At 36.9% G+C, this 72,089-nt stretch overlaps 1 protein-coding gene and 1 non-coding gene across 2 annotated transcripts; both read left to right on the top strand.

The window, feature by feature from the left end:
- Positions 1–41,493: 41,493 nt before the first annotated feature.
- Positions 41,494–44,306, top strand: Cox7c (cytochrome c oxidase subunit 7C). The gene is made up of 3 exons (XM_004841652.3): positions 41,494–41,697; positions 42,715–42,856; positions 44,206–44,306. Exons 1-2 carry the CDS (start codon positions 41,623–41,625, stop codon positions 42,829–42,831), a joined length of 192 nt encoding a protein of 63 aa, XP_004841709.1. The 5' UTR covers positions 41,494–41,622; the 3' UTR covers positions 42,832–42,856; positions 44,206–44,306.
- Positions 44,052–44,112, top strand: LOC147826618 (small nucleolar RNA Z39). Its single transcript, XR_015439030.1, has one exon. It is a non-coding gene; the product is annotated as a small nucleolar RNA Z39 (small nucleolar RNA).
- Positions 44,307–72,089: the final 27,783 nt, after the last annotated feature.

Genomic DNA, 72,089 nt, shown 5'->3' with positions numbered 1-72,089 from the left:
ATTCTAATTGAGATCCCAGCAGCATACTTCATGGACCTTGAGAAAACAATCCAAAAATTCATTTGGAACAAGAAGAGACCCAGAATAGCAAAAGCAATTCTAGGTAACAGAGACATGGCAAGGGGTATCACAATCCCCAACCTGCAACTCTACTAAAAAGCTACTGTGATAAAAACAGCATGGTACTGGCAAAGAAACAGACCTGAGGACCAGTGGAACAGATTAGAAGATGCAAAAACAACTACAGACACACTTAGCCATCTCATCTTTGATAAAGGAGCGAAACACCCTCACTGGAGGAAAGACAGCCTCTTTAATAAATGATGCTGGAAAAATTGGGCTTCAACTTGCCAAAGATTAAAACTAGATCTATATCTCTCATCATGCACTAAATATCTAAATATTAAAATAGAAAATCTGAACCAGTTGGAACAGAGGTTAGGTAGAACCCTTGAAGACATCGGTGTAGGAAAAGATTTTACGAACAAAACCTCAGTTGCCCGTGAACTAGCACAAACAATCAACAAGTAGGATCTCTTCTTATTAAAAGACTTCTGCACAACAAGAGAAACCACCAGCAGTGTGAAGAGACAACCCACAATGTGGGAAAAAAATCTTCACCTGCTGTTCCTCAGACAAAGGTCTACTATCTCGAATCTATAAAGAACTTAAAAAGATCAGACCTCCCAAATTTAAAGACCCAATCTGAAAATGGGCATCTGAAATGAACAGACATTTCTCACACAAAGAAGTAGAAATAGCAAATAAATACATGAAAAAATGTTCAACATCACTGGTCATTGGAGAGATGCAAATGAAAACAATGCTGAGATTCCACCTCACTCCAGAAAGAATGGCTGCTATCATGAAATCAATCAATAACAAATGCTGATGGGGCTGTGAGGAAAGAGGAACCCTGCTCCACTGCTGGTGGGAGTGTAGACTGGTGCAAGCACTGTGGAAATCAGTATGGAGATACCTCAAAGAACTAGGACTGGAAGTCCCATTTGACCCCGCTATTCCACTGCTGGGGATCTTCCCCAAAGAATTAAAAGAATCATACCACAGTGATATATGTGCACCCATGTTCATAGCAGCACAGTTTGTGATAGCTAAAACTTGGAAACAAAGTGACATTTTTATGGTAAGCTTTTGATAAACATGCGCTAAGTTGACTAATCAATACTATAGGCAAGAGCACCAGCCTGGATTCTGGTTCTGCTTCAAGCATTAAGTCAGGGTTCAGTCAAATATCCCTACTACCACTTTTGAGTTCTACTATAAACAGATTTTTTTTCCTTCCTGAAGATTCATTCCAAGCTTCCCCAAAGCTCAATTCCCTTGCATTTTCTTCCATTCCAAACAAATGAACTTTCTTATGTATGAATTGAAATACTTCAGCATCCTTGTTGTGCCACAGAGAATACCTGACTGGATCATCAAAGGATATCTTGGAGTCATATCTGAAGCAGAGTCAGAAACCAATGGTCTAAGAGTCAGGGTGTCAGACAGCTGGTGGCCTGCTTGATCTCGCCACTGCCGCCCCCCCAAGATCTCTTTTTGACTCAGAGCAAAGCCAGTGTTCATATTTCACAGAACTGAATCCCTATTTGAGTATGGAGCAGAGTTTTCCAATGTGCATCCCTGGCATAAGAGAGCAGAAGAGATCCACAGGCAATTTTAATGAGCTTCAAGTCTTCAGATTCACATCCCCTCCCCACATGTTTGTGCAATCTGCCCTTTCACTAATGAAGACTGGGAGAATCCTTAGGAATTTCCTAGATATTTCAGAGTAGTAAATACCTTCTGGGAAATTTTTAAGATCTACCCACTTTGATATTTCAGGCTGAAATCTTTGGTAAAAATCCTCCTGATATTTCTTTTTCATGGCTTTTCTAACAATTGTACAAACCTCGGTTTTCTATAGAAAAGTTTCGTCCCCAAATAGTGTGATGAGTAAGTAAGTGAATAATCCGAGATAATGTTTTTGTCTAGCTGTTAAGTGTAGACGAAAAGCTCAGGAGTGGAAGACTTCACAATTGCCCTTGTGTCTAGAACAATAGCCAAAGACAGAGTTAGGTCTACAGAAAGGAAAGCATCTACTCTGTTTTCTAATAGTGAAACCTAATATGTTGTAGGACTGATCCAAATTCCTGAGCTTACAGGAAATGAGTTCACACTGTGGTGCTCCTCCTCCATCTGGAGGTAAAGACAGTCTGTAAACATGCTCCTCCTCCGTGTCATCACTCTTTTAGATGTATGTAACCCTGATACATTAACGTAGCGTATTCTTCCCAGTTAGAGGATTCCTCTTCTCCACAGCCATACACCGCATATCGCTAGTATTTTCTGCACTCAAAGGCCCATGGCTTCACCAAAGGTGTTTCTAGACTACTTCATTGTTGACATATTTGGCATTTTCTCTTGGCTGCTAATATCTTCTGAGGTTTATAAACGTAGAATTGGGTTCTAAATACTTGTGTTTTGACCAATACAAAGAGTACCTACCTTAAACTTCTCACAAACTGTATTTTAAACAGTGTTTCCAGCAGCTCTGAATGAGAGACACAATCATTTGAAAATGCTGTGGGTAATGAGTTAACAATTTTTGCTCTCTCTGAACCAGCTCCCTAAATTCTACTCTGGGCTATTGAATTAATTCACTGTAATTGGCTTCTCCACCTCCGGCTGCTCTCCTTCCCCATTTCCAATTTCCACCAGATCCCTTGTCCCTCATTCTCTGAGGTCAGGGTGGACTGTGTGAGTCAGTTCTGATGTAAACATGAGAGAACCGTTCTTTCAGGACTAAGCCCCAAACTCGTCCCATGCATGACATTAACATGCACAGGACCTCGTGGAAGATATGAAGCCCGAGGTGTTGGTAAGGATGGTGGTTACTTTATGAACTGGAGCTTCCACTGACAACCACTGGACTGTGATACCAGAAGTATAAAAATGTGCTTGGTAAGCCAATGAGATTTCAGGGTTACTGGGTAAGAGTGTGATACATTAATCTGATGAACTGTTAGTCCATTGTATTTAATCTCCAATCATTCTGAAAAATAGAACCTACATATTGGACAATGCTTTTCTAAGATGTCAATCCAATAAACCATTTAAATTAATCTTGTCTTCTCTTTCATAGACCTCATGCATAAGAGTAACTGAACTAAACCATTAACATGATCTTAATAATCAGAATATATATTGGAATATATATATATAAACCATCCAAGTCCACATATGTGCAATACCATTATATATACTATACTATTGCATATATATATATATATATATATATATATAATATAGAGAGACCACCAAAAAATGTGCACATCAGGAAAGAAAAATTTGTATAAATATTTTAATATTGAATTTATTGAGACATCATGAAATTAATACAAGTTACTTCTGGCCTCTACAATTACAAGAGGTGCTCAAAGCAGTGGCCATGAGCTCCCAGATGTTTATTAGTATGGGGAACAGCTGGAGTATGTATACTTTTTTTGGCAGAATCCTTCTACATACATGTATGTACATGTATATATGTATGTATATATAAAGTGACTAAATTGTCAAAGTCACTATTATTGGAAATGTGTTTGTATGCATACAAGTATGTACATTTTAAAAGTCATCATGACAACAAAATAAGGTCTTTCTGGTAAAGATAAAGGTATTATGTTTTACAAAATAGAAACTCTCACCTGTACACTGGGTTTGGCAGCATTCTGGTTTTAATATGGCCTATAGATGTGTTTCTTTCGGAAGAAAAAGATTTTCTGGTTTCAAATGAAATGCCAGTCTTCACATTCTATTCATACTCAATATTATGGGGCATTGGACAAAATATTAAGCAGAGAACTGAATATCTATCCCAAGTTCTGAAAAGCCTCTGGTTTTCCTTACTGGTATGCATAATCTTTCCTAGCCATGGCATTACTTTGCAGATTTGCTTGAAGTAAGAGAAGTAGAATCCCAAGCAAAATGAAGCACACCCACTCTGCTGAGTGATGGTTTATTGCTACTACATACTCACCTGGTAGAACTATACAAATGCTCTTGCACTGCTTGATTTGGAGTTATCTATAGCTATTCTTAAAGAGACAGATATTCTAAATGTACTTACTGATCAGCCAGCACGCAGAACATGAAAGTTGCCTTCCTCGTGTTGTATAAGAGTTGGTTTCATGCATGGGAAAACGTAGGGTCTCCAGGCTCCACTGACACATTTGGCAAAAACAGTGTGTCTGCACAGATCCTCATCTGTTTACAGTTACTGTCTGTCAGAAGAACACAAGAGCCATCATCTGTGGACAATCACACAAGAAGTCATTACATCTTCTTACTGAGCAGTGAGTAGCAGAAAAATGTCACTCTGCTCAAAAGTAGGCTGACTTCCACTTGGAAAAAAATGATGGAATCATGATTTCCCCTATTCAGAATCAGGATAATTTCTCGTTAATATTTAAATTTTATGCAACAACCAAGAGGTCAGATTTCCTTCTTGTTTTTCAGAGCATCTGAAATTAATAGAGGTGGCCACGAATAGCTTGAAGGTAGCATTGCATCTTTAAACCCAGATGGTGTCTTTCGAAGTTTTTTATACACAAAAAATAAGCAAATATTTACTGAATTTAATTAAAGAAACTGATGAGCATCTAAACACACAAATTGGGAGCTTTAAGAAAAGAAAAATATATTTACTAAATGAATTGCTTACTTCCTATCTTGTTTTGGCATTAACACAGCATAATAAAAAACAAGAAAAGATGAAGTTCTAGTACCTATTATTTTGGAGAGGGATAAAAGCAATATAAGCCCTGCTGTGTGTGAACATAAAAAGAAAATTGCCTATCTGACTCAGAAAAGAGGTGGATTAACTCTGAAAACACCATTCCTTTTATGCGTATTTCTTTTTTCTTTATAAGTGACACTGGTTTTTTTTGTTTGTTTTTTAAGCTGAGATCATCTATGTGCAGGCTTGACATATATGGTTAAGTAGGAATGATGCTAAATAAATCGAATGAATTTTTACTTACAATTTGAATGCCAGTGGGGTACTGTTTTCCAGAGGTAATAATTCTAATATGTGTATTTTCCAACATTTTTATCTGAAGCAATTGTTTACCAAATTTTTAATTATACAAAACAGTACATTTCCCGTGTCATACATTTTGAAAACATAAAACATATTTAAGAAATAGTTGCATGTATATAAAGAGGTAAAAGCTCTTATCTAATCCTATTTACGAGCACCTTTTACTTGGAAAAAAATTAAATAGGTATTCATGGGTTATTTCGGGTATGGCTGTATTTTGCTTATATTCACAAATTGCTACTTCCTTATATCTATGAGATGGTGAACATTCAGATGACACTAACAGTTAACCATGCCCTCCCCCAGGAAGAAAATAAAATCCAGATAGGGGTTTATAATAAAATAAACAAAGGAAAACATGGAAAAATGATTAGACTATGTTGGTAAATGTAATTAACTCTATTCTTTAACTTTAGATCTCAAATATTAATAAAACTAAATATTTTATTAAAACTATCAAATGAAATATTCAATTAGTCAAAAAATAAAGTACTAGAAGATGATTGCTTTGTTCAGGGGTGAAATTAAAGACTGAATAAAATACATTTACTTTCAGTTTATAATTAAACATTCCAATAAAGAGTAACTACAGCATCAAAATAGTCAGTGGGGAAAAATACAAGGAAGCAGAAAAACACGAAAAGAAAAAAGTAAAATCTTTGATAATTAGTAAAGGAAAGTAATATGGTAGGATTATACCCAAATGTAATAGAAGTGATTATAATGTACAATATATATATAAAACTTGAATATTTTTTTTCACAATCATACTGTTATGGAAAAGGTCAGAAATGAGTACACACTGTTTGCTTGCATTTATATAAAGAGAAAAAATTATGTAAAACTAAGAAACTATAATAGAGTAATAGGTTGAATTTTCAATATAATAAACATGTCAGTTTTATTTTTAATATAACAAGCTTATTTTTATTTTAAATTTTATTACATTTAAGAGGATGCTGAGAACTACTTAGCCCTAGATCCTCCAATTTAAATGAACTCTCTACTTTTAAATTTTATTTTGTTAATACATGTTCACAGTACATGAAGTATATCTTCATCTTAGGCAGTAGGTACAACACATCTTGATTCTTTTTATTTCCTTCCCCCTCCCACCCACCTCTCTTCCTCCATCACTAAATCCCCTTTTCCTATTGTCATTATTATTGCTATTATTACTTTCAGTTCATGTCTGTAACATACAATGCTTAAATTCATTGTAGGTTATTTGGTACATGTATAGGAGTCATCTCAAATCTTTTTATCACTTCTCTTCCTCCCTTCCCTCCCCTTCAATCCCTTATTCCCCTTCCCAATTGCAAGGCATCTATCTCCCTGTTTCTTTTTATCAATCTTTTATTTTGCTCTTTATTTATACTTGGGGTTCTTATACAAGACAGACCATGCAATATTTAAGCTTGCGTGTCTGACTTATTTCATTTAATATTATGGTGTCCAGGTGCATCCATTTTCCTCAAAAGACTCAAGTATATCTTTATTTATGGCAGAGTATACTCCATTGTGTCTAAATAGCACATTTTTTTATCCACTCATCTGTTGATGGACATTTAGGCTGCTGACAAGATTTAGCTGTTACAAGATCACTTTAATATGATGTCTTTAGCTACTTGGGGAAGATACCTAAAAGGGCGACAGCTGGGTCTCCACACTGATGGCCACAGTTGTTGTACTAGTTTACATTCTCCCCAACAATGTAGACGTTTCCTTTATCACCGAAACCTCACCAGTATTTGTTATTATTTGATTTCTTGAAGGTGGCTGCTTTCTGATTGTAAAACAAAGAACCCAGAATAGCTAAGAAAATTGAGACAAAGACCAAGCTGGCAGAAATTTCCCTAACATATATAAACAAAAGTCATTTGAGAACTAGAGTCCTTCGAGAAGCATACATTGGCAAAAAAAAAACCATACAAATGGATCAATAATGTACAGCAAAGAATCTCAAAACTATCATATAAATGGAAAATATAAAAATAGAGGAAGCATCATATATTGGTGAAAAAGGATGGATTATTCAACAAATGAAGCTGGGACATCTTTATAAAAAATAAAATGAACTCTATTTTTCTGCTCAGAAAATAAATGAATTTTGAGTAAAGGTATGAGTATAAAAATTTAAAGTTCAAAACACTGATGAGACTATGTTTATGATCTAGGGTTAGGGAAGAATTTTTTAAGATACGAAAAACAAAATATAAATGACACAGCTGATAAATATCATTACATCAAAATGGAAGCTACAATTAAGAAAATGCATTTTAAACAACATTTTAAATCCAACTACACAGACTTGGCTTCTGAGAAGACAAAGCAGACACATAGTTGCCTGTGTCTCCTACAACAGCAGCTAAAATCCCTGGGCATTACAGACATGCACACACACAGAGGAGTGTGTATGGAAGAATCAGAACAGTGGGGGGAAGGAGACAAACTGGTTAGGGATCTCAGCACCAAAGAATGTCAGAGATGATGCCCTTGTTCACTTTCCACCTCAAATATCCTGGTCCAGGGAAACATGCTAATGGGCACAGACTAAAATTACTTAGTGTTTTGCTCCCTCAGGGCAAGAGAACCCAAAAAGGGGCAACCTAGAAACATAGAGAACTTTTAGACAATGACTGCGCTGTGACAGAGCAATTCCAAACCCCACATAAATAGCCTGTGCCACCCCAATCCATCCTACACCACTAAATGGAGAGCCAGGATTTCCACCCGCACCAGGGCATGCATCAGCCCTGGGCTTGGACAGTTCCAGAGAGAGCGCAGTGAGGAACCAGGACTCTTATGCCTTCAAGACAGTAACAGAGCACCTCTCCTCCGCCCTGAAGAGATGGCATTGGAGGAGACTAGGAGAAGTTAGGATTTCATCACTATGTAGCCTTCAAAGGCATCCCTTCCACAGAAATTCAGAGGAGGCCACCTGGAGGACCAAAGCGCACTTCTGTCCCTGCCAGCCAGTGTGAGAAAGCCCCAAACAGGGTTAAACTTAGACTTCATGCAAAGACTTATCATAACTAACCTCCTGAAAGGTAAATACAGAGGAAAATCTTGGAAGCATCCAGTGAAAAAACAGACTAATGACACCAGGTTCCCATCTGAGACCATGTAGACAGGAGGGAGTGGCACTCTACTGTCAATGCTGAAAGAGTAGCCAATGCAGAATGTTAAGTACAATGGAAATATTGTTGAAAAAGAAGAGAAAGTGAAGACAGTCTCAGATGAAGGAACAATCATTTATTTTTAGCAGACCATAAATATGAAAAGTCTAAGTATAAAAGACATATTGGGAGATGGATAAAGCTCACAACAAAACTCCATGCTGTCTGTAAGACAGTTGGCTGAAACATAGTGATATATGTGGGTTTAAAATAGATGATGAACAAAGATATGCTATGTAAACATTAATTAAAAGCAAGCAGGATTGACTAAATCAGTATCTGATAAAATGGACATAAGAGCAAAGAAATTACCCAAGAAAGAGACACAGTACACAATGATTAAAGGTTAATTCACCAAGAAGGTAGAGCAATGCTAAATGTATATACACAAATGACAAAATGTCAAATGTAAGAAGCCAAAATGGATAAAATGAAAGGAGAAATGAGCAAATTAACAACTATAGTTTGAAATTTCAACACTCCTCTCTAAATAAGTTTGTAGAATAACTTGATAAAAATCACTAAGGACATAGGAAAACTCAAAATATCATCAGCCAATGAAGTTTAATTGACATTTATAGAACAGATAACAACATCAGAATACATGTTCTTTTCAAATGCTTAGAGAACATATATCAACATCAGCTATATCATCCTTTATAAAACAAACTTTAGCACACTGAAAAGAATTGAAATTATATAGTGTGTTATATGGGGTGACACAATCAATTTAAACTAAAAACTAAGCAAACAGTTACAAGAAAACCCACAAACACATAGAAACCAATTCACACATTTATGCAGAATCCAACTTCAAAGTATAAATCTCAAAGAAAATTTAAAATGCATTTAAGAGGAATGGGGATTTAGCTCAGTTGCCCTGCGTCTACCTCACAAGCACAAGGTTCTGAGTTCAATCCCCGGTACCAAAAAAGAAAAAATGCATTGAGGAGAATGAAGACGAAAATGCAAACTATCAGAACTGTGCTAAATCAGTGCCGAGAGAATTTTATAGCACTAAATATTAGTAAAGATAGAAATTTCCAAATCATTCATCTATATTCTTATTTTTTGTGAATTTTTATTTGAAAGAAAAAACCTACAGTCTATTATTTCTCAGAATATAGATATAAAAATCCTGAATAAACACATAAACAAATAAAATTTAGCAATATATCAAAAATATGTATGTGGTGTGACCAAATAGAGTTTATTCCAAAATACAGAATTGTTTTAGTACTTTTAAATCAGTGTGCTTTATCATTAACAGGATGAGGAAAATAATGAGATCATATTAATTGATGCAGAAAATCACATTTGATAAAATTCAACCTAATTCCAAAAGAAAAAAAGAAAACTGAAAACTGGGATTAGAAAATTTCTTCAACCTGGAAAAGAACATCTACCACAACCCTACAGTCATAATCATGCATGATGATGAAAGACTGTATGCTTGCCCTCTAACATCAGAAAAAGACATTCCTGTCCACACTGGCCTCTGTCTAAACACAGTACTGGAAGTTTTGTTCAGTGCCATGAAGAATGCAAGAAAGGTAATGCAAGGCATTTACAGGGTAAAGGAAGAAAGGAAACTGTCACTATTTCCAGAATGACACGATAATCTTCCTAGTAAACATACTGAGTGATAAAAGCTAATTTCAGAAAAGGCAAGTACAGTATATTTCACAAAATAATAAAATTATAGACATGAGTCTAGGTTTGTGGTGACCATGGGTTAGGAATGACTGAGAAAAAGAGAGGCAGCAATGACTCCCCTGGGATAGCATGAAAGAGTTGTTGGTATTGATGGGCTACTTTGGTTTCTTGACTGTGTCAGTGATTATATGAATGAATCCACTTAAAAATGGCATAAAACTACACACAAACTCCTTTGTACAAATGTTGAATTCCTTAGTTTAATATTGTATTTTAGTTATTTCCTGGATGAAGGACACATAGCACTTCTCTGTAGTATTTTTGCAATTTCCTGGGCATCTATAATTATTTCAAAATTTGCAATTTAAAGTGGCACAGAACAGAAAATATTTCCCATTAATGAGTTTCAGTTGTTACAAGAATCTTACGGGAACGTAAATATCTGTAAGGGAAAGAACACAACCCATTAGAAAATGTGCAACAGAGGAAAGAAAACTCCTAGAGGAGGAGAAGACAATAAAACACACAAATCCATCACTATTCATGCAGGGAACACTCCATGTGCATTTGGAATATTCCACTGATAAAAATAAACTTCCCCCAACCTGTAATTGGTAAGTAGAACCCATAGATTTGTCCGTGCAGTTACTGAGTGAGCTCTTCTTTTTATTCATTTTTCTACAATAGACATAAGAATAAAAATTACTTCAACCAAAAATGTGAGGCAGCGCTGCCCAAAGAAGTGACTGAAACCAAGTGCAGTAAGGAATGGACCTTGGGGAGCAACAGCCCCCACGCTGCTGGCCTCCGTGGTGAGGGTTTCTAGCAGCATCGGCAGGACAGCAATCAGCAGAGTTAAGAGCAAGTACCTGTCAGAGATGCTTGTCTTGGCCAAAGTGTTCCCCATCCCGGATAAGACTGTATAAACTAGGTGGACATGTGTCATGCACAAACCATCCCATTCCAGCCCTGTCCCCAAACAAAACTTCCCATACCATATGTTACAAAATGCTTTTCTTCTATGTCTTTGTTGTCAAGTCCTTGAGTTACAAATAAATAACCACGGAGGTCTCTGCTGGCCGTTAGCTCTCTGAGGCTCCCTTATGCCCAAGAAGCAGCCCTCTGAGTTCTCAGTGATTGAACTAAGTCTCATCTCCAAGTAATCCCAAGTACTCATTCTCATCCTCTGAAAAGCCATGGTCCCAGACTGTGACATGAAAGTCTTTAAAATACTAAACCTTAGTGTGTATCAAAACACCATTTCTAAACTGCCAGTAGAGAGCTCAAGATCTCCTGCTTTCTGACTACTTAAAAATAACAAGAAATGAAATAAGAATACCATATTTGATTCATTGCATAAATCATGTGTGTAGATAAGGGAGTTGATGTTAAGAGAAATGCAGTACAAGAGTGCGGTTTGGGTAAGAAGTGGACTCAAGAGACATAAAACTGCAAACTAGGAGGATATGGAGTTTGGTAATTCAGACTGACCAGGGATTTTTAAAATTGATTTCAGATATGCTTTTTAGCAACAATGCCATGATTTCTGCCTTAACCCAATGAAATTACCATGTGTGGCTGGTTCTGACCTGAAAAGAAGCAAACCCCCTAGTAAGGTGTCAGAGCCACTTTCTCTCATAACCGGGTATCTTTCTGAGCTCAAGATTAATGAGAAAATAAATCTTTGCACAAGACGAAAGAAAGAAACATTCCATTGAACAAACTTAATCAATTTGGATTTTAGTCTAGCTTCATAAGACATGTGAGGTGAATACATAATTTTTGTAGCAGTGTACATTTCCAGGAAGGGAACAAGCTGAGAAAATAAAAATACAGCATTTTCAGTGGAAAAATTATCCTCAGGAATCTGTATGAGTAGAATCATTTCTAAACCAATTGAGGACTAAAACAATTCATTCAATTCAGGGTGGTAGTGGGCTCGCAGAGTTAAATTTCTTTCCTTACAGTGTTGGATTTTTCACTATGGTATTTTAGGTATGAATATTATACAGTCAAGAAATAATCTTAGATGATTAATTCATTAAAATAAAATGGTAGGATCATTTGTAAAAAAAAATAGTGTTTGTCTTTTATGCTTTCATAAAAATTTAACTTGGTTTGTACAAGTTTGCTTTATTAATAATAATAATGAAGCTGGGATGCTTCAGATGTTATTAACTTTAAACATGTTGAATAACCTGGTTTCAACTTAATATGGATTTATATACAGTATACAATAAGTGAATCTCTAGCAACATTTGGGAAAAATATATTTCCCAGCATGTTTTTCAATTTCCAGGGAAATTCTCCATTCCAATCTACATATACCATAAATAAAGTGTGTGTGTGTGTGATTTAACTGCAATGAATTCCAAAGTAAAGGTTTTTAATCATTGTTTGGTAAATTATTTACCATTTTTCTCAAAAAGCTAAGTTGAAAACTCTGAATATTGACTACAGTTTTGAAATAAAAATTAGATTTAAAATATCAAGTGAAATAAGTCAGTCACAAAAGGTTAAATATGACACAGTTTCTAAAATATGAAATACCCAAAATATAAATAATTTAAACAGCAAATTAAAACAGTCGTGCTAAGAAACAGGGAAGTAAACTCCTAAGAGATGGGAAGAAAATCTGGGAAAAGAGAGAGGAGGTGCAGGGACAGGAGAAACAAAATGAAAAATTTTTAAACCCTAAAATAAATAACCAATTGCAAACTCTTCCTTCCTCCTACATAAATATCAAGAACTACTTACCTTCATCTTAATTCAAATTTTGATTAATATATGTTATTAAAAATAATGCTTAAGCAAAAGAATGATGTCAAGGTTGTTATTAATCATGTCCTACATTTTGAAATTATTGAATGGTTTTCTATGTACTTGCTTTTTTACACCCCTCTCTTCTCCATCTAAGAAAAGAAGATTTCAAAAAAGTTTATCTGGCTTAATAATAAACTAATACAATTGCACTAGTAAAAAGATATTTGTGTAGATTGCAATGTCTATGATAAAATGGAAATTTCTTATTTTCTGCTTCTCTTATAAATATATTAAAACCAGCATACTTTCTAAAAGTGTAATTTCCTTATGGACATATTCACTTTTCCCAGGGCAAATATGATAATTTTTTATTTAGTTTTCTACCTTGGATTCATGTTGTCTCTAACTTGTTTGAAATGCATCTGTTTATAGTACAAAATATTTCATTATTTACTATAATATCAACCATTCATATCAAAACATTTCAAAAGTATCCAAGAAAATGGAATGGGTGTGATATTCCCAAAAACAACATAGTAGTAAATGAATATCGTGGTAGTAGCAAAACTTTCCTTTTAAAATGGCCAAAAAGATATTTACATATAATTGTTTCATAATCATATATAGCAATCTATAGTAAAATAATCACATAGAAACCAAATATTGTCTTTATACCTCAAGCAGGACCTTGCTATCTCTGAAATACATTATTAAAATGGAATGGTAAGTGTATTATCTTGTCACTTTCTATGTATCCAAACTTACTCTGTAGCCATTCTTTTCAGTAATGAAGACTAGAATACACTATAGGCTACAGCATATTTCTTGCTAAAACCTGTCTTTCAATTTACTCTTCTATCTTCAAATGATTACATTTAAGCCCATAGTCTCAAATCAATTCATGTATTGATGACATTGTAAATTAGCTCTGTCTCAGGATTCTTTGTGATTCATATCTACTATAAACAATATCTATTCAATATCTCTATTGGGCTATTTTAAGAGCTCCTCGATTTTAATATATCCAAAGCTCATCTATCCCCAGTTTATTTCCCCAGTTATCATTCTCTCTATTCATTTAGCTCCATCTCCATTGTAAACACCTCGGTTCAATCCATCATCTGTCACCAACTCCACTGGGACCAGCAGCCTTCCAACTGCTCTCTTGGTCTTCCTGTTGCCATCAGTAGCCAGAAAAACCATTTTTATAACAAACAAACCCACTAAAATAGGTTTGGGGGGAAAGGGAGTGACTAAATTTATGATAAAAGGATTGCAGATTTGAGCCCTCACCAGGGGCACTTACAAAATATAGAACCTTGAGCTTGTTGATGATGACCTTGACGAGATTAAATTCTATGGAATGGTAGAGTTGGAAGGCAGACCAGAGTGAGAACTGAGGAAGTGGAGGTAACACTGGAAGACAACCATCTTAAGGAGGAAGAAAACTAAAGGAGAGAAACTAAGCAACAGCAGCTTTGTAGTTTAATAGGATGCAAAGTTATAAATGTGGATGCTAATGGTGCCATCATCCCCAACTGGACAGAACCAGAAAAGACAAAAGTCAGATATCTTTTATTGCTGGTGTAATTTTTCTAAGATCTAATCTATGGAACATTTCTTCAGTCCAACCTTTATCTCTCTGGTCGACTGTGGTTAAGAAGGAGCAATTCAGTAACTACAGTAAAGGTTTCCTGCCCTCCTCCCCGTCACTTGCAGATGGATGAGTGCGAGGTGCCCTGCTGTTTGAACTAGAGCTTCACTAAGTCCTCTTACTGAAAAGCAGTGGGGAACTCCCCAGATCATAGACTTCTGCTCTTGCACCTTAATAACAAATGAAACAAATTCAAGAAAGACAATTGGCGTCAGAATAAAGTACTGAGTGAGCAAAATTTTCAGTTTTCTGCGTGAAGAAGCTGTACGCCTAGAATCTTCAAGTTTTCTGACAGGAAATTGCGGGAGAAAATGAAAGTAGAGCAGTGGCACACTTGACTCGGGAAGAGAGAGTTGATGAAGGGATGAAACAAAGACAGCAGAACTAGTTTTGCCACTCGTAAAAATGCAGCTTCTCTGGATTTGTATTTTAGGAAGCCCAGGTTTAGGGTTTTCTTAGTTCAAAACCCATATAGACCGCTTCCTAGCAGGGTGAATTTGACCAGCCTGTGTGCCGGAAAAGTCAGGTGTTTCGTGTTTTTGTTGTTACTGCTTTTTGTCCAAAGAATAAAACCAAAATTATAAGACTTTCTAAGATTTAAATGAAATACTACATGAAAAATACTTAGCACAACCTACAGTGCAGAGCAAGTATTCAATAAATGGTCATCATTATTGTCCTTCTTATTATTCCAACTAATAAGAATAAAACACAGCAACAGCAAGCCAAATCTGCCAGATAACAATAGATACTGTATTTACAGGTTGGTATGGTGGTATAAAAGTAAATTTATGAAAATATGCACTCAAATTCTCATCATTTCTATTGACAACATATTGATAACCAAACTACAAAGCATAAATATTTGAAAATAAATCAAAACGGACTTTATCTGAAGATAAATTTTCTTATCTATAAAATCTAAAGAAATCTACTGGACAAGTAATACAACTAAAATATAAATTTAGGAAGGTCATAAGATATAGAATCAATCAGAAATAATCAATTCCTATGTGTGAAAGAAAACAATGAGAAAATAAAATTTAAAGCCAGGCATAGTGGCACATGCTTATAGTCTAACTACTGGGGAGCTGAGGCAGAAAAGGTCATGAATTTGAAGCCAACATTGGCAGCACAGTGAGAACACATCTGAACCTATACACCCATCCATCCATACATACATACATACATCCATACATGCAAATAAAAATTCAAAGTTTCTTTCCATGTAAAGTTAAAATTTATGTAAAACATTAAGGAGTTTAACAAAATACATGCAAGAGTTCTAAACCAAAAAATTACAAATCTTTGCTGAAAGAAATTAAAGTTGACTTATATAAGGAGAGATACAGCATGTTAATAAAATGAGAAACAATATTTTTCAAATGTCAATTCTCCAAAAGTTGATTTATAGATTTAATGTAGTTCCAATGAAACGTTTCATTTGTTTTGACACTAGTATAAAACTTGACATAAAAAAAAGTCAAATAAAAGAGCCTAGAAATCCACCCTTACTAAAATGACAATCTACTTTTAAAAAAGAAAAAATATTTTCAACAAATGCTTCTGGACCAACTGTATAGATACATGAAAACTGAATTTGGACCTACCTACTATCTCATACCATGCAAAAGTAAACAATTTAAGGTGAGTCAGACTTAAACATAAAAGCCAAATATTTAAATGGCCCTGCAATAAAATATAGAAAAATATCTTCACGTCTTATGAATAGGCAAAGATTTCCCTGATCAATGGAAAAAGCAATCCAGTAGATATTATCAAAATGTAAAACTTTCAAAAGACTCTTTTAAGAAACTAAAAAGGCAGACCACAAAGTGGAAGAAAATATTAATACTAATAAAAACAAAAATGAAGGATCGTCTATGGCTGCCTTTGTGCTACCTACAGTGGAAGAGATTAGTAGTTTGGGTAGAGACTATAAGCCCAACAAAGAGACCATATCTCCCCCCCATGTTCCTACTATCTGGCCCTGCTCAACAAATATTTGCCAAACACTGTTCTCCATTAATCTACAAAGGAAAAGCTAATATCCCTTCTGTTACTCAATTTCCCTGATGTTCCTGCTTTCTCCTTATTGCATTCTGCCGATATAGTGTGGCTACAGTTAAAAGAAGCCAACCGAAGTTAGTTTTTTCTTATGTCATTATTTTTGCACAGAAATAGGATGTGTTGGTAGAATAATATGCATTCATATTAGCAACATGAATGGATATAAGAAAGCTTTGTCTAACAAGTGTGAAACATATTCCTCCCTTAAAAGAGTTCTTTTAAGGTTAATGATATTAAAACCAACCCATTAAACTTTGCTGTAGATCTGTAAGGTTGACACCTTTGATGTCATGCTTTCGGGTCGGCGTCTCCCTCCCACTTCGGTGCACTCAGTGGGAGGACAGTATTTTATCAGCTTCTGGAGAAAAAGGCAGCATTCTAAGCAGGAATAATGGGTGACACTTTCTTTCAAAAAAATAATGAGCGGCTTATTGCCATTAAGACAAGAAAATTACTATCACAGGCAATCATCTTTTGCCACCCTAATTGCAGGCATTCTAAATTATCTGCTTAGGAAAATTACCGTTCCGATGTTTAAGGACTGCTTTGAGATATACAAATTACAGATTGACAAAAATTTTCCTAGGAAACTAATCAATTATAGATAAATACAGCTTGATCAACAGTTCAAAATAAAAAAGTTGCTGCATTAATTTTAAAGACAGTAAGCATATTTTATTCCACTGCCTATATTAATGTTTGTTTTAAAACAGCTAAGGCATACATCTGAAGAAACTTAACTCAGTGCCTCATGCCAGAAATCACTGTCAACCTTAACAAAATAGTAAAGTGACAAGTGGAGAAATGTAGGGTCAAAAACTAAGTGCTTTACTAAAGGATTAATTTGAAACTATTGTTGCATTTTGATTTTTCATCATTCTGATGTCAAAATTTTCCTGACTACTGCCTTCCTTGTCCTGTGTGCCATTGCTTAAGGTTTGCCACCTTCCAGTTGTGAGGACTTTGTCATGTAATGAACTTTGTTAAAACTGTGTTTCATCTCTCCTGCCAAACACCAACTTATTTTAAGGCCGCAGGTTGTATTTCTAACAACCTAGCATCATATCTAATATCTATCATTGTACCACATAATATGGGTTAAAAATTACTGAATGAATTACAAATTCATCTAGAATGGGGTGGCTTAGTATGAGGAAGTCAGGGGCCAGGGAAAGCCAAATAAGATAGCACATCTTGAAGGTGAGGAGATATTCAACAAGCGGAGGAAAGGGGACACAGTTAAGGCAAGAGAAATACGCAGATCCATAAAGCTGGGACTTGGAAATGTTTGTATCAGCACAATTCACAATAGTGAAATTACGGTAGTGGCCTACATGGCCAACAACAGATGATTGAAAAAGAATGGGGCATATACACACAATGGAATGCCATGGAAAAAGATAAATTTGAGTGATTTGGAGGAAAGTGATAGATCTTGAAACCATAATGCTAGCTAAAATAAATCAGGCTCAGAGGGCGAAATATTACATGGTTTATCTTGTATGGGAAACCCAAAATATAAATTATTTAGAGAGAAAAATAAGAACGAGATGGTAGGGAATGGGGTGGTGACTTCATGGAGATGGGAACAGGACTCAGGATAGGAAAAGAGGGAGAAAAGGAGGGGGAGTAATTAAGATGCAGTTCCCCAATTGCACCGATTCCTCAAAATGAATGTAATTACATGTATCACAAACATAGATAGTAAAAGAATCCTCCAGCATGTCAATAGTTTAACAGATCCAAACCCATGAGAAGACCAGGAATGTGGAAAGATGATTATAGTTAATGCTGTTGGTGCCTCAGGCTGGATCCACTTTATATTTTGTTTGTTTGTTTCTTTTTTGAGGCCATGTAGTTCAGATTGGCCTTGAACTCACTATGTGGCCCAGGCTGGCCTTGAACTTGAAGCAGTTCTCCTGCCCAGCCTCTCAAATGCTGTGATTACAGGTGTGTGCCACCACACCTGGCTAATTTCCTTTACTTTACCAGTTCTCTGTCATTATGGGTTGAATTGTGCCTTCCTAGAAAGATATCTTGAAATCCTAACACTTGGTACCTGTAGATATGTCTTTATGTGCAATTGTGGACTTTGCAATTCCATCCAAATTAAGAGGAGTCATTTAGAGTGAATGCTAATTCAATCTGATCAATGTCCTTCTCAAAAGAAGAGAATGTGGACACCAGGAAGACCAAGAGAATGCCAGGTGACAATGGGGACACAATAGGAAGTGAGCTACTTGACAGTAAAGGCAGCTGCAGACCAAGGAGCATTATGAATTGCCAGCATCAGAAGCCAGAGCTGGCAAGGAGAGATTCTTCTCTGAGGTTTTCAGAGGAAGCACAGCCTCTTGACACCTTGACCAGCAGAACTGTTGGAGAAGAACTTTCTAGAGCTTTAAGCCACTCCGTTTCCAGTGCTTTGTTACAGCAGATCTAGGACTCAAATGCACATGCCTTCCACTGGCTGCAAATGCTCACAGTTGCACCTCAGAGGAACATCCTTCACCTGATGAGCTTCTTGAGACTGCAGAGCTCTGTGGTTCCATTTATAGCTGTTTGCCTCACTTCCTCAGATTTTTCCTGACAGTAAAAACTCACAAAAGAATTCTCACTTCCCACTCTCTTCTCAGGGAATCTACATGAAGACAACGTCTATGATGTTGAATAATCTGTATATTTAAGAAACTGAGACATTACTCTATAAGGAGTTTGCCCACAGGGTCCGGGTGTGCCTGAAATAGTCAGCTTTAACCTGCTGTGCTGCGCTGCCAAGTTGTTAATTATCACTATTATTTTAGGCTTTCCTTTCATTCTCAAGGAAGAAAAGTCTGCCTTGGATCATAAATCATGGGAAAACACTGCGTAATGCTGTATAAAACCAGTGAAGATGTTTAAATAGCTAAGTCATGTGATTTGGTCTTTGTACCAGGATAATGGATGTATTCAGGGGAAGTAAGCAGAGGTACTAAGATCTATTTATGAGACTACTATCAGTTATGAGAAGAGAGGCCAATAAAGGCAATGCAGCAGTGATAAAGAAGGACAGAAAATGGCAAGTTAACAAAACTTGGTTCATGGTGGAAGTGAGGAAGTCCATACAGATGCCAACTTCTTATTAGACCAAGGTTTCAATAAAATGATTTTGGAGATCAGGAAGAACTAAGATGCACATGATGAGGAGTTGTAGATCCCTGGTGGACCTGCTGGAAATCTGGGCAGCGATACTAACTAACGTACACAAGAGGTCTTAGAAGAAAATAGCCACTTTTGAGTTATGGAATTATGTGGAGCTGTCCATTGTGGAAAGGAGATCCTACATGAAGTATTAAATTCATGTGTGTTATTGCTTTACACACAGACCCTCAAAGAGGAAAAAGATGAATGATGGCAACATTTTCCAATTGACGTAAGTTTTCCAAAGTCATATTGTTCCTCTATTGTCATATTACAGCTCATTCCAAATTTAGTGGCTGTTTTCTACCTGAAAAAAATACTCCTCCTCTTCCAAGTTTCTAAAAAGCTGTATCATAGTGTACCATTAGACTCAGGTTTAAGGTCAGTAATGTTGGTGAGGTTTCTCAGGATCAGTAACCCTTGACTAAAACTGTAAACAAAAGGGAAAGTTCTCTGCTCTCTTCATAGCCAATATGCAGTAATGCAATAGATAATCCCACTCAAAAGGAGAAAATACAGACACAAATTCTCAGTTCACAATGATTCTGAAATTCAGCAGGACTCATGTTGCTGTTTTCTTGGTTAAGAGCCATTTCTACTCTCCGCTTCTCTTGGTTTTGATCTTTGAACCATCATTATTTTTCAATGAGAACCATCTTGTTTTGTAGCTGGGTATTTTTCTCAATTTGCTGCTTACTCATAAAAATGTGAGTATTCAAAGGCCTATTTTCATTTCTTATTATGTTTATCCCAATGTGGCCAAGCTAGTAAATTGCTTCTAAAAACTGTATGTCAGCTTATCTTCTAATGCATTAATCAAGCCACTCACTTGTAAGTCTCTTGGAGAGAGGGATTATTTATTTTATGCTTCCTATAGGACTGAGAATAATGCCATCGCATTTTCCTAGAAACTTAAAAGAAAAGAGCTATAATATAAGCACTTGAGATTTTTAGAAATCCTTCTGCCTAACACAAAGAGTATCTCAAAAATAACCTTAAATCATTTGGGGATCTCAGCAAGATTAAAATCATACTTCTGGCTTCACTTTTACCTTAAGGCTTCCTACTCCTCACAACTCTCAGGACTTGATACTTGTCCTAAGGGCTTTTGTTATTTTGAAAATAGTTACTAACTGGAAAGATTGTTTGAAGAAGTCAAATTTTCATTATTTGCAGATGACATGACACTCTATATAGAAGACCACAAAAACTCCACCAAAAGTCATCTAGACTTAATAACCAAATTCAGTAAAGTAGCTGAATACAAGGTCAGCACAAAAAAATCCATAGCTTTTCTATACACAGACAACAGACTCACTGAGACAGAAATATGGCAAACTATTCCTTTCACAATAGTATCCAAAAAACTAAAATACCTAGGAATCAACCTAACAAAAGAAATCAAAGACCTCTTCTCTGAAAACTATAGCACTCTGAAAAGAGAGATTGAAGAAGATATCAGAAAATGGAAAGACATCCCCTGCTCCTGGGTAGGAAGGAACAATATAGTGAAAATGTCCAAACTTCCAAAACTGCTATATAGACTCAATGCAATCCCAATTGAAATCCCAGGAGTATACTTCATGGAACTTGAGAAAACAATCCAAAAGTTCATTTGGAACAAGAAGATACCCAGAATAACAAAAGAAATACTAGGTAACAGAGATATGGCAGGGGGTATTACAACCCCCAAATTGAAACTATACTACAAAGCTACTGTGATAAAAACAGCATGGTACTGTCAAAGAAACAGACCTGAAGATCACTGGAACAGATTAGAAGATGCAGAAACAACTCCAGACACACTCAGCCACCTAATCTTTGACAAGGGAGCCAAACACCCTCACTGGAGGAAAGATAGCCTCTTCAATAAATGGTGCTGGAAAATTTGGGTTTCAACTTGTCAAAGATTAAAACTAGACCTATATCTCTCACCATGCACTAAACTCAAATCGAAATGGATTAAAGATCTAAATATTAAAACACAAACACTAAACTGACTGGAAAAGAGTTTAGAAGGAACTCTTGAAGACACTGGTGTAGGAAAAGATTTTATGAACAAAACCTCAGTTGCCTGTGAACTACCACAAACAACCAACAAGTGGGATCTCTTCTTATTAAAAGGCTTCTGCACAGCAAGAGAAACCACCAACAGTTTGAAGAAACAACCCACAATGTGGGAAAAAAATTTCACCAGATGTCCCTCAGACAAATGTCTACTATCTCAAATTTATAAAGAACTTAGACAAATCAAACCCCCCAAATTTAAAGACCCAATACAAAAATAGGCATCTGAAATCAACAGGCATTTCTCAGACAAAGAAGTAGAAATAGCAAATAAACATATGAAAAAATGTTCAACATCACTAGTCATTTGAGAGATGCAAATGAAAACAATGCTGAGATTCCACCTCACTCCAGAAAGAATGGCTGCTATCATGAAATCAACCAATAATAAATGTGATGGGGCTGTGGGGAAAGAGGAACCCTCCTCCACTGCTGATGGGAGTGTAGATTGGTGCAACCCCTGTGGAAATCAGTATGGAGATACCTCAAAGAACTAGGACTGGAAGTCCCATTTGACCCAGCTATTCCCCTGCTGGGTATCTTCCCCAAAGAATTAAAAGAATCATACCACAGCGATATATGTGCACCCATGTTTATAGCGGCACAGTTTGTAATAGCTAAAACTTGGAAACAGCCCAAATGCCCATCAACTGGAGACTGGATAAAGAAAATGTGGGGCTTTTAAATAAATGGAGTACTACTCAGCCATAAAAAATGATAAGTTAGAGACATTTATAGCTAAATGGATGCACATTGAGGCGATACTCTAAGTGAAATAAATGGGACACACATGTAAATACCGAATAGTTTCTCTAGTGTGAGAAACTGAAAGTGTAAATAAGGACTAAAGGGTTTAATAGATAATGTGAAATAAGAAGAAAAGGGGCAAAGGGGAAGGGGAAGTGGGAGGGGTAGGGAAAAGGAAAGAAGGGAATGGAATTAATGTGAGAAAATGAAAACCTGGAAACAAAGTCTTTGTAAATAGGGAGGGATGGAGGGGTTGAAGGGAGGGCAGAGGAAGGGGGAAAAATAAGAACCAAGAGAGATTTTGTAAAGGTGCAGATTTCCAATGATGAATGTCATTACATTGTATACCTGAAATGTGCCAATAAAGTATGAAAATGTTTAAAGCAAGAGAAAAAAAAAAGTTTGAGCCCTTTGCATTTTACTAAATTTTTCTTGAAATCTCAACATTTGTTCATTTTTCCTTTATCATATTTTGTTGTCAGCATTTAAAAAATAAAACTTTTGGGCTGGGGATTTAGCTCAGTGGTTTCGCCGCCTGCTGCACAAGTGCAAGGACCCGAGTTCAATCCCCGGTACCAAAAAAAATAAAATTAATAAATAAAACTTTTCAAATAGTCTGTCCAGAAATCTTTATAGCTCATTGAGATCATTAAGTATATTTATGATTTCAAATTATTAGGAGGAGCAGTATTGCAAACTTTCTCCCACCACTTATCTTTCCCTCGGTGTTCAGTAGTAATCCTTCCTTCGTAGCCTCAATGATAGCATCCTCAAGGCCCTCCTGATCCCAAAAGGAAGGACAGCATTTCTCCTCCTGGTACCAAATTCTGCTGCAGGTACCCACTGATTCATGAAAGCCCACCCCAAATTTAGTGGTGTAAACAATGGATTCATTATGCTCATGGAAACTGGTCAAGAATAAGTTTTAATTTAGGAACTCCATGGAGCCCTTGATCTTTATTCACTGTATTTATGTAGCCCTCCAAATGCCTGGGTATCATTATCAGAGAGAGATTATGTTGCTAGGGGAACTGTGGATTCACAGGTCTGAATCATTTTTGTCTGGAGCTTGTATCTTTGCATCTACATCTTTTTTATCCTTTGAAAACAGAACTTACTGCTCAGCGAGAAAAACTGAAATCTGAACCACTAGCAGGTGGAATATGCCCCTGCTACAAACATCTTGTCTCCTTACTATGGTTAATTTTCTGTTTAATTTCTCTAAACTGTTTTATAGTTCAAAGTTGCACACAGTTGTAATTAAAATCCAATAAAACACGTCCATCGTGCTTTATGATTTCTGCTACCATTTATGAGTACATAGGCAAAATATTCACAGGCATAGCAGATGAGGCGTTTTTTAATGTGCTAGTAAAAAAGAAAGAAAATGCTAGGAAAATATTAGTCATTTTCCTTCTCTCATTTACATTTTTTATTAGCTCTGACATGTTCCATGTACACAAAATAGAAAATGAGCACTTGAATTCAACTGGATAAAAGTATTGGCATTCATTAGAAAAAATCAAAATGAAGGTGATTAAATGTTGAACATCTTCCAAAACATTCTTTCTACCCTCTGGCTGCAAAAGAATAAGCTCAAAGGAAACATTGTGAGTATCTCCTGGTTCTCACTGCACTGCCTAAGACCAGGACACATTTGTAATAAAAGGAATTTGATTTTTTAAACTTGTATAGTTTTGCAGATTTTTCTTCAGAAACTTCATACCAAAAAAGTGACTTAAGAATTTTAAAATAAATGTTTATTTAAAGTCAACAAATATTAGTATGGAAAAATAATAATATTTCATACTCCATTCTTTTTTCTCAGTATTGAAGTCCAACTTATTTGCAATAACTCGAAATATATTAGTTTTTAGTAATAAAATTTGAAAAAGAGTGAGCATCATCTTTTTGTGTTGTTTCTAGGACTGAAAATCAATGAATTTAGAACCTGTAACTTTGGCCTTTAGACCAGTTGTTACTCAAATAAAATATATGTATTATTTAAAACTTTTAAGTAATGCTAGAAACCTGCATATATCCATTGTAAAATTAGCTAGTTACTAATTAATACTTAGAATATATCTTATCAAGACAGCTTAATGTTTTTGAGTGATCTGTTCCTCCTTCAAAATGTATCAGATTTAGTTTTAATTGTTTAAGTAATAAGTTTTTGAATACAGAATATGCTTACTTTTACAGGCAAAAGAGAAGTAAGCTAGAGTATTAAGATGTATGCCAAAATTTCTTTGTTTCAGTTATCTATATATTTTACAGGGACAAGTTTGGAACTAAATTTTGTTTTTCACTTTGCCATTTTTATGATTTTTGAAGATTATTTTATTTGTTTAAAAGAATCTCATTCAATATAACCAAAGCTTACAATAGTATAAATGCCTTTCATTTCTCTTTAAAATTATATTTGTATAGTAATATATTTGAAAGGGATGAAAATGATTTAATATAATCGGAAAACATGAAATTATGTTAAAATTTAAAATCTTATTTGCTTGAATTTTCTACTTTAACATACCTTTCTATCCAACATGAAGATATAGAAACTCTTGAGTTATTTCAACACTATTATTGAAGATACTAATTTCAAAAACCTAAAAACTATAAATTTAAAATATGATATGCCAGTTATATTGTTCAATCCATGATACATGCCATGGCTAAAACATTAACTCAAATTTTCCATAATATTGCAATATTTACAAGGTACAGAAACATCAGAATGTTTTAAACTGCGTCAAGAGCAGTCTTTCCTGCTTATTAAACAAGTACAGATACAAAAAACCCTCCCCTCCCTGATGTTTTTGGAAATTCTCTGTAGATGCTTCATTTCTTTTGCTTACGGTTTAATTTCACTAAATTGGAAATTCTTCAGAGAACATTAGCCCCCTAATTTAATGTCAACTAGTTGCATATTTAAAAGTGGATTAATTATAGATATCATTGCAGGCTTTTTTCCCCCTTCCAAAGGCAATGAGAGTGTATTCCTGGAATCCTGGGGTGAGGTTGCATAAGGGAGAAGTCACACAGCCGCAGGGGGCCAGAACTGAGCTCAGCCCCACGGGGAGACCCAATGGCAACTCTCTTCTAAGAGTTTTGTCAAATGTAGGTTTTGTTTTCGTACTTGCACGTGTGACCTTGAAGACAGAAAGTAGTGAAACAAGTTTGTAAAGTTTCTAACTTTTTAGAGCAATGCAGGGAATATACTTTCATTTTATCCTCCCATTTGGACTAAGATAAAAATAACCAGCCATTGTGTTCTTCTGAGACGTCCACTTCGAACAGGCACCGTTCCTGCTGTGAGAGGCTCTGGGTACGCACAAGAGGAAAGAGAATTCAGCATTGTGTCTAGACCACTGGTACTTCTCATTATTAAAGGTGTTCTATGCTGTGTTTTTTTAAATCTCCCAGAATTGTTCTGTCTACACTCCTCCCATAAAGTTCTCAGTGCCTTGAAAAAGGAGGGAGAAATGCACCAAAGATAGCTCTCAGATTCTGAGCTGGGGTCTCCCAGGAAGGGGAATGTGAGAAGATTATTGAGAGAAAGAGTGGGCTCCTAGGGGTGGAGATGTACCCAAAAGGCATTTCTTTGACATGGGCTGCATTTGTGATGCATGGGAGAACACTGTCAAAACACCTCAGAGCTGGTGACACTGAGAGAGTTGACATTAAGGACAGAGGGAGCACAGCATTGTCTTTGAAAAGAAGATGGCCAAGTTGGCACCTACCTAAGAGGGAAAGAAATGAGAATTTTTCTCCTTATTGCATAATTACAGTCAGTACAGTAACTATCAACATACTCTACCAGACCTGGTCTTTATGTTTTCAGGCACTGGGGTTGGTCATATTACTTTCCTAATGTGTTTAGATTTGGCTTCCTTGGGCTTCAGAACCTGTTTCTGACATCTTTGGTTCTATAATTCCAAGTCTTTTAAATGTTTAAAGTGTTTTTCACTTTATATCTCTACATGTTCCAGCAAATTCCTGCTACTCACGCTTTCATGGAAAGAAAGAAGGAAGGAAGGAAGGGAAGGGAGGGAGAAAGGGAAGAGGGAACTATTGTCATAAAAAATCCTGTCTAGCTGGTGTCAAACTCATTGAATGTTATACTCAAAACAAGTATGTTTTATAACATATAAATTATTTCTCAATGTAATTGATTGTAAAAATCTAAATCTCACATTCAAAATATGTATTAGATTTAAAGTCATACCGTTACATAGTCACTCATTGTTTTCAGAAACATCCACTGAGTGTCATTATGTGGGATACTTAGGATAGATACTTCAGTGATAAGAAAAAATAAGACTCCTTCACCTCAGAGTGCTTATATCCTGGTCCCAGATCAGTCTTTTTAAAATTTTGACTTACATATTTTAATAGCCACTCTACTGAACAAAGAGAGAAAGTTAATTAGAAATTGAATCGTCACAAGGACATTTGTTACCAGAACACTTTACAGTACAAAACATCTTAATTGACCTTTCTAACAACTGTGCAAGTTAGGTAACTGTGACTGTTAATCCTGATGTCAGCTTCACTGGAATGGGAAATGGCACTGTCCTGGATGTATCTGGGTTGGTGGCACAGGCCTGGCCTTGGGTATCGTGCCTGGTCCTCGGCTCCTTCCTCTCTGGCACCCTTGCTTTACTCTGCTTCACAGCCACCATGAACTGAACCCACACCCTTCCCATGTTTCTTCCATGGAGCCACCCGATCATAGACTGAAAATGTGAGCCAATCAACCCTTTTCTCCTTAACTTGTAGGTGTCAAGTATTGCATCCAGCAACAAGAAAGTAATTAATACAATAAGTTACTGCCACCATTTTAAAATGAAGGAAATCGGACAAAGTTCGCCAGCTAAGCAGGTAGGGCAGATACTGGATTTGAACTCAGGCCAGTCTGATTCCCATCTATGTTTTGTGTTGTGTGCAATGTGCAACTCTGGGACAATGTGTAAAAGCAAGAGAAACACCCAGAAGAAGGATCATGAAGGTTTGCAGCCATTGCAGCAAAGTTTCAATATTATATTTGGCTGCCACACACTGAAGTCTTGCAGAGCTTGTAGGTAAGACTCCAGCAAAAATTGGAAAGTCTTCACAGAGGAGATGACATGTGTTCAATCAAGCCATTTCCAATTTCCTCTCACACACACAGAAATCTGCTTCAGACTTCTGGCATGTGGGTGGTAGGATGTAATAGGTTTTGGCTCATGAAATGTAGGCACAAGTAATATATCACCCACCGACCTGCCCCCTGAACCAAAGTGTGGGGCCTCTCCTTTCTCTTTCTTGGCATGTTGGCAAAATTAATCCAGAGGACTGAGTCGAGGACTCCAAGGAAGCCCAAGACAATCATGGCGCTTGAATTTCCACATGGAGGTTTTCATGCTGAACATCTGATCACACAGGGACATGAGTGGGAATGTAAGCTTTCTGAGTTTAATGTTAAGCCACTCAAATTGGGAGTCATTAGTTATATTAGAGAGCTTTAATCATCTTTCTTGGCCCAGGCTCTATAACAAAGGAGAGAAAAATTGATGAAGTAACACTGTAACCATCTTTTATGTGGGAAAAGTTTATGATTTATGGTTTTATTTACATGCTAATATTGCTCCGGAAGACATGCGAAGTACAGAAGAAAGACATGTACTTTACAACAAGGTAAAATGCATTTAAAATTCAGGAGAAAATCAAAACAAGGGTAAATAAATTGAGAAAAGAAGATGGAGCCAGAAAGTGAAGTACAAAAAATATATCCATCATCTCTGCTGGCAGTGGGTCACATGTTTGGCTCTAAGCTTTCTAGGAACCAGTATAAAGAGGAAATCACAGCGAAGTTTGTTATTCACAGTACCCACAGGGCAAAAACAAATCAGCTGCCCCAAGAAGCATGTTTATTCTCATTCGAAGACCGGAGAGAAATTTCTCCTATGGGTCCTCATAAAAATGACAGTGTGAAATGTATTAAACCACATCCTCAGGAAAAATCCTCACAGTAAGCCCAGCAATGAGTTTTGTAAGTCTGTTATTTATAAAATCCCTGAGACAGGGTGGGAAGAAGATGGCTGAGCAGAATTTGAGGACAAAGACACAGTTTGAAACTGCTATTCGGCGAGGGTTGTGGGAAGAACTGGTAATTGCACGTCACCTACTTTGTGTAATAATCTTATAATTAGTTGGCAGGTTTAAACAACTCTTTGATGAATGCAGTAATAATTAAATGGCATAAATTTTTGAAGTAATTCCCATTTTTTAAACTAAAAGTCTAAACTAAAATGCCAAATACAGAAACTGTTACAGCATAAGTAAACACACTTGGACAGACTCTACTCGCCATGTAGTCATCAACCCTTCTCAGAGAGGAGCAGAGTGGCTCCCATTGGATTCCTGCTGTCCTATCTGAGTAATAGAAATGTAGTAGAAACAAATATACATTAAACTGTAAAGTCAGGTGTGGCTGTAAATCAAGATCGTTATTTGCACTATTACTTATACTATATATTTATATAGAGTGTAAGAAAGTTGGTTTTACTCCCAAATAGAGTAGATCCCCCCCCCCAACTGCAGGGGATACATTCCAAGCCCACAGTGGAAGCCTAAAAACACAGACAGTACCAATCCCTATAAATACCATACTTTTTGCTACACTTTTTGCTACACATATTGGAATGGTTTAGATCTAAAATCTAAGCCATAGATCAGATGTCTGCATGTGTTCAGAGGTGCGGAGGTGGGGCTTTGGGAGGTGGTTGGCCCACAGGAGTGCTATATTCAGTGGTGAATTAATCCTGGGATGAGTTCCTAGCTGAGTGTGCTGTTAGGAAGTGCAGCCAAGTCAGAAAAGGTGGAACAGCACATGCCTCTGGATTCTGAGTCTCTCTCTCTCTCTCTCTCTCTCTCTCTCTCTCTCTCTCTCTCTCTCTCTCTCTCTCTCCCTCCCTCTCTCTCCCTCTCTCTCTCTGTTTCTCTACCCCCCCCTTCATCTCTGACTCTGGCTGTCCTGGGCAAATCAGCTGCCTTCCTCTACCATGTCCTTCCTCCACACCATGTCTGCCTTGCACCCAGACCAAATCAACTGCAACCATAAGCCAAATAAGTCTCTCTTCCTTTAGGTTGTGTTGGATATTTTGTCCTAGGGACAGGAAAGCTGACCAATAAACATATGTACCTATGAAAAAGTTTAATTTTGGGGGGGGGGGTGATACTGGGGATTAAACTCAGGGCCTTACACTTGCCAGGCAGGTGTGACTGAGCTACATCCCCAGCCTCAACAAAGTTTAATTTATAAATGAGGAACAGCAAGAGATTAACAACAATACTAAAATTAAAACACTATACTGTAATAAAAATTACCTTAATGTGATTTCTCTCTTCCTCTCCTTCTCCCTTTTCCTGTCTTTCCCTCTCAATATCTTACTGCTCTGTGTTCATACTTCTTGGGATGATGCAGGATGATGCGGTGCCTGTGTAAAACTGAGTGAGGTGGATGAACAAGGCGTTGTAGCACTGCATGTGTGACAATGTAGGGATAACCTGAACCAGCAGTGCAAAACTATGGCTGTGGATCTGACAACTGAGGTGGCTACTAACAAACTAGCAGGCAAGCAGCCTGAATACACTTCCCTGTCACACAGAATTCCAGGTGGGAGGGAGCATCTGGGATTTTATCACATTACTCAGAATGATGTACAATGATGTACACTCAGAATGATGTAAACTAGGAATGGTTTTTTCTGAATTTTTTCCATTTAATATTTTTGGACAGTGATTTACATAACTGAGACCATAGAAAGCAAAACCACTGATGAGTGAGGGACTTGTGTATCATCAACATTTGTTATCCTTTAATTCCAGACGAAAGGATTTCTCTTTAGAACAAGGCATCAAGTTCATTTTCAAAGTCTCCTTTGTAATTTAAATTATGCTTCCATAAAATAAAATAAATTTACTTAATTATTTATTATTCGGTTACAGAAACAAGCAGGAGATATACTGAATTAGAGACCTGGTGGGCCGGGGATTTAGCTCAGTGGTTTCACCCCCTGCTGCGCAAGTGCAAGGGCCTGAGTTCAATCCCCAGTACCAAAAAAAAAAAAAAAAATAGAGAACTGGTGAAAACAGTAACAATGATCATTGCAAGCTAAGTCACATTTAAGATGGAATTAAAGTAAAACTAAAATTAGTGATTTTTAAGTTGGAATATGTTGTTTCCGATGCTTATAAAAATTAGCTACCGTGCTTTGTAATTTTTCAATGGCAAATAATTACATTATGTGGTAACCTTTTAAAAGAGTTTGTTACCCTTATACTTACATTAAAATTGGGCAAATCAGTTGAAATAAGAAACATGAAACAATTTTTAAAGACAAAGTGGTATTCTAAAGGGATGAGACTTTGTCTTCACTTTGGTGTTTGCCTATTACTCGTTTTAGCATCTCATGTTCAAAACCAAGTTAGCTTTTTATACAGTTCAAAATATCCTCACTGTTGTCAAATCTACTTGAAGTTGATTTAATAATTGAAAATATCCCAAAGTCATCTTGGAGCCAAGTGTGTTGAACATAATCATCCTGTAGCATATATATTTTGAAGTACTTAATAAAAGCCCACATTTTAAAAAATTTATTCTGATAATTTTCATGATCTGAAAATGCCTATTCTCTGAAATATTCATGTACTCAACTGAGCTAAGTGACAGGAAAAAGGAAGCCATAAAGAGAAAGTCCTTTTATGAAAAATATCCCCATAAAGCATGAAAACTAATGTATTAGATATGAAAGTACTTATTTATAATGAAAAATTATAAAATTTACAAATTTAAAGAGAACACCAAAGACCAGATATATCAAAAATGCTAGAAAAGTAAAATAAAAGTAAAACTCTAATCATTAATTGCCTGATACATTTCTATAACACAGTTTTTATGGAGATAGATAGATGATAGATTGATAGATAGATAAGGGATTAGCCCTTCTTTGACAATAGCTTGTTATATTGTTTTCTACAGAGAGTCCAAAGAAGTTTATTCATTATTTCCACTAGCAAGATATATCAGACTTGTCTGGTTTTTAAAAAATGTATTATAGCCTAAAATACTTTATCCTCCTGGGTCCTTATTACATACATATTTAAAATTGTTTTCAAGTGTGAGAAATACTCTTATCAACCCTCTTTCATATATGAGCTCCTAGACTTCAGGCATTTTAAGGTTCTTGTGCAATGTCTAATTTTAGATATTCTATGAATATCCATGCATGGTGGCCCATGTCTGTAATCCCAGCCCTCGGGAGGCTGAGGCAAGAGAATCTCTGTGAGTTCAAGGCCAGCCTCAGCTACATAATTGAGTTCAAGGGCAGTCTGAACTACATAGTGAGACCCTGTCTCAATAAAACAAAATAAATAAATACTCTATGAATTGATGACTTCATTAGTCAATCTGCCATCAATGTCTTCATTGTTGTAACATATTAAAAGTTTAACAGTAACTTCATTACTGTTATTGTCCACATTCCATTTTAGCTTCCCATTACCCATGGCTAATTATTTGTGGCAAAGTAAAAATAATAAGTCTCTACAGAGATGCTTTAAACAAGTAAAAATAGACAGACAAAAAGTCCCATTAGAAAAGATAAATGTCTTAATTCATCATTGTTAAAACATGTCACTTTGCAATTTTTACAAAAATTATAAGATACCATGAACATCACCTGGGCTTTTCCTAGAGGCTTATAAAGGCCCATGCAGATGAAGAACTCTGAAACTAAATCTCCTTAGTTTCCCAATAAATCCACTGCTGGAATAAAATGTACTAAACAATCATTCTCAATGTTACTACCATGCTCTATGTGCAAATAATATAACCCACGTGAATAATTTAGGAAGAACTTCTACATCAGACTGTAACTTTCATGAGTAATACATTCAGAAGACACCCAAATTTAAAATATTCTCTAGACTGGTCATATCAAGAAACAAAAATCCTTTTTTAATTACAGTAGACTCTCACGTTATGACCAGCCTCACCCATGAACAAATTGGGTTAGCACTAGAATTTTAGTTTTAACTAAACAAAGTCTTGGATTATGACCTGAATTCTGGTCTTTCCAGCATTGGGTTAATTGAGAAATCCTGGGCCAATATCTCTCTAAGGACACCAAGATCTGCCTGGAAGAAAGTGTGACCTAAAATTATACCGGAGAGAGACTAAAGGCTGTGTAGAGAAGGCTGAGCCTTCAACTGACCCTGTGGTTGATGACACTGTCACTGTAGCAGAGTCCACAGGCTTGCAGGTAGACAGTGGTGATGTTGAGGAACTGATGGAGGAACACTCAGAGGAAGTGTCTACAGAGGAGCTTCAGCAACTTCTGCCTGAGAAACAGAGGATACCAGGTGAAGAGCTTTCTGAAGAGGAGGGAGAGTATCAACAATCAGTGCGGCAAAGTTCTTCTTCTGAAATAAAGGAAATCCTGAAAAAATGGACAGAGCTACAAACATTTGTAAAGAAGACCCACCCAGATAAAAAAAAAAAAAGCCAGTCACTGCATTACTACATTCACCTGCTTAATGGCATTGTCATGTCATACTACAGAATGGTGTTAAAGAAAAGACAGAAGCAAGGCTGCGGATTTAGCTCAGCAGTTCCACTGCCTGCCTTGCAAGCGCAAGGTCCTGAGTTCAATCCCTGGTACCAAAAAAAAAGAAAGAAAAAGACAGAAGCAGACAACCTTAGACCAGTTTTTAGTTCTGAAAAGGTTGAGACCTAGTGACCCAGAAGCAGGTCCTAGTGGGCTGCAGACTCTCCCCAGGAGAGAAAGGAGACCAGAGAACCAGATTCCTGATATTCTTGTGGAAGGGGTCTCTCCTTCCAAACAATAACCAACTTCCATTTCATCCTCCCTCCCTGCAAGCCAAAGATGTCAACTTGAGTGGTGAGTAGAGTATAAAATTGTTGTTTCTGGCAAATGAGGTGCATTTTATAACTTTTTAGTGGCTACACTAGGAAAGTTATTGGTGTTTCTGGTAGATTGTGCACATTATGCAACCCTTTTTTATTATGAAATGGCTAGTTAAGGGGGGCTTTGGGAGGTTTGATACACATTACGGGTATTTCTATGATGTTTTATGGGAAAAACAGTCTTGACTTACAACCAATTTGAGTTATAACCAGCCGTCATGAACAAATTAAGTTTGTAAGACAAGGGCCCACTGTACTCTGCTTCCATATACAGAAAATGTCAGGAGCTGACTTTCTACTCATAGGCTACAGTGCTTTTTTACCATTTGACTCTATTATCTTAACTGCAACTTATTGATGTAAGAGACCTGAGAATATCAATGAGTGTCACCTATGGGGTGAGCAAAGCAAGGAAGGAGGCAAGAAAAGAAACAATAAAGGAACACCAGAAGGGAAAGAGGAATGGGTGAGAGATAGCACAGAGCTTGAATATAAAGTGTACAGGGTGGGGGAAAGCCAGGAAAGAAATAAAAATCATGAACTTTTAAAGTGTATTATATGATGAGAAATGCAATTGTGAGTCTATTCTACATAAGAATGAGTAAATGTGCTGATGATGTTGGGAGTATGTGTTGTCACTATGGAAGAAGAAATATAAAAATTGGGGGTGAGGAAAGGGAAGAAAGAACCCCATGTGGCAGATTCAAAGTGGAGGTATGGGTAAAAGGTATGCTTCCTAAAATATGGACAGGCATCTGTGTATTCATGTTTGCATACTGTTATGGTTGGGTCTAGACCTCCCCCAGAAGCCTCATGCTTTTTCATGGCTTTTTCAGAGATGGCTTAATCTAGAGAGTATGACACTGAAATTAAGGGCGCATGATTTATAAACCAGGACACTGACTGGCTTGGCACTGCCCTGATTCTAGTAGTCTGGATAAGATAAAAGGAGCAGGAAAACTCTGTTAAGGTCCCTTGTTGCTTTTGCTGCCACGTGGGCACCATGAACTTTTTCTCCTCTGGGATGCCCTTCTACCATGTGCCACTTTGCCTTGGAGCCAGCCAATTATGGACTCAAACCTCTACACACTGTGAACTAAATAAACCCTTTCCCTTTTTAACTTTTGGTGTCAGGTATTTTGTCTTAGCAATAAGAGAAAAGTAACTAAGACACATATACACATATGTGTAAATGCATATCCACAAGGAAGCAAACACATCCTACCAGGAATGAGCTCCTAGTGTCCAGTCCCTGGTGTCTACTAGCATTTCCCACTCTAAGAAAACAAAGTTCTTCACAGAAGAGCTGTTTCGTTGCCACAGCTGGTACAGGGTAGGTATGGATGGGCTGGGAACCTCATGTTATAAAAAAATTACTAAAAAATACAAAATGATGGTGGCATATATTGTGAATGCAGGCAGCAGTAATTGTACTCAGCTGTATGTGTCTCTTGCCTTGAGCTTTGAATTAGACCTCCCAAAAAGACAGAATGATTGGCCAAATTTGGGACAATGTTCCTATTAAAATAGTTGCATCATAATTATAAAACAATAAATATGGAAATTCCTCACACTGAACCAATAATAAATACATAAGTAAATATTAGGGAGAAAGGAAGTCTTTTCTCATAATTAAGTGCCAAAGCACCCTGGGTAAATATGGAGGGAGCCAGAAAACCATTGTACAGCCTCAGCAGTACTGACTAAGCAAGAATCATCAATGCATATGACACACAGGGAAACTTTCTGAGAAGCAGTGTATTTATATGGCCTATAACATGTCTTCCCATGGAGTAGTTATTAGTTACAAGGGAGAAAGAAATGGTAATTATACACTGGGAAATCAGACAGCACCTTGACTGTGTGGTCGACATTAACACCAAGAGTGAGGACAGGTGGGTACACTGTGCCTCCTGCATGGGGCCCCTGGTGGGACATTTGATCAAGAACATGCAATCTCAGTCTAAGGAAACAGCACACAACCCAAAATGAAGCATATTTTATTTGTTTTTAAAATCAGGGATGGCAATATTATTCGGATATTTTAGTGTTATAAAAGAGAAGATAAGCTACGAAAATGCTCCCACTTAAAGGGAACTAAAGTGATCAAAATATATAACAACTAAATGCAATATTTTCCCCAAGACTGGATCCTGTACTAGAGAGCAAAGAATAACAATAAGAAGAAAGAGGAAGAGAAAAAAAGCTATAAAAGACACTAGTAGGTCCACTAAAAAAACTGGAATATGCATGGTACATAAGTAAAAATATTGCATTGACAGAAATTAATGAAACTGTGTTGTGATTATATAAATCTCTCTAGTCATAGGAAATACACCCTAAAGTATTTATGGATCAAGCAACACGATGTAAGTTATGTCTAATCCACTGAGAAAATAAAATATGTTGAAAGAAAAAAAATAAGTAAAAATGTTAAAGAAAATAGAATAAAATTTTAAAAGTAGGAAATCTGGTTAAAAAGCATATGAGTAAAAAAAAGCATATGAGTGTTTCTTATTAATTTTATCTGTGCAACATTTTGAAGTTTAAATTTATTTCTAAATTTAAAAAAAAACGATAAACAAAGGACAATTCTCCTTTTAAGAGTGAGACACCATCAATGTGGCAGAGCCTATTAACCCCCTGCAGAAAGGATCCAACCTCAAGCCAGCTAAGTACTTGAGAGAGGACAACTATAAGACAGTGCTGAATTTAGCCCCAGCACCAAGCTCTGGCAGATTTGACTTCGTTAAGGAAATATCATGTCCAAAATTCAATGTGTGTAATGGCTCCCAAGTCAGTGCCTTTCGGTCACCCAGATGGCATTGGCAGAAGCACAAGTTCAGCACTCTCATGACTGCCACCGATCACTAGTTCTGCCTGGCTGGCTGCCCTTCCATCACCCGACTTGGGGCCGACTCCAGGATCCCAGAAGGATCCAGTGGACCAGCTTCACCTACAATCCAAAAGATCACACACAAGTCTGTGCTCAGTCGGTATGAGCTGGACACCTCACTCCCCTCAAGATGCGAGCAATATATTCTCCCAGCAACTCGATCCGTCCATGGGGCAGCCGCTTTGAAATCACACAGACTTGGATTTGCATGTCAGTAGCTGTTGGGGCTCAAAGCAAGTTATTTGAACTCATTGAGTATCAGTCGCCGCATCTAAAAAAATAAAGGCTATAGTAGGGAAAGTTCCTTCATAGGACTATGATGAGGATTAAATAAGAGCTTAAATAGAAGGTGCATGGTAATAACTAGGTAAGTCTAGCTTTTCTTTATATGTTTAACAAGTGTAAATAGAATTAAAGTCACCGGGAGTCACTGCTCAAATATCTATTTTGCACCAGGGTATACTTTGTTAAAGAAACACTGTGACAATTGGCAGTGAATACAACATTCTTTATCCACTTATTTGTTACATAAATATATTTGGTACCTACTATGATATGTGATACAAAAGTAATTAAAACAGTTATTTTTCTTAAGAAGCATATGGTTTACTAAGGAGTTAGAAACATACATAACTAATTACAGTGCATGAGGTTATTTCCATAAGAGTATTACAAATTAAATTCTAGGTAGTCTTAAAGGAAAGAAAATTGATTCCTTTTAAGAATTTTTGGAAGGCTTCTTGGAGAAAATGACATGGGTAGAGTTTTGAACAATAAAACAGGAAAAAACAAAAGGAAGTAGAGGTATTTGAAAAAAAAAGATGAAGAGTGAAATGTATAGTTTGGTCAGTAAGCATTTTTCTCCAGGTCTTTCTCTTAGAGTGAGTCATCCAGTCATTCAAAAGAATGGCAGAACATTTACCGTCCCCAATTTCCTTGGAGAAATAACATTTTGCCTTTTTTCTGAAAGCAGGCTTGCTCTTTTGATAAATGGGGAACCCTGATGTTAGCACTACAATAGCAAGAAGTTTTAGAAACTCAAGGTCAAAGAAATTGTTTAACTTGAGTTTTGCAATGCAGTTTGGAAACATAATTTTTGCACTAAGCAATTTTTAAAATAAACTTGAACCAAGACCTTAAAAACCTAATACAGTAGCTGTTGAGAGAAATGACAAATATTGTATTTTAATTCTTAGTTACACTGTTCTATATAATGTAATTTCCATCTCCCAAGACTCGTGTGATTCTAGAAAGTCCTTTTCTTACTCTGTGATATACACCCTACTCACTACTTAAAATAATTGGATTTCACTTTTAAAATATAACTTGGGAGTAAATCTCATATCCCTTAACGTATTTTACATTTTCTAATGAATCAAATTCATGAAATGTCTCATTTTTTTAAATGCACCTTACAGTGAAAGCCTATCCTATTGAGCCCAAAGTTTCACTGTAATGAGTCACATCTTTCTTGCAAGTCACCTGATAGGAATACAGGTTGTTATGCTCCTTGTACAAGAAACAGTGTATGAAATTTGTTGAATGTTCCTGCTCCTACATAAAAAAATACCCCCAAATGTGGTGACTTGAGTCAAAAATGTGTTACACTCTCTTCCAGTTCCCAGAGCTTATGAAATTGTCTAGGTAATTCTTGTTTAACAGGTTTCATAAAGCTGTAGGCAAACATGACCATGGCTAGAGTTGAGTGAGTGCTCTTCGGTCACTTTTAACCCTACTCCAGTTTATTTTAGAATCGCTGAGACCACTAAAATCTCCAAAGTGTGCCAGAGCTGAAATGAAAGCATCAAATAAAACCACTCTACATCACTTTATTTTGATGTTCTGATAGAGGCTCAACACAGCTCAACTTTATTACAGCTGGAGGATTATCAAAGAAGCATTCATTGAAAGAAAGGTATGAATTAAGCTGAGATAAATATTTTAAACAACAGAGCCAAATTCCTTTCCCAAGATTGATGCTGAGGAAGTGCTTCCTCCTTGTGGGAGCTAGTAAAAAGGCTGGTTTCCTTAAATAAAGCAGTTATGTCACTTCTAATTATCTATCTATCCCTGCCTAACAAACTACCCTGAGCTACATTGCTTGAAAGAACAGCCATTTTATTGTATTTCATAAACCTGTAGAACATTTTGAGCAAGGCTCAGTTGGACAGCTCTGCTCTATGCCGCGTTTACTGAGGGCACTCAGGGGTATCCTGATGGTGTCTGGGCTCAGCCAAAGGGTCCAAGGGGACTGCATGGATGTGTCTGGCCCCTGGGTGACCTCCTAAGGAGTCCCAGGGTCTATCCAGGAGCCCTTCCTAGGAGAGCAGTCAAGTGGCTTGCTTACCTGAGAGCTCAGGTTCCAAGGTACAGTGTTCCAAAAGACAGGAAAGGAAGCTGTGATACTGTTGTATGGAGGGGGCAGGACGACATGGGCCCACTGTCGTTCCTGCAACACTCCAAGCCATTGTAGTCACAGGAGTCCATGTAGATCCAAGGCTGGGGGGATTGACTCAGTCTCAAAAAGAATTGCAGCATGTTTAATTTGCCACAGGGTCATAAAGAGAAAGAAAATTCTGAAGCCATTACCCACTTTGGAATCTTAGGACTTTGAACACCATGTGAGTTGATTCAAAGCCAGATATGCAGAGGAGGCTTCCATATGAAGTAGAAGAAAAGCTGAACCAAGTCTACAAGTGACATTACTTACATTAGATTGAAAAGTAGAATCTGAAAATATTAAATGTGAAAGTTTCCCAGTGTTAGTCACATTGGAATCTTTTAATATGAAAATATCAATAAAAATATATGATCACGTATCTTCTACGTATTCTATTATTGTATCCCTACTCAATGAGAAGCTACTTGTAGAAATAAAACATTGACTTTTAAAAAAAATTTTTGGTGGGGCACAGCCTGGATTTTTTCTTTCAAATATTGAAAAAGATATTAAAGCATAAACACTTTTCAAAGCAAAACTTACATCTCACTCAAATTGTTTACTACAGCTGCATAAATTACCCATGTGAAGCAGTATACACACCCCGACCAATGAGTAAGAGACACTTAAGTTCCAAAACCCTTCACAATCTCACAGGACTTCCCTAATCTTATTTGTTTTGGGTTTCTTTCCAAAATCAGACTACTAGGAACACACTTACAAAGAAACAGTCTGGGTTTATGATTATTCTTTACAGTATGAGAGTCCATGCACCACAAGGTGCTCCTAGGTCTCAGTAGAATGTTCGAAAGAACTTGAGAGGACTGCAGCTTATTTTCCATGACATTTGCTATCTTCCCAAGTCTTAGCATGAAAAACAAACTACACCAAGGCTAAGACTGCAATTGACTAAGATGCAGGAATTTTATATTAAACCACATAGGGTAATATTGAGCCATTTTTGTGGTGTTAGAAGAAACACTAAGGGGCTGGGGATTTAGCACAGTGGTTCCGCCACCTGCCCCAAAAGCTCAAGGTCCTCAGTTCAATCCCCAGTACCAAAAAAAAAAGAAGAAGAAGAAAAAAAACTAAGACCAGTTCAATTTAAGAAAATTTACTTGAGAGAAAGAAAAAGAAAGAAAGAAAGAAAGAAAGAAAGAAAGAAAGAAAGAAAGAAAGAAAGAAAGAAAGAACCAGCAGCATTCCAGATTAAAGACAACTCTGAATGCCCTACTCCATCTCATGTATAGGTTATATTTATAGCCAGAGGGGGAAAATTACATACGGAAGCAACCAATTGGCTTTCATCAGCATTCCTTCATATATTCATGGTCTGATCAGTTTGCAGCCTGTGATTGATTTATTGAAGCTTGAGTGCTGTTAGTGGCTAAGACTTAGTTGCTTGGTTACAGTTTGTTTACCTATTAAACTAGGGTATAGTTCCTATATACTGTACAGACTGCTTTCAGTCACACTTTATCACCAAATGCAGAGACAGGCTTAGAGTAAACTTATTTCAATATAACAGTAACTTGGATAATACTTCTGCTTTTACCTATATAAAATATGATATCACAGTGACCTTTTTGTTGATACACCTAGCTCTAAGTGGCCTTGTCTGAGGTTGATCCTCCATGAAATTGTGTATGTTCAGCAGAAACACATCAATTCCTAGTCCAGGTTAGATTCAGATGTCAGAGATTCCTTTCCGTTTCCACACTCCAGACAAGCCATACTCCACATGGACTTGAATTTTCTCTTCTTGTGTTATGTTTAATTCCCTGTTTCTTCAGAAATCTATCCTTGCAGGACGTCAACTCAGTTTTCTCTCTGACAACCATCATGCTCCATGTCATTTGGTTACTTGTTTTTATGCTTTGTTTCCTTGAATAAGATCACAGTGTGTCTTGAGATGCACAAGGGGGAGGGAGGAGTGGGGAAGGGGACATAAAAACAATCAGATGTATTATGTACATCGACCAATTCCCCGCAATGAATGCAATCATTATGTACTGCAAGTGTGGACTAATTAAAATAAAGATTAAAACAAAATAATTTTTTTTAAAAACTAAAACAACTTCCTATGAAACCACAAAAGGCCTCAGCAAACAAAGCAAATTTAAGCAAAAAGAACAAAGCTGGACCACAATAATTTTAGAGACTTAAGAGAATGAACTAGTGTATTAGGTATCACCACTTCTGTTTCTATTTATACCTGATTATCCACATTTCTGTCTCATACTATTTAGCATATCTGCTGTTGACTAATTCATTCCATGAAAATGTATTTCATTTCATGATGGAATATTTTCACTGGATATAGAATTCAGGATTGACAGATATTTACTTTTACCACTTTATATGTATTTTCTCATCACCATTGATTCTGATGAGAAATTCAGCCAGTTAAGTCATTGTTACCTTGTGTTCAATGCACCATTAGTCTCTGAAAAAAAAATCATATCATGTATCTCTCAATATTGCCAAAGAACTGGTGAGTTTATTTTCCTGTTCCATAAACTATAACACAAAGAGTGAAGTTGCTTCGCTTAATTAAACAAAATCGTTTTTGGAAACAGACTCAAGAAAAGAACCCAGCTCTGAATGAATGATTTTTGTTAAGAAATCACCAGTTTCTGATTCTGCTACAGCCCAGCGCTGGACTACATTTCCCACAAATCTCCGGGGCTGGTGAGGCGCCGCCATGTTCTGCACTACAATTCCCATAATCCTCGCGGCCCGCCACTTCGCCGCTTACGGGAAGTTGCGTCCCATTTCCCGTCTCCCTTTCCGGTATCTTCGTCTGGGGATCAAGGTCGAGAGAGTGCGCGAGGTTCTAAGGTGTTGCGGCCGTGTCCTCCGCCTTCTGTCTGCGTTTTCCGCAGAGCTCCGGCAGCACCATGTTGGGACAGAGTATCCGGAGGTTCACAGCCTCTGCGGTGCGTCGAAGCCACTACGAGGAGGGCCCCGGGAAGGTGCGTATGCGGCCCGGCTTCGAGGGCTGCAGGCGGGGACCTCGGCGGCGACCCGCGCACCCAGGCCGCCGGGGCGGGCAGAGCTGCGCACCCGCCCGGAGCTGCCGAGGCCCGCGGGTAGAGCCCGCCGCTCCGCTGCCCCTCGGCCCGCGCCGAGCCTCGCGATCGCGAGACCCAGGCGGGCTCGGCGGCTGCAGGTGCTGAGGCCTGAAGCCGAGCTGGGGGTCACCGGGGACAGTGCGGACGCGAGGCCGAGGCTGGGCATCAGACCTGCTACTTCGGGATTGTGCCTCTCACGAGTCCGTGTTCACATTGCGTAAGGGTTGCGTCGGTCGTGGGGAGTTTCTGCGTGCACATAACACATCCGAATTGTTTTTTTTATCCTCCCTCCTCCTCCTATCTCTTGGTCCCTGTCTCTTTTGCAAAAGATCTATCTCCCTGTTTCCTGCAACTAGTTGAATAAACTAGCCGTGCTAATTAACCCTCTCAATTACAGCGGTTTAAGCTCAAATGAAAATAAGTCAAATCGAGGAGTCAAGAGCGAGCTCAGAGGGTTAGGCGAGGCTTAGCAGAAAAAGGAGGTAGCAGGAAAAGGCAGACTTCATAGTCATCAGCATTGCCACATCACCATTTATTACGTGGCCGATGTTTAATGAGCAGTATCGTGCCATGCTGCATTTTGTTTCTGAAATGACAGATTTGAAGAGTAAAGAATGAAGATGTGCCATGGCTATGGACGAGCTCCACATGATAAATGTAATCATTGTTTTCTGTGAACATGTGCAATAAAACCTTTTTAAAAATAGGAAACCACTCCCCTATTTACACCTGAGTCCCAAAGACCATTGCATGGTGTTCAAAAAAACCAGATACTTGTAGTGTTGCAGGCACCTGATTTTGTAAGAGTATATCTACTTATCCTTCCTGGTGCTCCCTGTGTACTTGTCTTTTTTGATTGATAAAAATCTGATTTGAAGTTATATTTTTTGTTGTTTGTTCTCTTTTCTGTCCCAACAGAATTTGCCATTTTCCGTGGAAAACAAGTGGCGGTTACTGGTTATGATGACCTTGTACTTTGGATCTGGATTTGCAGCACCTTTCTTTATAGTGAGACACCAACTACTTAAGAAATAAGGATGTTTTAACATCCCTTTCACAGGTAATTCAAATCTTTTTAAAGCAGTGATGTTTTATATTGAATCCACCCCATCTTCCAAAATTAACCATAGTACACACACACACACACACGCACACACGCACTTCCTGACATTAAGTCTGGCTGTAGCAGTGGTAGACACAAGTTGATAAACCTGTAAACAAATTATTTCTTATTGCCAGCGGCTCAGTACCATTTTACATTGATAATCTCATGGTTTCTCCACAAGCAAGGTTGTGATTTTAACTCTAAGACACAAAGATAAGTTACATAAGATGCCATAGCTGCTGTAGTGATGGTGAACCAGGATTCTTGTCCAGGCAGTCTTGGTCCAGAGTGCACACTTTAAACTAGGTAAAATTCTACTAAACTGACTGATGAGTAGTTTTCTACTAAAATAATAATGGCTTAGAATAGATCTCTTTAAACACTATGAACTTTTTGATTTCTTTTCTAAATGATCACTGTGCTCTCAGTTCTGAAAATCTTACAATACTGATTTAGTATGTGAAAATTTTCAGGAAATAAGGAAAATCTAGTACTCCTTCAGTTTGTGTCCCAGATGTGCTACCATAAATCCTGATCAGCTTACCCATCTTGGGGAAATGAAGGCAGTAGTTCTCAAATGGGAAGAGTTTTGCACCAGAGAGGCACTGGACGATGTCTGGGAATATTTTAAATTTTTTGATTGTCCCAACTAGGAGGCAAAATACTGGAGTTCCAAGGTTCAGAAACCCTGCATTAAGGGAATATGTGTTAGTATATACTCAAAGAAACTTGTGTATCGGTAGGTTAGCAAGTCCTCTGTGTGACTAAAATATTTAATATAATTGTGGTCAGAATTTTTCAAAATGATGTTATAGGAAGCTCTGTAGGATGATTAAAATAAATTTCAAAATGTGAACAAAGTGTGTAAATAGGGAAGGGTCGAGGGGATGAGGAACACACAGATAATGGGGAAAAAATAAGAACCAAGATACATCCTATACAGGTACACGCGCCCAGTGATAAATGTAAATGTATCGTATACCTAAAATGTACCAATAAAAGGATTTAAGCAAAAACAAAAAAGAAAAGGTACCTTAACATGAAAAGCCTATTTTCCTAGTTGAGAAAATAGTTTAGAAGGAGAATGATTTACTCGAGCCATTAACATAAAGGTTTTTTTCTTCTGTGTTTGTTTTTTTTTTTTTTCATGGCACATGTGATGAAGCAAATCAGTATGAATAGTCATGATACTGTAAACGCTTTCTGATGTGCTAAGCTGACTAACAATGTATTAATGGCGTTACATGATATCTAAAATGAGTGGGAGTTTTTAAATGCCATTAAATTTTGTTTTTGTTTTGCAGATGTGAAGAATTTCTCAAGAGGTGTAATCTCTTTGGAAACAGATCAAACTTGAATTCACATGACATACTAGAGATGTTTGTAAATAAACGGATGACATGAATGCCTGATGCCTCTTCTCTGAAATACAGAATGTGATTACTGAACATGGGCTTATTTTATTATTTGGGAAATTCTCCAGCATTAGATTTTTAATCAACTATATTATTTAGTTTGATAGTTTTAAATTTTGAGATTTTTAATTTTTTGATTATCAGGTCAGACTCTTGCTGGTAATTTGTTATATAGTGACACTGGTGGTTGTAAGGGAGAGAACATACACTTTTAGTTTTCCTCTGTGCTTTAAAGAAATGATTGTTTTTTTCTCCATAAGTAATAATCAAGAATTTTTTCCCCTGATTAGTTGTACTGTTAACCAGTAAATATAAGCCATAGTTAAGAGAATGTTCTCAATTTATTCTGGAGTTTTAGCTGTAATATGCCGAGAAGAAAGTAAAAGATATGATGGTTTTGATTGAGATCTTATCAATGAATTATTTATACATAGTGAAGTACTGCACATCACTTAACACACAAGTGATGCAGTTTCTAGGACTTTGTAGTAGGCAGGGAAAAGTCAGCTCTCAAATATTAATCCTGGCTTGTTCACTTTTGAAACATTAGATGAACGCTATGCAAAGGCACTGCAGACTGGCAGTCTGTCCTCTAGATGTTTTGGTAAGAGGGTGCTGCTATACTGTTTTTAAACCAACATTGAAAAACTTGGACATTCATATAAAAGCACATATCTAGATCCCTGAAAAATCATTCTAAACAATCCTGCATCCCTTTGTGGAACAAAACAGCTGCTGGGCCCATCCTCATTATAACACTAGATTTTCTTGGGGCCTTAGTATAAAACTGATTTGCTAGGACCTTTAAGTTTTGATATTTTTCTCAATTTATATGCTTTGGGCTGTCTTCAGCTTCTTTTTAACAACTGTCTAGCAGTCTTCACTCCGGGAACTGCCCAGATGATCCTGTACTTTTCTGTCGTCATTTCTTACTATCCAGTGATAAGTCAATGTCATGCTCTGGTACTTTTCTATGGAACTAAGATTTTTTTAGTCTTTGGAAATAGCACATGCCAAGAGTAAAAGCTTAGGGTTTACGAGGTCACCGAACTCGATTGCAGTCTTTTTGTTACTAAACTATAAAAACAGTTGTCTTGATTTTCTTGAAATAATGCTGCTTCATTAGATTAGTTTGAGCTTCAGTGAGCTGTATAAAGACATTTTGACTTCTGACAGCCCTATGTGGTTTTTTTTCTGGTGTAAAAGGTCAGGAATCACATTTGGTAGCAGGATATAAATGGAAAGGTAGTTGAGGGGCATAGGTGAATGAGGGACCTCCCATCCCGTGAGATTGTCTCATCCCGATACAGGCTGCCCTGAGTGATGGGAGCATATTGCTGAGTGGTAAAGGCCAGACAATTGCTTAGTTTCTGTGTTCAGGTTCTCCAGAGAAAAGATTCACATCAAGACCTTGAAGGAATTGGCTCCTTTAAGGAGCCTGGATGCACTCAAAGTTTATTGAGTGGCAGCACAAGAGACAGTGTGATGGCACAATTTATAGGTCAGTTTTTGTTCTGTTCAAGGCTTTGAAGTGAAGGGGTAAGATTTGTCCATACTACAGTCAGAGTTTTCAAGTGTTCCAGTTTTAAAAACCACCGAAAATAATTTTGACACAATCTAGGCACAGTATACTTGCTAAAAGTGTTAATTTGAAATCTGCAAGTGATTTAAAGTTGGCTTTAGTTTTTAGGAAATGCCACACATGATTGATGTTTGGAATTTTTTTCCCTGCACCGATTAGAACACTTAAAACAAGAAAGGTCTCATAAAAATACAGATTTTTGAAGTAATTATACCAGGGAACCTGGTGTAATGTTCATGCCTTTACTTGTCTTTCGCTCACTCCAGAATCCTGATGAGATTTGATCAGAACCCAAGACAGCTTTCAGTAGAAGCCACTACATTGCTTCCATAAGCTATAGCCAGGGAAAAATGGGAAATACCCTGCATTTTGTTAAAGTCGATACAATAGAGGTTAATAATGTGGGCCAAGGACCAAATTTGCTTGAGTACAACCAGGCTGGACCAGTCATCAGCATAGTTGATGACTATGTAACTTCAGAATAGTTGAAAAGACCAAAATGAAAATGTTTAAATTTAGACAATGTCTAGGTTCTAGACGTGGTACTTACCTCAGAACCAGTGAGATGGAGGAACTAAAGTGGACAGTTAGGTAAACCATTCCGGCTGGTCCGGAAGCCGTTATGCAGTAGTTACAGATTGGTAATCCTCACTACTTGCCTGTGCCCAGCAGACATCTAGACCTCAGATCTCGTGATGCAGGGGTGGTGCTGAGCTGCACATCTGTTCACATGAACTTCACCTGCACAGTGAGGTGCCTCGTGTTCAGTTATGCCCCGCAGTCCGCAGCCTTGGAAGTTTTACTTAATCATGTTTTTCTTAAAACTTGGGGTTTTACTTAATCATGTTTTTCATCCATACTGTGCAGAGCAGTCAGTGAGCATTTGTGGAAAGGGTTCTTGAAACCCGGAAAGGTCACAATCTACAAAAGCACATCTTCCTCCTATCTGCGTTTCAGTGTTCTGTGAGTAAACATTTCCTAGGTGATTAGCTTAGTGTGTGAAATCAAATGTGGTTCTGTTTTTCACAAACTTCTTGATGAAACAAAGAATGCCGTGATTTACATTCCGGTAGTAGCTCTGACTTTAGACCAGTATTTTGAGAAGCACTGGTTTGAAAGGAAAAGTTTACCTTGTGAAGAACTACAGTTCAGGAATTTCAGGGCCTTTTACATTGCTCAGCCTCTTCTAACATTCCTTTCATTATCTTAAGATGGCTCCTACCATTCCATGTGTCCCATACAGATTTGATGATGGTCAGCAATGATAGTTACTGTCTCAAATTGGTTTTAAATTGGCCAGGAGCATCATGGCCACCTCCATATAGAAAGGGGGTGAATGTGTCACATGGGAAGCATGACTGATAAGATTTGGCCAATTAGGACGATTCCCCCAAGTCCTCTGGGAAGAGGTGACACAAATGAATCGGGATTCTGCTGGAAAGGGAGAAGAAAATGACTATTAGGTGTACAAAATGATGTCTCTGCTGCAACTGTGCTGTACCTGCTAGGGGCAGAATGTGGATTCAGATGTCGAAAATGGCAGAAGGCTTCAACTCATTGTGGGTAATTACAGAAGAAAATACCACTTATGATTTCTCCCTGTATCTCATTTTTAAAATATTCAAAAAAAAAATCCTTCAGAATTCCTCTATAGTAAGTAATGAAAATTTTCTATATGGTTTATAGTTTGCCTAGCATTTTAAAAATCCTCATATAGACTGCTCCTAAGGAAGAGGAGGTGAGCCAATCCCAGTGCCCAGGAGGAGGCTCCCCTGCTGCCATTCCACCACTCCTAGGGCAGAGGAGGTGAGCCACTTGGGTGCCAGCAGCACACACACACCCCCACCCCCATGGAAATGAGAACACACATAAACAAGCCTCAAAAACAGACTTCCAGATCACCTATATCAACCCCAAAGGGAAACCAGATGGAACAGTCTAATACTCAACCACTTGGACTCCCTGAACTTGCAACAAAAGAGGATCTGGAAAAAATGAAATCAAGTAATTTCTCAAATAACAGCAAAGATTGTGCCCATAGTGCAAGACATGATTTAATAAATCTAGGGAGGACACAGATAAAAAAATAGAGGAGCTGAGGAACATGATGGAATCCCAACATAGGAAACAAATGCAATCCATAAAACAGATGCAAACAGATTTCCAGGAGATTAAAAACTCCATCAAAAGTCTAGGCAGCAGAATGAACCAATGTGAGGATAGAATTTCAGATACAGAAGATAAGATCGCAATTAGTGACCAGGAAAACAAAAAATGCTCTAAAATTGTAAGGGACCATGAGAAGTCAATCCAGCAGCTGCTAGGCGATCGAAAGACGAATAACATAAGACTGATAGAGTCAATGAAGAAAGAGGAGAGTGCAGATGACATAAACTGTTCACAGAAGTGATGGTAGAAAACTTCCCAAGCAGGGGAAAAGAACAAGACATACAGGTAAGTGAGGCATATAGGACTCCAACTAGCCTTGATCAAAAAAAATCTACACATTGGCATATAATAGGATTCCAGAAACCCAACAGAAGAACAAAATTCTACAAGCAGTGAGAAAAAAGAAGCAAATCACATACAGAGGAAAATCCATCAGAATCACAGCAGACTTCTCAACGCAAACCCTCACGGCAAGAAGAGCTTAGAGCAATGTATTTCAAGCCCTAAAGGAAAACAGCCTCCAACCCAGATTGATGTACCCTGCAAAACTATCCTTCAAAATTGATGGAGAAATAAGATACTTTCATGATAAAGAGAACCTTAGGAACTTCATGAATATCAAGCCAGCACTCCAAAAACTTTTAGACAATATCCTAGGAAAAGACAACCCCAGGAAGCTCAGCAGAATGAGTCTTTTGGGCATAAAAAATTAAATGCAAAGGGGGAGAATCCAACAAAAACAAAAAGTCATGACAAGGTTTTTAAAACTTTTAACTTCATCTCCTTAATGACTGTATAACTTAATCTGGTTATTGTACTGATTAGTATTTTTCTGATTCTAGTGTTGCACACCTTTCCTGGTGCTGTACTGGCTATTTATCATCTTCTTGTGTCTACTTTTCAATGAGCTGTAAGAGTTCTTTATATATTCTAGTCATAGGTTATATGCATTGTAAATATGGTCTGTTTAAGGACTACTTTTCATTTTAATGATGTCATTTAAAGTTCTAAATTTTGATGGAATCTCATTTATCAATTTTTTTCTTTTATACATCATGTTTTTTGTATCCTAGGAAGTTCTTGCCTACCTAAATTAATAAACATTTTCCCTTATAATTTCTTCTTAAAGTTTTATACTTTTAGGCTTTCACATTAGGTTCCTAGATCCTTTCAGATTATTTTTATGTATGGAAATAAAGGGTTGAGGTTAATTTTTTATATGCGGATACCAGGTGTTCTAGTGCCATTTGCTGAAAACAGTGTCTTTTCCTCTGCTCTTGAATTGAGTTTATATTCTGTAAAATGTTAATGTTAAATAATCTTTCAAAACTCAGTGGACTGTATATATGTGGTTCTGTTTCTCAATTCTCTATTTTATTCCAATGATCTAAATGTCTTTCCTTACACCAACACTGCCCTGATTACTGTAGCATTAGAAGTCTTAAAATTAGGTACTAAATGTCTTCCAACACTGTTCTTTTTGTTTTTTTTAACTTTTCTAGGTCCTTTGTACTCCTACATAACTTTTAAATTTCAATATCCAATTCTTCATGTATAGCAAGTATACACAGACCTGAATTTTTATATATACCTTGTATTTTCTAATCCTGCTAAATTCAAATATAAGTTCTAGGGGCTCCTAGAGATTTCTTAATATTTTCTCTGTAGATGATCATTTCATCTACATATAAAGATTTTACTTCTACCTTGCCAATCCTATCCTAATTGTGTCATTTTATTGCCAGACTATTTTTGTTTGGGCATAGGTTTCAAAGTTTAATGGACAGATGAAGAGTAAGCATATCTGTCCTTGTTCCCCACCTTATGGAGTAAGCATTGTATCTTCTCCATTCATATAAGGCATTCTTGCTGGAAGTATGGAGTACATGTCTTTAATCTGTTGAGAAGTTTCTGTTCTACTTCTAGTCTCCTGATAGCTTTTACCATGAACAGCTGTGGAATTTAGTCCAATACTTTTTCTCCAACTAGTGACAGGATCATATGGCTTTTTCCTTTCCTCTGTTAAAATGATGCCTTCTGGGGTTAGATCTTCCAATGCTGAACCAACACTGCCATTCTTATAATAAAACTACTTTCTACATACTGCCAGATCTGACTTCTAATAGTTTGTTTTGTTAAGCAAATTTCTATCTATGTTCATACTTTTTTCTTTTATTATCTTTATCCAGTTTTAGGATTAGCACAATGTTGATTTCCTAAAATGAGGGGAGAAATGTTCCTTTTTTTTCTGCTTTAAATGTTTGATATAATTTATCAGTTAAAATGCATATGAGCCTGTTGTTGTCATATAGGTAGGTTTTCAAGCTAGGAATATACTTTCTTTAATAGATGCTATTCAAATTTTATATTTCCTCCAGAGTCAGCTTCATTAATTTGTCTTCCAAGGTACTTCTTAGAAGTTGTCAAATTTATTTCAAAACAGATTTTTGTAATATGCTTTCTATATCCTTTTAAATTCTGTAAATTCTGTGGTAATGTTGCCTAGATCTTGATATTGTAATTTTAAAAATGTATAATTGATATTGTGTAATAGGAAGTAAAAGTCTAAAGGAGCAGGGGAAGTGGGAGGGGTAGGGGAAAGGAAAGAAGGGAAAAGAAAAATATGAGAAAAGGAAAAAAATGGAAACAAAGTCTTTGCAAATAGCAAAGGGTGGAGGGGGTGAAGGGAGGGCAGGGGAAGGGGGAAAAAAATAAGAACCAATATACTCATGTAATGGTACAAGATCCCAATGATGTATATAGCATCATTTTAGGTATTTTATACCTAAAATGTACCAATAAAGTTAATGGGAAAAATCCTCATATATTACTAAATGATATTTCCTTCTCATAGTTATTGTAATTTTACATACCAGAAAGAAGAGAGAAATTTTACATGAATACATTAAAGATATTTTAGCTACTATATCATACAATAATTTATAGTTGATTTTGGAGAGAGTTCTTTGACTTATTTGAATATGGTTACAAGCAGTCTGAGTTCTTGCCTAACCTGGTTTAGTAGCGATTAGGATTTTCATGAATAATTGCAAGTATGCTTTCGTACAGATGGCAGGATCTAATTCTATCTCCTTTCCTTTGACCAAAAAAAAAAAAAAATAGAAGTGATGTGTGTTACTTGTACACAAAATTTTGAAAGGCAGTGTGCCATCCACCGACCACCTTTCCCTCCTCCTGCTGCAGGAATTGAGCCTCCATCAGCCTGGGTTCCTGAGGACAGACCTCCTGCAAATGTATGGCTTGAGAGAGAAACTTCCATTGTTTTAGCCTTTGATGTTTCCTTGAAAAAGATTAACTTCTCTGACTCTCTGATTCCTCAAAGAAGTCTGTGTCAACTCGATGATCCCTGTGTTGCAGTTTAGTAGAGGAACAGACTAAATTATGCATGTGCTTATATGAAATATTTCCCAGCTGGATGGCAGTGGCTGTGGATTTGGGGTGTGAGAATGCAGAGCAGCTGTCTGCACACTGGACATCCTGAGGCTTCAGTCAAAGGTTAAAGGCCTGGAGCTCACTGCGGTTTGGTGCCAGTCCATGTCCGAAAGCTGAAGGATCTGTTGGAAGGCTGACAGAAGTGGAGACCAGCGTCCAAAGGCAGTGGTGAGGAATGGAACGCCTCTGAAGGAGGAAAGGGGAACACTTCCTTCCATCCTTTCCTGGTCCAACTGGGCTACAAGCCTGTTGGTCGGTGCCACTTACATCCCTGCAGGTCTTCCCTCCTCATTTATCAGCCTTCGCATCAGTCATCCACCGACACCCCCAGAGCTATGCTAATCCAATAGGAAATTCTTACTCAAGTCCTTATGTCTCGCTGGTCACAGTCCCTCCCACTCTTGCAAGGTGAAATAATTTTATTTTTAGTTACAAATACGGATACCATGCAAAAGCCTGACTCAAAGGCAGTGAGAAATGATCTCTTCAACACTTCATGTGTGGACAGGAGCCAGAATGATGGAGCTTGTAAATAGCACTGGGCTTTCCAAGATCTGGTTTTTGTTTGTTTTTCCAGATGTACTTTGTGTGACTACTTACTAAGAATTTCTACTTTATCTCCTATTTTGATTGATTACACTTGTTTAGTGGACCCCTTTGCAAACATTAGAAAAATGAGTATCAAAGTGGACCCAGCATCATGACAGTACATGTGTTTCCTTGCCAATTGACCTTTGTACACTGGAAAACAGTACAACTACATTGCTTTCCTGCAGTCATTTCACATCTGAATTTTTCAATTTTTCCTATAAAATCCACACCACCATCTTCATTTCTTAGATCTGACAAACAGTGGATAGTTCAATGGTTAATTTTAATAGAGGCCTGTAGCTATTAGAATACTTTCTCTGTGTTTTCTTTGCCAGATTCCATATCTTAGTACTCTTCTTGGTAAATATGAGGTTTTCAACAAATAGATTTAGATAAATGGAGCCAAAGATGAATACTAATTAGGTTTAGTGGCCTTTCCAGGAAGACCCAGTCTAGGAAATTCCCTACCTAATGTCCAGCTCCCTAGGGAAGAACAAGAGATACACTGATAAAGTTATTAACTATGTGTGCATCTTAACCCTAATTTTTCAATTTAATATTCTTAATAAACCTCATGAATGCTTTTCTCAGTGCAATTTTATTCACATCTAAAACTGCCTATTATAAAATCCTTACAGTCACAAGCCTGCATACTATCAAAACAATGTAAGTTTCCCCAAATACAGTATATCTTAACGGTATTAAATTATCAATATTTGCAGATTTTTTTATGTACAAGATAGCAATTGCTCTATTCAATCATCATAATTTCCTTTTTCAGCTACCAGACCATTCATGGAGTTCTTTTCATCCATTGTGTACCTGTGTTAGGGAAACTGGATTTTATTAACACCAAAAATTAACTAAGAAAGTTGTATACACTCGGTATCATAGAGCTAATTCTGTTTAATCTTGGTACCCTTGTTTCATTGCCAATTACATAGGGAGATGGTCTGGGATTCCCAAATGTTGCCTTTTCCCTAACTATCTGTACTTTGTGAGACACAGTTCTCAATTACAGCATCAAAAATACTTTCTGATATAGACTAGTATGAGTTTACTGCAAAATTCTGGCTTGCAATGTCTGACAATGTGGAATTTAATATTAATTTCGTGGATTTTAAAAGAGAATTCTAAGTATTCCCAGGATATGCTAGCCAAAAAAGGAAATCTTCTAAATCTAAATCTCCCCACACTTCCTAAAAAAAAAAAATACTGATAGTCATGAAAAACAAATTACCCATAATCAAAGTCTTTAACTGGGAAATACTGCACATTACCTGTGAATAATAGGAAAATAAACATTGAGGCTAGCAAAATCGCCTTTTGAGCCTGCAACCCCAAGGAAGATGTAGTTAGAGATGGGGAAGGATGGGTGTGTGGATGAAGGGTGTAGATAGGGAGATGGGATAAATTAGACAGCCACTTTCTTTCTTTTTTGCTGTACCAAGGGTTGAACTCAGAACCTTGTGGTTGCAAGGCAGGTGCAGTGCCACTGAGCTAAATCTCAGGCCCTAGACTACCACTTTCAAAAGACATGTGCTACTCAGAGCAGGAAAATACTGATAATCAGGAAGATGGAAGAAACAAACTTGAAATTGAGAAGAGTCTAAGACAGGAGTTTCAGATATTGATATCCCCACTTCCAAATAAATTCCAAGTGTCAGGGGACTGTACTTGTGGAGACTTGATGATAAAGACAAAGGGAAGCAAGAGGGGAATAAACGTTCCTTAAAAAGCAAAGAGGGTTGCAAAATTCTAAGACACACCAAGTCTCTCCAATCAAAATAAAAACATTGTTTAAAGGAACTGTATTTCACCATATCAAAAGAGAACATCTTTGAACTGAGAAACTGGATTAACCCCCTCAAACTCTCAAGTACAATTTAATATTAACTGTTTTATTACTATAAGGAAAAAATATCACAGCAAATATCATATGACCGATGACATTTATATAAATTTACTATAAGAAGAAAACAATTTAATTTCATAACATTTCATTTCAGTAGATGAAAATTTTGTCCCTAAGAAACACCATCCAGGAGCAGAATAAATGTGTAACACAATCCATTCTCACTTCAATATCCTTAAATAAACACTTGCAAGCATTGGGAAATAAAAAACACCTGGAATTAGAAATTTAAATCTTAAAACCTTAAGAATAGGATGGGAAGGAAAAATTATTCTCTCCAAACCAAAATAAAGGCACAATCTTTGAAATTACAAAATGGCTAAGAAGAGCCTGAAAATTTAGTAAAGGGACAGAAGGAAAGGTATTAAGTAACTAAGAAATAAATGGAAAAAAAGACATAAGAAAGTGAAATATACATACAATGAAATTCACATCTGAAGTTGCTATTTATTGAGGTTAGACAAACGCCTACAGCTGTGTAATGCAAACTTCTGTTAAAACACGAAACATTACATTAACCCAGAGAGCTCCCTCATACCCTTTCCCAGTCAGTTCCTGTCCTCATCCCCAGAAGCCACACCTGTTCTAATCATTTCACCATAGTCATTTCTGTAACTTCATGTGGTATATAATTTTTATATATTAAAGTTTCAGAGCATAAAGGTTCTCTAGGTGTACCTACTAAATGGCGTTTTAGCAAATGTGATTAGTGTCACTTCTAACATTGTCAAAGAATTTCCCAAAGAAAATTTGGCCTCTTAAGTTACAAATGGTATGGTACAAAGGAGGAACTGTGTGATTTGGTGTCAAAGAACATATGGCATAACAGAATGATCAGCTTCAATTAGAATAAAATTTATTTTCCTTGGCATTAATCTTAAGTGGCATATAGGAAAAAGACAAAAAATTGACAAATACTAAAAGGATGAAGTATCTGAAGGATGAAGTATCCTTGAAGGTGACTAGTACCTAACATCTCTAAAATATAGTACTCAAAAAATTTTGTAAAAGTGAACTTAAGGGAAGAGCATCCCAAGTATAGAGCATGAATGCTATTGAAGATGTTAGAATAGATAAACCTTCTAGAAGTAGAAAGAGGCCCTTGGTTTTCTTGAGTACCCTAAATAAGACTTAGATATTTGGAAATAAGATGCATGAAGATAATTCTTCCTGTTGCCCCTAATTGTGCTGTTTCAGTAATGAGTTGATTATATTTGGGTATTTTATTATTTTATATTATGTATATTCTATTATATTATGTACCTGTGCAACATATAAGAATTGGATCTTTATATTGTAACTCAGAAAAAGGAAGAATAGTTCTGTAATAGATTAGCCAACGTGAAAGGCATTTTAGCTTCTCTGTCTCCATGGTTAATTTCATTCTGGCCTTAAAATCTAAATGCCTCTATGTTCTCAAATCTATGGTAAAGTCTTTTGATGTCATGAATACTTAGTACTTCCTCTGGCATTATAAAATAACTTAATAGTGCAGTTAATCAAATGACAGTAATAGGCAGTTCTCTACAGAGAGCTCATTTTATATTTAATAAGAGGAACATTGAACTCTGGAGTTGAAGGCGGGACCATTTGCACACGAGCATAGGATGTCAGCACTCCCTCAAAGCAGGAGCTGTCAGTTCAGACCTCTACAAGCCCTGCCCATGGAGTTGCTTCACGAAGACGTCCATTCATTTCACTCAGTATCTGTTCAACTCTTACACTTGAGGTACTGTTGAGTCTTTGGGAGAAACACCAAGAGAAATAAGATTGTGTTCCCTAGCTCTCAGCAGTGCAGAAGCCTGGCATGAAGACATATTAACACACAAAGTGGATACAAATTAAAATATAAATGCTAGGAGAGAGGCTCAAAAAGGACAATGGAAACTTGATGGAGCTGGAATCCTAGTATATCTGAGAGAATATTTTAGACTTGGCTATTGAAGGGTGGCAGAATGTAAGCTCCTAGATATATAGGGCAGAAAGTAGGTTACACAGATAAGAGTACATATTCGCATGTATATCAAATGTGTAGATACATACATAGATACACATATGAATTGCATAAGTATATGTACTTACATGAAGTTCTTTGAACACTTTTATTTAATGCTCCAGGTCAGCATTTTATTTATTTATAGGTGGTTTAAGGCAATACAGAGAGATGCTATTATTTAGGCACATAAATTAAGTCTGAAAAATTTGGAACTCTAAGCCACTAGGCTCTCGTTGTTATGGCAACCTCTTTTGTACAGTTTGTAATAATAGACTCCAAAATATCATATTGTTAGAAGGAGTGCTAAGATAAACCTTGAACCTCAATGTCTTGGAGTCAAATCAATCATCATTTTGCAAGAAAATTGTAAAAAAGTTCTCAAGCAATAACATAAATTAACATGTTAAGAGAATTTAAAAAGACTAAAACTAAGCTCCTAAAATGTAACCTACAGGAATAAAAGTAATTGTTAAGAAGAAATGAAGGCAAGGTTGGATAATTTAGAAATCATTTTCAGCCATATTTGTTATATATATATCAATATATATCACAAATTTCAAGAGAATGAATAAATGCATTTTTTATCATATGAGTACATTAAGAGTCTACTAGAAAAAGCAGACCATGGTAGGAAACTTAGTGAAGTATTATGTATGGTAGAGAGAGACCAATGAACCATGTCTGATATTTTTTCATGGGCATCAGCAGCAATATAATAATTACTTAGGTCCAAATACTATATTTCCAGGTTTAAATATTCAATTTTACTTATATGGGGTAACCAAAAATCACAGAAGACTGCATTATAAATGAGAATGACAATATATTGGTGCATATATAATAATCTGCAGCCACCTTCTCAGGAGGAAAAATTACTGGAGATATAAAATGTATGTTTTACTTCTTATAGTCATAAAATAAATGAAAAACATGGAATAATTTGGATATTAAGCATTTGTAAGAACCTTGACTCTTGTTCTGAATGGGAAGCCTTCTTCCTCAGAGGAAAATGGAAAGTACAGTCATACTTAAATTTTAACCGGCTCACTGTGCAACTGAAATGCACAGTAGAGCAAGGTTGGGAGGGAAAGACTAAAAAGAAGCATGTTGCAGTATTAGGACTTAAACCAGCATGGATATATTTTATAGTTATCTGGTTCGCCAGAGAAACAGACCCCCTAGGGTTCATCATAAGAGGAGGGAGGGCTGATTTACCAGGAGGGATTGGAGGGTTGAGCAGTCTGAGACCTGAGGTCAGGAAGCTGGCAGCTAAGGCTTGCTGATGGTCCATCTCCAGGCGGAGTCTGAAGGCCGAGAACCAGGAGAGCCAGCGGTGGATGTTCCAGTCTGCGTCTAAGTCCAAAAGCAGGAGAAGAATACGTTCCAGCTCCAGTAGAGGCAGAGAGAAACCTTAACCGTCCAGGCTTTTATGTCGTCCAGGCCTTCAACAGATTGAAGGTGGCCTATTTGCACTGGGGAGGGAATGTGCCCTGCTCAGGGTAGGGACTCCGAGGCTAACCTTATCGAGAAGCACCCGCCCTCAGACATACCTGGGAAAAACCTATATCGAAGTCTCTGGGCAGAACATAACCTAGCCAAGTAGACTCATAAAATTGACTATTAGGCATTCTGAAGTTAGACTCGATAGAATATCCTGAGCAGGGTTTCCTGGAAAATTAGCTATTAAAGAGTGAAAGAGGAGACAGGAGACAAGGATGCTTCTCTCACTAGAGAATGTCCAGGTGTGCCCAAGGACATGTAAATACACACATGGGTGGGCCGGGATTCAGCTCAGTGGCGCCACCACCTGCCTTGCAACTGTAAGGGCCTGAGTTCGATCCCTGGTACCAAAGAAAAAAACAAAAACATACATGGGCATTTGAACTCAGACCTAGCTCATATCACAAAAGGTCTTCACCACTACCTTCAGTGAGGGGTGGGGGAAAAGATAATGTAGAAGCAACCTTTCCTTCAACATAAATATGTATTTTGTAAATAAATTTCTTATTTTTGCAACCCTTCCTCATTTCCCTATGTTTCCTTCTAAATTATTTAAATTGCCTTCTATTCAGTTTCAGCATACCACTTAGCATTTGAATCCATATCAAGAATATAATAAATGCTCTTGTTTTGAGTCAAACCTATACCAATAGCATAATTATGAGGGAAAAAAAGTTAAGCCATTGAAAGAAGGCCTGTCAAAAGCCTTACAAGGAAAAAGGCTTCTTATTTACTTTCAGTTTCTGACACAGAAATTGGCATGCGCTTATCATCCACAGACATATTGTTTACATGTCAATTAAGTCTACAGTGCCTACAAACACTTTAATTATACCACTGTTAAAAGCTGGAAAATTACACCTAGTCACGCTTCAGATACTCATTCCCAGATGTCAAACTAAATTACAGGTGAGGGAAAACATATATCCTGTGAAATACCACAATGATATGCACAATTGAAATAACAAATAGTCATTTACTTGTCTTAATTTTTGAGAACATAGATTTTTATCAATGAGAATAATCATTTTTTATTATTTTCATCAACAAGTCTAATCTCAAGGCAGAATGTTAGGGCTTTAAATGCAGACCCCTGTGGCTTTGTGTTGATGGCCTGATTTCAAGAAGAAAGGGCTAAAGTGATGGATAAAGTTCATAACATTGTGCTCTGCTAGGCTTCTGATTACAGAAAGAGGAACTTACAGTAAATTACACACCAATATTTTATTTATTTGAAAATCTATTGTTATTTATTATTCACAAATATTCACAAAAGAGAATCTCAGATCCCCTTTGAAACTTCAATTAGAATTTACATTTAGAAGAAAGATACTGAAAGAATTTACATTTAGAAGAAAGATATTGAAAAATATTCACAGCTGATATTGAAATGTCCATCTAATTTCACTCAAGGAAGTAAAACAGATCCTCAGTTTGAGAGCTTCACTTTCGCCTATAAAGGTAACATTTTCATTTTCTTGGTTACCAGATCCAGTTTACTGAATCAGTTTGAATGACCCCGGCTGATGATCATCGCTGCAGTAAAGTATGGTGAAGACATTAGCAGAAAGCAAGCCAGAGGAGATGTTTGCTCTCCTTGCCCACATTCACAGCCAGGTGTAAGGTTGGGTTGGTCTTTGAGGAATCAGAGTCCCTAGTCTTGTTTAGAGACTGTATCTTGCTCCGAATTTATTTGATGAAGTTCCTTTTCCTTGCTATAGATTTCTTAAAACTACTTTGACCCTCTCTCACATTTGAATGAATCAGGCACCTTTTTCATAGGGATCGACACATAAACAGCTTTACATAACAACTTTTCCAATACAATTGCATGTTCTTGGATGACGTAAGAGCAGATCCTTAGCTGGATACCTCCAGAACAGGTAGGCACGCTACATTTTCAGTTAATCTCCCACTATTTCCACTGATGTGTACTTCTCAGCTAACTTAGTCTGAGTGTTTCTCTTTTGTTAGTCAAGTAAAGCTGGACCACAACAGATATAAATAAATAAAACTTCTCTGGATTTCTCATTGCATCTGCAAAAAGCCCTAGACTCCTGGGCTGCAGAAATACATATGCTATACAGTGAGGGAATGTCTGTTTTCACCTCACTTAGTAATATTTTCTCATAAAATGATTACTGTAGACATTTACCTAGTTATTTCCTTTGATAGGAAAGAATAATAAAATTTCTCTTATTGCCTAAGGAGACCAGAGCCTGAACTAGGTCCCCAGACTAAACTACAAGGTACCAGGAAAACTGGAGGCCAGGTGATCCCCCTTGAGATTTCCATCTCAAAGGGGTGACGGTGCAGAACTTTGAGATCTCTAGAGTGAATTAGGCCCAATTAGCTGAGCCACCCATTGTCTGGCTCCTGGGGAGACTTTATTTACCTACAGAAAGATTGGATTAAGGAGGAGACCCTTTCAGGAGGAAAAAAATCTGTTTCTTACTCATAAGCAGAGAAAAATCATTTTTCCTTGGCTATGTATTATACAACAGTTGATCTGGCTTTCATTATACTGTTCAGGGCAGTAAGGATTAAGGTGAGGGGGACTAAATGGACTTCATTGACTGGAAAATTGACTGACAAGTCTGTCTTGGAACTAGAACCACTACATGCATTCATCATGTTGGGAAGGAGATTTCAGCATTTAAGATGGGGAGAACATTCAGATCACAGAAAATGGTTTAAAAATTTGCTTTTGTTTTTCTTCTCTGGCATACTAGTCCTCATTCTCTACTCAGGGTAAATATGGTTTTGTCTTCTTTCTGTCATCTCTGTGAATGTTGATTTTAAGTGATTCCAGTGGCTATTTTTTCAAAAATAGTTTTTCAAGGTAGAATTCTTGCAAGGTCTGTTGACTATAGAGAACGTGAATTGCAGTTATTTGATATTTTTCTTATTATCACTTAATCACAACACCATAAATGTATTATTCCTACAATACGAAAGAATCAAAAGCTCAAAACATGTCATTTGCGGTTCCTAGGGTAAACTCAGTACTCTCTTGCTGTACACTCAGTTCTCATTGTCCACAGCTGTATTTTCTAAAGTCTGCAATCACTGAATCAGTAAACACCGAGTAATTGTTCCTAGGGAAAATATGGGATCAGGCCCTACAAGCCCCACTTCAATATTATTTTTGTCAACTGATTGATACATATCTTTGTTTTTGTTTAAAGGTACTTTATTTATTCACTGTTTTATTAGCACATGTCTTCAATACCTAAGGATTACATTCCTAGTGTGGCATTGCTATGCATAAATAACACATCTTAATTCCCGTTTTACCTCCTTCTCCTTCCCTTACTACCCCCCCCATTGATCCTTTTCCCATTTGAGAAAGATCTATTGTCCTACCTCCTATTATCCATCTTTTATTTTGCTCTTTATTTATATTTTGAGTTTCTCATATAAGAGAAACCATGTGATACTGAAGCTTGAGTGTCTCATTTATTTCATTTACCATCAAGTTCAGCGGTGCATTCATTTTCTTACAAATGACTCATTTATCTTACTTTATATCAGAGTAATACTTAAGGGCAGCTTCTTTAATGTGTATTTTTCATCCATTATCATTGAACTCATGTCCAGCAGTACTACAACTCATGCTTGAACAAAGTTTATCACACACACACACACACACACACACACACACACATGCACGCACCTGCAGCAAAGTATGCCATGACCTCTTGCACTGAGGAACACTATAACACTTCAGTACTGAGCAGGTTAGGGGTCGTGTTAAACAGTGGAATTGCAAACAGAATGCATGAAAATGCAAAAAGAAAGTGGTAGTAAGTAGATCACAAAAGGATGGTTTTTTACTGTATAAAATTTGAAAACAGAAGGAAAGCTTCCTTGGCTGAGAATGTACAAATAGAGCAACTCAAAGTTCTTGCCCTTTGCTCATGTCATGACAATGCTGTGAGCACTGTTCAGGGTTACGAATACATTTTACCACTAGGTGAATGCATGAGGGAAGAATTTAATGAGAATTGACTGATTTTGCAAAGAGACTGAACATGAAATAAGTATTCTATTACTCAATATAGGGAGCTGTGCATTGCTCTCTTACTAGACTTATTTAAGAAGAAACTTGGATAACCATGTTAGGGACATTTTGTGGAATAGATGAAAATATGGAAGAAGTTTTGGGATTAGATGACTTTTAAAGTCATCTGAAGGTTTACTTTCACTGAACTTTTATGACTTTATTGTTTTCAATTACACAAAAAATATCAACCCTAGAAAGTACCTTTGACTTCCGGTTTTCAAAAAGTATTTTTAATTACTACCTGAGGTTTAAATTACCCCATTAATACAATTCTTTATTTGCACAATAAATACATTCTCTGGCAATGTCCCTGACTTTGTGTTAATATATATTGTTTTTAAATTGTAGGATAAGGGAGACTCACAAACAATACCTATCCAGGAATATGCTTAGATTATGCTCAAATTCACATAATCAAATGAATACGTTATTTCCAATAAGTTACCTCAGAGAACTCAGATATGTACCTTTTATGGTACTGCCATAGTAAAAATAAAAATATTTCTTTTATGAACTCCTTTTTGTGAATTAGTTCAGAGCTAATTTCTAAGATGCAGAATATGTTGGCACTCCTTATTTTATATTACCTTATATTACTCACAGTGGTATGCTAGTTTTTCTTATTAGAGCCATACATCACTTAACACTTCATGAGTTCCTATTTTAAAATTCAAATCTGTTCCTCATAGGGAATACTTGCCTCATCTGAAGCTATTAAAATACAGTTCTGTGTGCACCCACCTATGACGTGTTCAGTGAGGGCACTTTCATCCACCACTTCATCCTCACCATCTTCTGTACTTCTTACTATGGAGCAGGTACTTGATAAGTATCAGTTAAACCAAAAACAAAGGAACACAAGAACTCACAGTCTACATGAGATGGATACAACTAAAAATGGAAAGTACCTGAGAGTCTAATTTCATTAAATGAAATGTCCTCCACGGTGGTGACAGTTTTTTGCACCTGCCATTTTCAATCTATTTTATCAATAGCCTAAAACATCATTGCATATAAAAATATCTGAAAGTGGGTCTCAGCCTGACATCTGCTGTTGTGGAAAATTGTATTAAACAAATTTGGACACATTCATATATAGCCCACGATGTACTCTTAAAATGTGATATTCAGTCCCCTTCATCAGAGATGCCATCTGTCTTCCTTCCTTCTTCAATCTGAGCAGAAATTTTTGAACACCACCAATACAAATGATGGAAAGTTCAGTCACAGACATCTACAGAGTCTAGCTGACATGCCTCCCCTCCACTGCTTGAGCATCCTGGGTTAGTATTGTAAGAAATTTGGTGTTTTAGTACATTCTTGCTGTTACAAGAAAAAACTATCAGTGGTTGGGTAATGTGTAAAGAACAGAAATTTACTTCTCACAGTTCTAGATAATTTCAAAATCAAAGCATCAATAAATTCAGTGACAACTGCTTACTGATTCCAAAAAGGTGTCTTTTTACTGTGTCTTCACATGACACAAGGGGAGAAAAAGGGACAGATGCTGTATCATCGCAAGGCAGAGGAGACAGAAAAGTTTCAAAAGAAAAAATACCTAGCTACTTTGCATAAGGGCACTAATCTCCTGAGGGTGAACCCTCATGACCTCCTAAAGGTCCACCTCCTAACCCATCACCTTGGAGTTTAAGTTCTAATGCATGGAGGGACATATATGTTGAAACTAGAGCTACCCTTGTTAGTGACCATGAGAAGGAGAGCACATGGTTCACGAAGAGATGGAGAAAGATGCTCAGGCAGCCCAAATGTTTGGTTCCCTAGCTGTTTGAATTTTCTCATATTGGATGCCCATAGAGGGAGCAAAGAAACTAACGAGAAACTGTGACCTCCCAAGTCGAATTTCCAGCCAAGCTTACTCTGAATTCCAGAGCTGCAGAACTGTGAGAGTATTGTTATTTTAAGGCATAAAATTTAGGGGAAAGTTTGTACGCAGCCATGTTGACTAAAATAGCTTGTATGAACAAAAAGAACAACTGCCAAAGCTCTAAGGTTGGGGACACCTTATGAGATTATGCAGCCTCACTGATGGAAAGATTTAATCCCTTAATTTTGATTCTTCTGAAGACTTGAGGTCTGCATTCAATTTTCAAGTGATATTTCATGTTCTGTCTTAAAATTTGATATCAGTTTGCACTGTGCATGTTTTGTGTGTGCATAAACCTGGAGAAATTCCAAATGTCTATCTTTCCAAGAATAGGAATTTTCAGATGTAGAAGTGCGGGATGTCCATAAAAGCTAGATTAAAAGTTTGATGGAAATCAAACTTATCCCTTTAAATGTATGAGGTATTTCAAGTACATTTTCACATCATTGCACTTTGCACTTTGATGCAAGAATTGGATTTTGCTTTTTTAAAAGTAGATCAAAGTAATAGTTATTTCTATGTCATACTCGATGGATGTACTTTACTTTCTACCCAAAGCTGATGGGCCCACATACTCCATCAATATCCTCTTTTATTTGTCTCTGAAGAAGATTCTGAAGGATTGTTATCGGAAGGTGGGTTGCTACAGATTCAATTTAATATGTTTTCTTAACTCAAAAAATAATTCCTTTACAACTAGAAGAAACTGCTGCTTTTGCTACTTTTAAGTTTGTTATTGCAAAAATATCTATGCCTCATACCTATGTTTCACAAATTCTATGGACTTGTTTTACCAATAATTTTCAATAGACTAGCTAATTGTGTCCCTAATTTCTTTATTCTGAAAGTGAAAAAAGAACCCATAAGAAAGAACCCAAAAAGTTTTAGTTGCAAAAAATTGAAACAAATTCCACACTGAGTTTCAGGGAAAGGGGAATGGCACGGGTCTTTTAAAGTCAAGCTATCTCTGCCTTATTTTCCTTTATTTATTTATTTATTTATTTATTTATTTATTTTTAGATGAGGAAACAGGTTGATTTATTCAAGCTCCTACTACTTCTTGGTACATTTTAGGTATGCAATATAATAACATTCATCACTGGAAATTTGTACCTTTACATAATCTCTCGTTTCGTATTTTCCCCCCTTCCCCTGCCCTCCCTTCAACCCCTCCATTCCTCCCTATTTACAAAGATTTTGTTCCTATTTTTCCAATTTCTCATATTAATTCCATTCCCTTCTCTCCTTTCCCCTACCACTCACACTTCCCCATCCACTTTGCCCCTTTTCTTCCTATTTCACATTACCTATTATACATTTTAGTCCTTATTTACACTTTCAGTTTCTCACACTAGAGAAACTATTCGGTATTTCACACGTGTCCTATTTATTTCGCTTAAGAGTATCACCTCAATGTGCATTCCTTTAGCTATGAATGTCTCCAATGTCTCATTTTTATGGCCAAGTAGTACGCCATTTTATAAATAAACCACATTTTCTTTATCCAGTCTCCAGTTGATGGGCATTTGGGCTGTTTCCAAGTTTTAGCTATTACAAACTGTGCTGCTATGAACATGGGTGCACATATATCACTGTGGTATGTTTCTTTTAATTCTTTTGGGAAGATACCCAGCAGGGGAGTAGCTGGGTCAAATGGGACTTCCAGTCCTAGTTCTTTGAGGTAGCGCCATGCTGATTTCCACAGTGGTCACACCAGTCTACACTCCCACCAGTAGTGGAGCAAGGTTCCTCTTTCCCCACAGCCCCACCAGCATTTGTTATTGGTTGATTTCTTGATAGCAGCCATTCTTTCTGGGGTGAGGTGAAATCTAAATGTTCATTTGCACCTCTCGAATGACCAGTGATGTTGAACATTTTTTCGTATGTTTATTTGCTATCTCTACTTCTTTGTCTGAGAAATCTCTGTTCATTTCAGATGCCCATTTTCAGCTTGGGTCTTTAAATTGGGGAGGTCTGATCTTTTTAATTTCTTTATAGATTCGAGATAGTAGACCTTTGTCTGAGAGACAGCTTGGGAAAATTTTTTCCCATGTTGTGGGTTGTCTCTTCATACTGCTGGTTGTTTCTCTTGCTATGCAGAAGCTTTTTAGTAAGAAGAGATTCCACTTGTTGATTGTTTGTGCTAGTTCACAGGCAACTGAGGTTTTGTTCATAAAATCTTTTTCTACACCAATGTCTTTAAGAGTTCTTCCTAAACTCTCTCACAGCTGGTTTAGTATTTGTGTTTTAATATTTAGATCTTTAATCCATTTCAATTTTAGTTGAGTGCATCATGAGAGATATAGGTCTAGTTTTAATCTTTGACAAGTTGAAACCCAATTTTTCCAGCATCATTTCTTAAAGAGGCTATCTTTCTTTCATTGAGGGTGTTTGGCTCCTTTGTCTAACATGAGGTGGCTGAGTATGTCTGGAGTTGTTTCTGCATCTTCTAATCTGTTCCACTGGTCCTCAGGTCTCTTTGCCAGTACCATGCTGTTTTTATCACAGTAGCTTTGTAATATAGTTTCAAGTTGGGGGTTGTAATACCCCCTGCTATGTCTCTGTTACCTAGAATTGCTTTTGCTATTCTGGGTCTCTTCTTGTTCCAAATGAATTTTTGGATTGTTTTCTCAAGGTCTGTGAAGTATGCTGCTGGGATTTCAATTGGGATTGCATTGAATCTATATAGCAGTTTTGGAAGTATGGCCATTTTCACTGTGTTGAATCTTCCTACCCAAGTGCAAGGGATGTCTTTCTATTTTCTGATATCCTCTTCAACCTCTCTTTTCAGAGTGTTATAGTTTTCAAAGAAGAGGTCTTTGATTTCTTTTGTTAGGTTGATTCCTAGGTATTTTAGTTTTGGGGATGCTATGGTGGAAGGAATTGTTTGCCTTATTTCTCTCTCAGTGAGTGTTGTTCGCGTATAGCAAAGCTATTGACTTTTGTGTGTTGACCTTGTATCCAGCTACTTTAGTGAATTTGGATATTAAGTCTAGAAGACTTTTGGAGGAGTTCTTGGGGTCTTCTATATAGAGTATCATGTCATCTGCAAATAATGACAATTTGACTTCTTCATTTCCTAATTTTATTCTTTTTATTTCTTTCTCTTCTCTAATTGCCATGGTGAATGTTTCCAAAACTATAATGAACAGGATTGGTGATAGTGGACATCTTTGTCTTGTTCCTGATTTTAGTGTGAAGGGTTTCAGTTTTTGACCATTTAGTATGATATTGGCTGTTGGTTTTTCATAGATAGCTTTTATCAGATTGAGGTAGAGACCATCTATTCCAATTTTTGTATTGTTTTTATAATAAATGCTTATGGGATTTGGTCAAATGCTTTTTCTGCATCTATTGAGATGATCATATGGTTTTTGTCCTTGGTACCATTGATATAGTGTATTACATTTATTGATTTGCGTACGTTGAGCCATCCCTGCATCCCTGGGATAAATCCCACTTGATCAGGATTTATAATCTTCATGATGATCTTCTGCATTCTATTTGCCAGTATCTTATTAAGGATTTTTTCATCTATGTTCATTAGTGAGATTGGCCTACAGTTCTCTTTTTTGGTTGAGTCTTTTCTCTGCTTTGGGGATCAAAGTAATGTTGCTTCCAGGAATGAATTCAGGAGTATTACTTTCCTTTCAATTTCTTTGATGAGTTTAGACAATAGTGGCAGTAGTTCCTCTCTAAATGTCTTGTAGAATTCAGCAGTGAAGCCATCAGGACCTGGGTTTTTCTTAGTTGGTAAGATTTTAATTATGGTTTCAATTTCATTGATTGATATTGGGTTGTTCAGAATTTTTAGGTCTTCTTCATTCAACTTTGGTAATTCATACTTATCTAGGAATCTGTCCATTTCTTCTGTGTTTTCCATCTTATTGGCATATAGTTTCTCAAAGTAGGTGTTGATGATCCTCTGGATTTCTGATGGGTCCATTATAATTTCATCCTTTTCATTCGTAACTGGATGGATTTGAGCCTTTTCTTTCCTTTTTCTGATAAGTTTGGCTAAGGGTTTGTCAATTTTTTTTATTCTTTCAAAGAACCAACTCTTGGCTTCATTGGATTTTTGTATCATTCTCTTAGTCTCCATTACATTGCTTTCTGCTCTGATCTTTAAAATTTCTTCCCTTGTATGAGTTTTGAGTTTGTCCTACTCTTCTTTTTCTAGAAGCTTGAGGTTCAGCATCAGGTTGTTTAATTGGGCTTGCTCTGTTTTCCTAATGTATGTATTCACTGCTATGAATTTCCTTCATAAGACTGCTTTCATTGTGTCCCATAAATTCTGATATGTTGCATTGTCATTGTCATTTAATTGAAGGAATTGTCTGATTTCTTCTTTTATTTCCTCTGTGACCCATTGGTTATTCAGAAGTGTGCTGTTCAACTTCAATGTGTTTATGAAAATTTTGTGGTTTCTTTTGCTATTGATCTCCAATTTCATTGCACTATGCTCTGATAATACACAGGGGATAACTTCAATTCCTTTGCACTTACCTAAATATGTTCTATGAGTGAGTATGTGGTCTATTTTGGAGAACAACCCACGTGCAGCTAAAAAGAATGTGTATTCTGATTTTGTGGGCTGGAACACTCTGTATACATGTGTTAAGATCACTTGTTAAAGAGTTTGATTGATTTCTAGTATTTTGTTGCTTGTTTTTTGTGTAGTTGATCTATCTATTTGTGACAGTGGGGTATTGAGATCCCCCCACTACTATTGTATTAGTGCATATATGACTTTTCATGTCTGTTAGCATTTGTTTTATAAAGTTGAATGCTTTAGTGTTTGGTGCATAGATATTTATGATTGTCATCTCTTCCTCTTGGTTTGGTCCCTTTACAAGGATATAGTGTCCTTCTTTGTCTCTCTTAATCAGTGCCGGTTTGAAATCCACTTGGTCTACAAAAAGAATAGCTACTCTTGCTTTTTTTCAGGTTCCTGTCTTATTGATTATTGTTTTCCACCCTTTAACTTTCAGTCTATGAGTTTCTTTTTGAATTAAGTGTGTTTCTTTTATGCAGCATATTGTTGGATCTTGCATCTTGACCTATTCTGCCAGTCTATTTCTTTTGATTGGTGAGTTGAGACCATTAACATTGATGATTATAACTGATATATATTGACTTATCATTGTCATGACTTTTTCTTTTTGTTGGATTCTTCCCCTTTGCTTTCAATTTCTTCTCATGCCTGATGGATTCATCCTGCCGTGCTTCCTGGGGTTATGATCTTCATTGCCTTTTCCTAGGATTTTGTCTAAAAATTTTGGAGTGCTGGTTTGGTATTCATGAAGTTCCTAAGGTGCTCTTTGTCATGAATGTATCTATTTCTCTATCAATTTTGAAAGATAGTTTTGCAGGGTACATCAGTCTGGGTTGGAGGCAGTTTTCCTTTAGGGCTTGCAATACTTCATTCCAAGCCCTTATTGCCTTGAGAGTTTGCATTGAGAAGTCTGCTGTGATTCTGACAGGCTTTCCTTTGTATATGATTTGTTTCTTTTCTCTAACTTCTTGTAGAACTTTGCTCTTCTGTTGGGTTTCTGTATTCTTAACAATTGTATGTCTATGTGTACATTTTTTCTAATCAAGGCTAGTTGGAGTCCTATATGCCTCACTTATCTGTATGTCAAGTTCTTTTGCCCTGCTTGGGAAGTTTTCTGCCATCCCCTCTGTGAACAGTTTTTTATGTCATCTGCACTCTCTCCTGTTTCTTCAGTGACTCCAATCAGTCTTATGTTGTTCTTCTTTGCATCATCTAGCAGTTGCTGGATTGATTTCTTGTGTTCCCTTACAATTTTAAAGAAATTTTTCTTTTCCTGGTCACTATTTGCAGTCTTATCTTCTATATCTAAAATTCTGTCCTCACATTGACTCATTCTGCTCATAGACTCATTGACTCATAGACTTTCAGTGGAGTTTTTACTCTTCTGGAAATCTGTTTGCATCTGTTTTATGTATTCCACTTGTTTCCTATGTTGGGATTCCATCATGTTCCTCAGCTCCTCAATTTTTTTTATCTGTGCCTTCTCTAGATTTATTAATCTTGTGTTGTACTATGGGCACAATCTCTGCTGTTATGTGAGAAATTATTTCTGATTTCATTTTTTTCCAGATCCTCTTTTCTTGCTAGTTCAGGGAGTCCAGGTGATTGAGTATCAGAGTGTTCCATCTCGTTTCCTTTTAGGGTTGCTGTAGGTGATCTGGAAATCTTGTTCTGTGGCTTGTTTATGTGTCTTCTCATTTTGACAGGTGGTGGTGGAGGGAGTGCTACTGGCACCCGCAAGGCTCACCTCCTCTGTGCTAGGAGTGGGGGTAGGTTGCCCCAGAAGCCTCCTACTCTGCACTGGGAGCTGTGACATGTTGACCAGGAAGCCTCCTCCTCTGTGAAGGGAGCTGTAGCATGTTGACTCAGAAGCCTCCTCTGTGAGTCTTATTTTAGTTTTGATACTATCACTAAGGACTACAGACTAGGTGACAATGTCTGGCTTTAAGTTGGGCAAACACACAATTAATGGAAGGCAACTTCTCTTTTTAGGCCTGAGAATCAACCTGAGGACCATGGCCTCCATGGCCTCTGCTGCGTGTGTGAGGGAGTAACCACTGCAGGACAATGATGTCTGGCAGAGCCGTGCCACTGTTCTGATGTGAGTAGCACTGTGATGCAAAAGTAGTGTGTGCTGTAACACCTTTTCCTATTGCTGTTTTCAGGAAAACTGTTCTTTTTATCACAGCTATTATTGGTAAGGCTTATTGTCATTACCATGTATCTCTGTCCACAGGATGCTCTGTTTACTAAAGTTTCAAATCCTACTGATAAGCTAATAATCATAATATTAGCTGCCATATAGGCAAATGATTGGAGCCAGCCCAAAGTTGGATATGATATTATGATAGAGTAGACCGGCAACAAAGGAGAATTTCACAACAAACAAACAAACAAACAAAACAACAAAAACAAAAACTCAAAGAGGCTTCACAAAACAGAGAGAGAGAGCACTGCTTTGTTTAACCCTCATCCTGTACCAGGAAATTGCCTCAGCTCCCTCTCAAATTAAAGTTGGCCTGGTTGTTAGGTTCACTCTGATTATTTTTCTTCTTGAGGAAAAATAACTTAGTTCTGAGACTCTGAGCTTCCAAATCCCAGTTGCTAGCTATTTAAGAGGCTCTGAAAGCATTCTTCAGGGAGATATTTTTATACCAAGAGCAAGTTGTTTGTTACCTGCTAGAATCCACATCTATATAAGATATGATTTCTAATTTTCACTTCCAAGATGCATGTTGATGATACTTTCCTTTGTGTGAATTCTCAGAAAACTTCTTTTCCACTGAAAATCTTAGACATATTGATACATATTCTGATCGAGACAGGCCTGCAAGAGTAAATAAAGAAAATAATTTTCATAAAATAACTCAGTTAGAAACTGAGCAAATAAAAATTATCAAAAAGGAGATTTAAGAAGTGTATGCAAAAAAGTGAGGAAGGTGGGGAGCTCAGAAGTGGTCATGGAGGTTGAGTAGCCATACTGTTCTGATCTCCATCTCCTCCTGAGGTTCCTTTTGATCAGCTGGAAGGTGATGCTGTGTCCCAGGATTAAAATTAGAGATAAATTCAGAGAACAAAACATACACAGAGAAATAGTGTAAGTGAAAATTTTAAATGACAAAATAGTGGTATATGGAATTTCACATCAGATTTCATAAAATTAAAAAAAAATTGGGGCAAAAATCAGAGCACCGAATTTGTAAACTGAAGTTAAGTATCTTTTACATATGAACTTCTTAATTATATTATTTTCTTTATCACTCTCCTTTCTTTTTTGGTTGGATCATGCATCATTATTGATTGATGGATTTATAAGTGTTTTTGTCTAGTAAAGAAATATGCTTTTTTTCATACCTTTCATGTAAAGCAGATGGAAGTGTTTATTTTAGTACACTAATACAAAAGAGCAAATAAGGATAAAACTAGATTTTATAAAGAAGGCAAAGAACTTCTTGTTAACCATAGAAATCTGCGTTTTCAGGTTCTGCTATCTCCTATTTTCTTTAGTTAAGAATAAACTTTAAATGAAGCTTTTACTTGAGACTCTGAAAAGTTTGGGATTAAAACAATTAATTAAATGGATTGAAAATTAAAGAAAACATTATTCTTAATTGGAAATCAATTGGCTTTGGGAAGATCAGAAACTAAATGGTAATAGGACACAAACGAAGTAAATTTGGATGATAAAACTTGTGGCCTCCCTTTTAAACTGATAAAGAACCACATTATATAAAGATTTGCCTAGAAAATAGTACGTGGTTATAAAGCACCAACACTGAAGCTTACATTAAGCGACAATTAAACCCATGTATTTTCAGTGGCACACTTCATAGCTTCCCTTCCTGTGAATTACTTTATTAAATCAGTGCAAAGAACTTCAAAATATCATGGCAAGTCATGTAATAAGAATTACTCACTGTACCTGATCCAATTTTTCTGCAAATAGATAATAAAGAATGTGAATTTGAGAACATTGGAGATTTTATCCAGTCCTGCGTATGGTTTCAAGTGCCAGCCCTGAGCTATGATGTCAAATCTGTGTTTTCAACCTTGACACCTTC

The sequence above is a fragment of the Heterocephalus glaber genome, unplaced genomic scaffold, assembly GCF_053883595.1.
Source record: "Heterocephalus glaber isolate CG9 unplaced genomic scaffold, H.glaber_assembly_v1.0 deba00001465, whole genome shotgun sequence".
NCBI lineage: Eukaryota > Metazoa > Chordata > Mammalia > Rodentia > Bathyergidae > Heterocephalus > Heterocephalus glaber.
Note: the sequence above shows the minus strand (reverse complement) of the source record. Positions and strands in the feature narration are given on the sequence as shown.

Excerpts from the sequence above, each read along its gene's own strand:
- Cox7c (XM_004841652.3), top strand. The coding sequence starts at position 41,623 with ATGTTGGGACAGAGTATCCGGAGGTTCACAGCCTCTGCGGTGCGTCGA. Across the intron at positions 41,698-42,714 it reads ACGAGGAGGGCCCCGGGAAG|AATTTGCCATTTTCCGTGGA; the intron begins GTGCGTATGCGG and ends CTGTCCCAACAG.